Source organism: Ahaetulla prasina, chromosome 10, assembly GCF_028640845.1.
Source record: "Ahaetulla prasina isolate Xishuangbanna chromosome 10, ASM2864084v1, whole genome shotgun sequence".
Taxonomy (NCBI): Eukaryota; Metazoa; Chordata; class Lepidosauria; order Squamata; family Colubridae; genus Ahaetulla; species Ahaetulla prasina.
In genome coordinates this window covers 12,033,884-12,094,493 of record NC_080548.1, presented here as the reverse complement: position 1 = coordinate 12,094,493, position 60,610 = coordinate 12,033,884, and the positions used below count along the sequence as shown (strand labels likewise).

General features: G+C 41.4%; 4 protein-coding genes across 10 annotated transcripts in view; 3 read left to right on the top strand and 1 right to left on the bottom strand.

The window, feature by feature from the left end:
• Positions 1–9,826, top strand: part of SRSF10 (serine and arginine rich splicing factor 10) — a 13,071-nt gene extending 3,245 nt beyond the window's left edge. The window contains exons 3-6 of one of the 6 annotated variants that reach the window (XM_058195476.1): positions 437–538; positions 2,885–3,044; positions 3,299–3,349; positions 8,934–9,826. In XM_058195476.1, the coding sequence (XP_058051459.1) occupies positions 437–538; positions 2,885–3,044; positions 3,299–3,349; positions 8,934–8,940 (320 nt within the window). In that variant the 3' untranslated portion in view covers positions 8,941–9,826. Of the gene's footprint in view, positions 1–436; positions 539–2,884; positions 3,045–3,295; positions 3,350–3,485; positions 5,117–8,933 lie in introns of those variants that run through there. The other 5 variants (XM_058195475.1, XM_058195473.1, XM_058195471.1 and 2 more) reach the window with 5 other exon arrangements.
• PNRC2 (proline rich nuclear receptor coactivator 2) lies at positions 6,464–14,007 on the bottom strand. Of its 2 annotated transcripts, none has more exons than XM_058195478.1 (3): positions 13,859–14,007; positions 10,285–10,490; positions 6,464–9,020 (listed from the first exon to the last, which is right to left on the bottom strand). In XM_058195478.1, the coding sequence occupies exon 3, from the start codon at positions 9,000–9,002 to the stop codon at positions 8,586–8,588; it is 417 nt and encodes a 138-aa protein (XP_058051461.1). In that variant the 5' UTR covers positions 9,003–9,020; positions 10,285–10,490; positions 13,859–14,007; the 3' UTR covers positions 6,464–8,585. The 2 variants fall into 2 exon arrangements, with proteins under 2 accessions (XP_058051461.1, XP_058051462.1); XM_058195479.1 differs by lacking the exon at positions 13,859–14,007 and adding an exon at positions 12,692–12,708.
• Positions 14,008–23,339: 9,332 nt separating this feature from the next.
• CNR2 (cannabinoid receptor 2) lies at positions 23,340–24,756 on the top strand. The gene has a single exon (XM_058195876.1). It carries the CDS (start codon positions 23,746–23,748, stop codon positions 24,754–24,756), a length of 1,011 nt encoding a protein of 336 aa, XP_058051859.1. The 5' UTR covers positions 23,340–23,745.
• An 8,032-nt stretch (positions 24,757–32,788) lies between these two features.
• Positions 32,789–59,232, top strand: FUCA1 (alpha-L-fucosidase 1). The gene is made up of 8 exons (XM_058195503.1): positions 32,789–33,183; positions 36,285–36,419; positions 36,511–36,648; positions 37,953–38,058; positions 41,050–41,250; positions 45,842–46,032; positions 50,976–51,075; positions 55,862–59,232. The coding sequence occupies exons 1-8, from the start codon at positions 32,807–32,809 to the stop codon at positions 56,000–56,002; spliced, it is 1,389 nt and encodes a 462-aa protein (XP_058051486.1). The 5' UTR covers positions 32,789–32,806; the 3' UTR covers positions 56,003–59,232.
• Positions 59,233–60,610: the final 1,378 nt, after the last annotated feature.

Here is a 60,610-nt window from a genome sequence, read left to right as displayed (position 1 = left end):
TTCTTGATGTTCACCCCAATAGACAGAAGCACAGGTACAATAGCCTGTTCCAACCTGAAAACAATTTTGGGTTAAAGACATTTAGGAAATAGAACAGGTGCTTAACCCTGGGATTGGCTGTATTAGCTTCATCTGGAAAATGCTACACTGTTACTATATTAAAGCTCTCTAAGAAAATACTTAAGGGTGAGATATTTTTTAAACTTTGTTAGATGAAACATGACATTAAGAATCCAATTTTTTAAAAAATTAAAAATTTTGAGGCAAATGCAAATTGACATTACTGATATCAGCTAATCTTTGTTATGCTGTAGAACATACAAAAATGAGGACAAGTTAGTTGAAAGGCTTTAATGGCATTATTGGAAAACAATAATTTACTACTTACATAGTTGCAAATACTTCAAATTCCCAAGTACCTTAACATCTAGCACATTTGAAGATGTCCGGGATGCTGAAGATGCCCTTCATAATTTGGACCGGAAATGGATTTGTGGCCGCCAAATAGAAATCCAGTTTGCTCAAGGAGATCGGAAAAGTATGTACTGCATTTATATTTAAGTAAAATTTGTCAGAAAATGAAAACAAACATAACACATAGAGCTGTATCTATTAGTCTGTCATAGCTACAATACACAATAAACTTATTTTTCCTCTACACAAATTATTGAAATGTCATATTTGCGATTTACTGTTAATGATCTGGTAAAAACTATAGTGCAATATTCTGATTAGAATGTATGATACCTGCAAATTTTACAAGAATACATATTAAAAATGAAGGATCAGATGGGCACAAATAATTGATGGGAATGTTTATCATGAACAGTCATCTGGGCTACATGGACTTTTCCAAATCAATATGAAAATAAATCATGTAAAATCTACCAGTTAAATATAGATACAACTCAATAGGAGTAGAACAATTGTCATTCCCCTGGCAATATTTTATATCCATTTAGTGTAATTGTAGACATAAGTCACTCAACTACCATGGAGGTTGGTTTGAGATATGAAGCAATTATGCACAAAAGATTGCCCCCACTTAACAAACATCTTTTTGATCACTAGCTGTCTGAATACAGAATACAGGATATAGTGACAGCATCAACCTTCACTAGTCTCAGAAAAAGTAAAACTGTCTAATTTGATTATTACTTGTATTGGAAACACCTGGGTTTTGACTAGACTAGGAAGTCATAAAAATTAGCAGCAATTAGGATAAATACTGTATTTTTCAGAGTATAAGATGTACCGGAGTATAAGACCTACCTTAGTTTTTGGGGAGGAAAATTGCTGCTGATTGGCAGGTAGATTGGCCTCCCGGAATATCCCCAATCAGCTGTTTCCAGAGGTGAATTTTAGCAACAGGTTCCTTGGTTGTGAGCTCTGTGCCTTGCTTTTTTTTTCTGACTCTGAAACTCCTTTTCAGGAAAAACTTTTTTCTGACTCTGAAAGCCTCTAAAACAGAGCTTCAGAAAAAAAGCCTCTGAAGCTCTGTTTGGGAACTTCTTTTCTGAAGCTCTGTTTGGGGGCTTTGTTTCTGAAGCTTTGTTTCTGATGCTTTTTTCAGTCTCTGAAACTTCCATTTGAGAAGCTGGGCGGGGCTACATTTTGCATCCAGATTTTCACCCTCTTTTTTGGGGGGGTGCATCTTATACTCCGATGGATGGATGGATGGATGATAGATAGAAAAGGAAGGAAGGAAAAAAATTGGTTTACTTTCAATTGACAAAATGAAAAAATATTCTTCCCCACCAATGTAACTTTCACATTTAGGTGTTTCATTCCCAATTTTTTCACCCTGTGTGATCAGTACCAGGTTACAGAGAGCTGCAGTTAAGAATATGTAATAATGATAATTTGCAAAACAAATCTATCATGGCCACCAGTTTGATTGCCTATACAAGATTTGAGAAATTCATAGTTAAAACTCAGCAGTTGTTTGTTGTAAGAAATTTCATACATACTATTCCTCTAAATATAAATTATAAGTTAATATGGCCTGTTGCAGATGTTTTATAGATACCTGGCCATTGAAGAAACAAAATATTAGATTACTAAAATACAGGTAGTCCTCGTTTAATGGTCATAATTGGGATTGGCAACTTGCTAAACAACATGCTCATTAAGCATAACCGCAGTGGATTTACAGCCTTACTTTCTCTGCAGTCACTAAGCAAATCTCCATAGATTGTTAAGCTATCACATGACTGGGGGTGTTGCAACATTTATAAGTGTGAGGAATGGTTGTTGTAACTTTGTGCAACTGCTAAACAGCATTAAATGAAGCCTACCCATATTTGATCTGACTGAGAATGGTTTTTAGGAGAATGCAAAACTAAAGTTTTAGGGAAAACAGAATGGAAAAATAAAGCAATAAATAATGGAACCAGAAAGTAGGTTGTGAGGGTTTATTGGGAAAGAAAAGTAATATGGATACAAGAGAAGACATTTGAAAATACTTTGTGACAAAGATGATAAGGGAGATGAATGCAAAGAGAATAAATAGACATGCCATTTTTTAATGGAACTTTCAAAAGAACAGAAGAGCAGAATAAGTTACAGATGAACGCTTCTGCCCTCAGTGTGCGGTTATTGGAATCTAATAAGAAATACTAAGCTTAAACTTTAAACACAAGTTAGCTTACAAATCAATAAGAAAAGGGGCTAGGATAAATGTTTCAAGCTCTCAGTTGATTTTTCTGTTAAAAACTGCTGAACTTTTCTTGAGAAGAAATTGAGGGATCATACCACTTAAATGTGTTCAAAGTCAATCCTAGTTGGACTTTCAGTATCCAGCCTTTATAGAAGTCAAATAAATGAAGTATTGTTGCATTAAATATTAAGGTTTAATTAAAAACTTTATTTTTTTCCCCTACAGCACCAAACCAAATGAAAGCGAAGGAAGGAAGAAATGTGTACAGCTCATCTCGTTATGATGATTATGACAGATACCGGCGTTCAAGAAGTCGCAGTTATGAAAGGCGGTCAAGAAGCCGTTCTTTTGATTACAACTATCGCAGATCTTATAGTCCTAGAAAGTAAGTGTTGTACTACCTTGACCTATGCTGACCTGTAATGAAGAGGAAACTCATTGACTGTCTGACACCTAGATTCCAAGTCACCTTAGCAGTAACATGCATGGAAGTTGTTATACCTTGCATGAACTATGAGAAATAGTGCATCCTTGAAGAAAAAAGAAATATTGCAACTGAAGAATCTTTAGTTGGGGGTGTGTGAGTAATTCTAAAGGTATATGCCACTGTTTACTTTTTCTCATGTACCTTTTTAGCAGTAGACCTGCTGGAAGACATCGCCGTAGCAGAAGTCGTTCAGATAATGATAGGTAAACGTTCTTTTATATAACACATTCAAAATCAGAAAAGCCTGTGCCTGCAACAATAAGCCATTTTAATGTGAGATAATACAACACCTAATGAGCTTGACCATATTCAAATGTATTATCTTCCTCTTTCTGATAGGTTCAGACACCGTAACACATCTTTTTCAAGGTCAAAGTCCAATTCAAGATCACGATCTAAGTCACCAGCCAAAAAAGAAATGAAGGCTAAATCACGGTCTAGGTCTACATCTCGCACTAAATCTAGAGACAACTCTAAAATGGATTCTAAGGCACATTATAAGTCCAGCTCAAGATATGAAAAAGAATCAAAGAAAAATGAATCAGCTAGATCCAAATCTCAGTCAAGATCGCAGTCTAGATCTAGATCAAAATCCAGATCCAGATCATGGGCTAGTCCCAAGTCCAGTGGCCACTAAACAGTGTACTTTGTTTTTAGGCATGTATCATCTAGATAAATAATTGAGTTATGATGTTGCAACATTGCTTTAAAATAATTTTGTTAGTTATCCCTGGAGCAGGCAATTATTACTATTAAAAATACAGATAATCTTACACAATAGAGTCCACTTTGTTAAATGTCTTGGGCAGCTACTAAGATTCTTGTGTTTCTATGTATATTTTTGTAAAAAAAAAAAAAGTATGGTCTTATGCTTCAAATATCAATGGTATCTTGATCATCACGGTTTACACTATTGCTTAATTTCTGCTGTATAACCAGCAGATTGAGCAGTTTTGCTGTAGTGGCTGAGCTAAAAAATGTCAAGACTCAAAAAGGGTTGTAAAGGCTTGCTTGTGGACACTTGTGCCAAAATGGTTGGTTCCTTGGGCATTTGAAAGACATTGAAATACTAATAACTTCTGAAGCGATGGTCTTGAGAATAAATTAGAAAAAGCAGAAATTACTCACAATGATCTACTGTGGATTTGTCAAGATCCAGGTGCTTTTTCCTAATACATTAACCTCCAAAAATAAAATACTCAGTTAAATCGTTAGGTAAATATTTATATGCAATGTGGCGGGCTTTGAGGTTTAGTGAACAAATTCCATAAGGCTTTTTGCTGTATTAAATTAAAATCAACATTCAGATTGCACGATGTATAAACTAAACCTCAACACGAAAGTTTTTATAAGTTGGTTTACCTTTTTAATGCCCCAGGGTTTTGTTAATATTTCTAAATAGAAATGGCAGTTTTGAGTTTATACATCAATCTAACTTTCTCTTCAGATCAGGAAGGTTATTCAATATATGTTGTTTTTGCTTTTGGTAATATTATCTAGACTATGGAATAAAGTTGCCATGGTATGATCTCAAACATATTCTCTGGAAGACCGTAATATTGTATTAAGAACGTAGCATTTCTGTTGGAAGAATGAAAGTCAGCATCAAACTTTAAAGGCCCTCTACTTCTTTTTAGCAGGAAAATTTAAAATCAATGGAACTCGTTTCTGTAGAGAGCTAGTTTCAGATTTAAGTTCTAGCTATTCATATACAGTAAGCTGCTCAGGAGTAAAGATGTCTTTTAAAATGCTGACTGTTCAATAAACTGAAGGAGTGATTCTAAAATCTTTGTATATTTGATAGTCTAATTTTTGTTTATTACTAAAAGTTAATGTCCTGCTATGCAATCATTTATTGCTTTTTTTAAGAGTTCTTCCTAATGTAGTTTAAAACAAAGTGTAAAATTGTGTTACTGTGCAGCTCTGGTCAGAAGAAACTTGTGGAAATAAACTTTATATTTTCTTTCTTATAGAGGCTTCCAAAAAAGGTATTTTTATATGTTTTTTTAAAATACCAGGTACTATTTTAAGACATCACTGTTTTGATTAGGAGGACCCATTTATATTTTGCTTGCTGTAAATCTAGTGTTCAAACTAATAAAAAAAAGGAAGTAGAAACACAGACATTATCTACTGTAGTTTTAACTAATAATGTTTTGAGGATGGATGTATTCATACTTAAAGGAGAATACTAATGCTGCTTATTCAGTGCAGGAGCAGTAATTATTTCAGAGCTTCATCCACTGATAAAGACAAGTAAAATATTTTGTTATGCCAGAACAAATTCTGCCTCAGAGATTCGAGTCCTGAAGAAGTTATATAAATATTCTATTGGTTTGTGTAACTCCTCATCTTGCCAGTTGTGATTCTGAGTGGTGAACTTAAGAAACAAAACCTCGGAACGCCAGTATAATACAGTAATAAAAAGGTGTGAACTTGCACTAATTTATTGTGCACTATTTTTTATTAAATTTGACTTTTTCACAAAAATTAAATTTCATCCATAAGTGAAATGAAATAGACCAATGGAAGTTCCCTCAATCAGCAAGATGTTGAAAATATACCATGCTCTTAATAACCATGTCAAATCCAGAACAAGTCCATACGGCTTTGAATGTTGAACTGTTGCTGGCGCTTGTACAAGATATCTGGGCTGCAAAACAACTGAAATTGTTTATGAATATTTAAAAAAAATTAAAATCTCATTCAATTTAGGTAGGACAATATAGCCAACTAATGCCTATTTTTCTAACTTAAAAGAAGGCTTGGTGGCTCACCTTTTTTTTTTGTATGAGTCATTCTTATGCAGCAGATATATTTCATACTGTAATCAGTTTAAAGCAGAATTAAAATTCATGCATCCAATCAAATTAAAATACCTTTAAACAGCACAGCCCTTATTTGGTTCAACATATCCAGGGTACTGTAATCCAGTAATATATGAAGAACAAATTGAATTTACTCCCATAGCCATTAGATAGGGCCAATTCATAACTGCCTTTTGCCCAACTGCAAAAATTTTAGCACACCTGTACTTTTTATTTTTAACATGATTCACAGCTCAATGTTAAAGCCCCTCCTTTACAAGTAAAAATTCTTCCATCTAAAGGTTCGTATTGAAAGAAACAAAACCATTGGGTTACTTGCCAACTATCTGCAGCTGTTCATATTAAAATGGAATTCATGCTCATGCTTGCTTTTTTCTCAACCTCCTCATGTCTTTTGGATCTATGGGCAAGATGCCCCTTAATGCTTACTATATATGCTTTAGTTTGAAAAGAATACTACTATAAATAAAGTAGCAAGTCAACACACTGTTGGGGAGAAAGGGTTAAGGATTTTTATTTAAAATTTGTTTCAAATTCATATCTAAGAATATCAAGCATAGAATTTAGTATCAAAATTACATCTGGGATACAAAGATTTTCAAATGTCTGGGATACATTTGGGACATAAGGTAATATTTTGAGAAAGTTGTCTGATTGCTTTTATTTGGAAATATTTTAAATGTTCTGATGGTTGCTAAAACATTTTGAATATATATGTAGCTAAAATGTGCAACAATGTGCCAAATACCCACACATTTTTTTAAAAAAAACATCTTTCATGGCAACTAAATGTTTCATTACCATTGTTGGAAATTTAGCAACATTACACATTTTGTTCTGTATAATGTTTTAGTTTACATAATCTATTTACATAATCTATTTTCACCAAGATACACAGTGCCTAACACATCTGAAATTCCACCAAATTCTAAAGTTGCTGCTTCTAAGAAGAGTTCAGACACAAGTCAAAAAATAATAATAATGGTATATAATGAAATACTTTTTAACAAATGACAGCATATAAAACAGCTAAGAAAAGTGCTACAATATAATACATAGTTTAAAAACAAACACTTATAAAAACACTTTATTATATATCTTGACAAATACAAGGTGGGGTTTTGGCATTTTGGACACTGGAACTTCTAATACTTTGTTTCTCTGCTAAAAGTACTTTATACATCCAAAATGAAAGCAACCATCAGAGGGTACATTACAACTGTCTACAACAGTTCTAATAATATGCAGGAATTGAGGTTTCACTGAAATGCAACCTTAAAAGTCCAGTCCCAAATACACTTGGATGAAGCAGTTTTCAACAAAGTGTATTAGGACTGAAAACTAAAGTGTGCATAAACATTTACTGAATTATCAAGGTTTTTTTCTCTTCATTAAACGACCACCCTAACTTCAAAGACATTTTTAACTTTAAAAATGGTACTTTCTACCAAGTTAAATCCAAATTCTTATAGGCGCAGGCTGAGCACATTCTTTCACTGATACTCAAGTGCAATGGCATAGATATGTGCTTTTAAAGGTTTTTTTTAAGCATTTTTTTTATAAAAAACATGCCATGTTTTTAAACATGGACTTGTTTACATTCAGCAGTTTTGTACTAAAATAGTTCTTTTTTGGCAGGAAAGCCCACAATAAATTTACATATGCTACAAGTTTTACATTTATTTACATGGCTCTTCCTTTCCTCCATAAAAGATGTTTTTACAATTCTCAAATTCTTTAAACAAGTTCACATAATAGATTACCCTATTATACACTGGCCTTAGCAGTTCAGTTTCAGGAAATGATGCAAAACATACAGAATGCATATCAAAAACAGATTAGTGAAATTCACTGAAGAAAAAAAAGATACTAGAAGCTTTTGGCAGTATCAGTCATTACAAACATTCAAGTTGGCACATTTTGGGGTATCAATTTTCAATGCATTGTAAGGATTGTATAAGAATTATATATTTAATAATGAAAATAATTGGCATGCAACTTAAACAAGGGTTTATATAGATTGGCATTTCAAATCCAAATTTTGGATTTCAAATCCCAAGCCTTTGAATGGATATTTGCTTGCCCAACCTATCAGTTCAGTGATAGAAAAATTAGTTACTTGAAGAAATTAAGTTACTCTTTACAACAATTTTGGGTAAGAGCTCTAAAACATCTGATTTTGAATACTTACAGAATTTCAAAGTATAGGGAATAATCATATTTTACAATTACATTGCCATTGTGGTTAAAAAATGGTTTGGCTTATATCACTGCATCCCAAAAGACATATCATCAAGCACACTTTTCTGAGAACAAAAACTATCAATACAATTTGTATAGAGAACAATGACTGAGATTTGGTCTAGGCTATCAAATTATTTTAACAATGCATCTGTAGTACATAAAAATGGATACAGTGCACAGTAACGCCCAAAAGTGAACTATTTAATTAAGAGTAGTTCCAAGGAGTGACCATTCACCATCATATACAATTTAACTACTTTCCAACATGGTGACTTAGTTCTGCATGTTGTGCTTTTGTTTGAATTCTGGACTCCAAAATGGAACCATACTGAAAACTGAAACTATCAAGTGTCATTTTCTATGGAACTTAAGCCTGTACTTTCAGCAAGGTCTTAAGTTGAAAAGTCATGATTTCTTTATCGGCAGGGTTAAATGAAACAGTTACCCAGTGGCTTGGTGGTTTAGGAAGAACACTTGGGGATGGCGGCTCACTGAATTTTGCTCCAGCATAGTTTTGGTTGGTTTGAGGCATGAAAAGTGAGTGGGATAAAGCTGGATTCCAAGTCTGGTTGGTTTGGAAATGCACTGTGGTTTTTCCTTCATTGTGCATGGCCTGCCATGCTACAGATGATGGGTTGCAGCCATGTCCTCTCTCTTTCTTGTGAATTTTCTTCATATGGGAATTCTGATCTTTACTCTTTTTTCTATTATTCAGTTGTTGATGGCTCTTGGTAGCATTTCTGGACTGGACAGATGGAACACTGAATCTTTCTCCACCTCCCATCTTCAAGTTAAATGTCACCTATCCAGGGATTGGGAAGAGTCAAGAAAAGACAAAACATGTCAGGGAAAACCTAAGAAAATATGGCATGTGTTGTAACCATAATATTCTTTTGTAAAAAAAAAAACTTCAAAGGCAATGCCAGAGTATATTCAGATTGCAAAGGCAAGAATCAAGTAGCTTTATCAAATCTTCAAATTATCCTGGTTCCAAAATTTGGCATATAGGATGGGTTTTGAGCTACCATATTGATTAACTATAAGCAAAATTTTGGTTCAAAATGGTTTCAACAATATTTTGGATAATAGCACAATTTATTCAACACAAATACCTCTGGAGGTTAGGATTGCTATGAAATTGAATTCCACAGTACACTGTCTTGTTTCACATACCACAGTAAATTGTGATTTTTTTTCCAACCATGGTTTATTAAATAAGGCATAACAGATTAGAAAACATAGCACAATAAGCCACTTAAGAGAGCTTTTCTGAAAAAAACAATCTTTGAAACAACATTCCATCAGGTTTGATTTTTTTTTAACACCACTAACCTCTTCCCATTTCAGTAAATGTGCACCTTCACTGTATAATAAACCAGCTATTTTAAATATTTGTTAGGTCACCTGGCTGGCTTTTGTGCCTAATATTAGAAGTATTTAATTAGAACATTAAAACTCAGTCTCTTCAAATTTATATTGCAATTTTCCATTCAGAATAAAACCAAAAGAAACAGCCAATCGGATATTTTAATAGGCTGATAAAAGACAAATATGTTAGAATTTAACTACTTACTGAATTTTAAGGTGCAAAATAAACCATAGCTTTTGGAGCAGTTTATTTATTTAAAACATTTATATATCCACCCATCTATTCAACTCTTGGTAGCCCGCACTCAACAATTAAAACAACCTAAATAAAGGCATAAAGAGCACAATACACATATCTATTAAAACCACAGACATTCAAAACCTGGCACCAAAGTTAAGTTTCTAACATAGTCAATAAATCCTCTTATCCATCTCACCCTATCTCAGCTGTTAGGGGAAAACCAAATCTTAAGTGCTTTTTGAAAGACTAGGAAAGTAGAGACCTGCCAAACTTGAAAGGGGATGGGTGTTCCATAGGGTAAGGACTGCGAGGGAAGGGAAAAGGCAGATTCCTTAACTTCATTGCAGATTCCTTAACTTCATTACTTCCTACACAAGGAATAAGTCTTCCAAAGAAACAGCAGTATATAAAGGAACCCGTCTTTCCGAGAGACACAATTTGTGTAGTTCCCATTTACCTTTCAGTTCTGTTTTCAGATTCCACAATGTCCACCTCCTGTCCTCTTTCTTGCTGCCAGACTTGAAAGAAAAGATGCTGACTTTTATTGGATCTCTTTTGGCTAGGAGTGGTAGTTCTCATGGGCTGGTTTGCCGTTTTCAGCCACGAAGCCGAGCCCAACATCAGATTCTCAGCACGTGGGCTTCAAGGGTAGAAGTCCCAGCTCTAAAATGAAATTTGAAGTAGAAAATCAAAGAAAGTTCCCAATTCCAAATGGTGCTTTATTTTTTAAAAAATGTTACTTTTATTTTAGTTGTTTACAGAGCTATGCTTTTTGTTATAATACTGTACCACTCCCTATTTTAAAAGGTATCAAAAGTGGTTTATTTTTATAGACTAAATTGGTGCAGATTATTGATAATCACTAAAATAAATTTATGTGAAAATGGTATAAGTACAACATATTTATGTCGGGGGAATTGGCACCAAGAACATTTATTTCTAAAAGTACAATAACCAACAAGGCTTAATATGTATCTAGAAATTGAACATATGTCAAATACAAATTCACCATTATTACCTATATCAAATATTGAGTTTTATTTTTATTTTAAGGTCTGCTTTGAACAACAAACTGAAAGATAACAATCAAGAAAAAAAAACCTCAAAATAATAAACCTATAAATATATAAAATATTAAAGTTAAACCTATAAATACATACAGTACTGAATGGACAATTCCAAAACATGACCATCAAATTCACATCATAAATAACCGCATATAATTGATGGAATAATAACCAGTTGTAACCACCTTCTAAAACCCACAAAGGAGCGGAATTCCAGAGTATGGGAGCAGTGATCGAAAATGCCAGTGCCCTGTCTGAGATGGAGCCTGAAGAAAGTTTGCTCTGTTTAACCAGATCAGACAGGAAAATGACTGAGGCAGAAGGTAGTCCAGAATCCTGAAGGTGACGAACTAGTATCTTGAATTATATCCAAAAGCCAATCAGCAATCGGTGCAGCTTCTCACATAATGAGGTCACCCAAGAATATTGAGATATACTATCACTGCCTAGGTTGCTGGAGTAATGGGCAGGTGCTGTCCAAGGGCAGGACAGTGCTGACTTCATTATAATAATCCAAGTGGGAGGTGACTTAGGCTGAATGTCTGTGAGCAGAGTCTCCTGATCCAGGAGTGGCCAAACCTAGTCTACAAGATGTAATTGCACAAAACCTCTCCTAGTCAGAGCTGCCACTTGTTGCTTAAGCAGGAGCATGAACCATCTCTCAAACGAAGGAATGCAATTCCATTCAGAATCAAAGACACAATTACTCTGGAAAGACTTGGCTCCCAAACCCACTTTTGAGGGATCCAGCTGGAGTCTCTAGACCCTGATCCGATATTTCTACAGTATTGCATTAGCCAATAGTATTACATTACCCATCTAACCCAATGTGTATCAAAAATATCATACAAGTACCTATTCCCACAATCAGAACCATAACAGAGGAGGAGACCACAAAAACCAATTAATCCAACCCTTTACAATATATAAGCAATCAATTAAACCAATGAGAGGCGACTGTCCAGCCTCTTAAAACTTTCAAAGATGGGAGAACTCATAGCCTCCATGAGTAAGCTTTTCCACTGTTGCACAGATCTTATCTTCAGAAAATGTTTCCTTATATTTAAACAATCTTACTGCATTCATCTGGATTCTTGCCACTACTAAGCCAAACAGAATTGCAGACTTCCATCATCAGCAACGGTGGAAAGAGTAATGGAGCCAGCAAAAGTCCAATGCATTGTTTCTGTTCTCTGTTACCAATTCATCTCTATTAAAACCCCCAGAGAGCAATCTTTTCACAACCACGGAAAAGTGTTCCACTGCCTTTAAAAGTTTCTATCTGAATGGCAACATTTGCGTAGCACAATTGCAGCTATAACAAGAGGAGCCAACCTTAAAATTAATTCCTATGCAAGGGCATCGGCAGCTAACCAAAAAAATCTTTACAAAACATTCCTGAAGGGACACCCCTACAACAAAGTTAAGTTCTTAGGAAATATTTTAGGTATTTAAAGTGTAATGCCCTTCCTGCCTTCTTCAGACCAGTGCCCAGATAAAACTAGTCCACAACTGCCATTAGCCATACTAGCCAAAACGAGGTCCATTATTCTACAAGACATCTGGAAGGCATTGGCTGGGAGAGGGCAGTTTATACTGGTTCATTATTACTCACCATACTCAAAAAAAAAAGGCTTCTCGACAGCCAAGAAAGAAACCACTGTAAGAAAGACGGTCCTCGCGCACAGAAACCCCACTCCCTTGAACTGGTCCGCACAACTCTGCACTGCAAACAATCCAATGTCAATATTGCACATCCGTTTCATCAGCTTTCGGCCCCATTGTTAACCCTCTTACCTTTTACCCAACTAGTAAAAAACCATTCATTCCCAACAAGGAACAGAGTTTGCCATCAGGATTCCTTTCCTCCTCGGATCCCATTTCTCATCCTGACACGTCCACACAACACAACACACACTGGGGGCGGAGAGGGTGGGGGGGAATTCCAAGCCTCGCACAACTGGGGAGGGGGAATTCCAAACCCACATCCTCCCGAGAAGGGAAAGCAAACAAAAGCCTTCACCAGGCTTTGCCTACGCACGCAGCCTCCCCTCAAAAATGAACTTCATTCCTTCCACTCGCCGAGCTACCCAAGAGATGGGATTTTTAACCCTCCCCCCACCCAAATGGGGAGGGGGCGTCTATTAAACTGGGGAGAGGAACTGTTGCAGTCACAGAAAAAGTCTTCCATGGAAAGAGAGGGGAGACGTTAAGCGCCCACAAACCATTATTTCTTCCAGACCACAAACAAGTATTTTTCAGAGTTTGTTTGGTGTTTTTTTTAAAACTTCCGTGGACCCACCCATCCCCCACGCTCCAAATCAGGGGTCTCCAACCTTGGCAACTTTAAGCCTGGCGGACTTCAACTCCCAGAATTCCCCAGCCAGCATGGCGCTGAGGAGAAAGCGGGGCGCTGAGGAACATGGCTGGCTGGGGAATTCTGGGTGTTGAAGTCCGCCAGGCTTAAAGTTGCCAAGGTTGGAGACCCCTGATCCAAATGAACAATTTCAGCAAAGTCATCGCCAAGTTCGGCCCCCGCTTTCCTTAAGCCCCCCCCCCGCAACCGGGCACAATCCAGCCTCTCCGCTCCCCCTAATAAAAGCCGGCCGTGAGGTTTAGACGAGCGGGTCGAAACTTCTGAAGGGCGCCAAGTTGGGGGAAAGGGACCCTTAACCCTCCCCACTCCTCCCCCACTCACACATTGTATTATGAACGGCAGTCTATCTCCACAAATAGAAAGGCAGAGTCGACCTCTGCCGGGGGGGGGATCACTTTCCTAATCTTCCCCCTCATTGAAACACTGAGGGGGGGAGGCACCCATCTTGGGCTTTTCAATGGGGCACCACAACATGGCGGCACACCCCTCCTCCCCCCAATCTGGCTGGTCTTCTTCCCCCCCCCCCCGCCTTCTCCCGTCCCCCTTCCGCGCTCCTAAGGACAGCTTCGGCCCTGGCTCAAGCCCACCTTCAGCTGCAGCCGAACCCGCTCCGCTCCCTCCGGCTCCTGCGGCGCTCGATTTCCACAACCCAAAAAAAACCTCCCGCACAAAATGGCCGACAATTCCCGACTTTGAGGCCGAAGAGAAAAGGAAGGGGGAGCAACACGTACAATACCGCTCCGCCTTCTTTGCCAGGGTAGCCAATGAAAGGGCGGAGCCCACGAATGGGCAGCCAGTAAAAATCGGGTCCGCCTGTTGCTAGGGGCGGAAAGGAAGGCGGGCTAAAGAAAGGGAAGGAAAATAAGGGGAGAAAGGAGGAGGAGCCATGGTTGTTGTTTCAACTTCTGAAGGAGGCGCCTGTCCCGGAAAGGGCCAGCTGGAGGGGGCGGGGCGGGTGAGATATTATTAGAACAAGCCATGATGATGGAATGGTAAGGATCAAACCATGGTTTGTTTAAATGTGGTGTATTGAACAAACGACCTTTGGCTGGACTACATTTTAAGCTTTCTTATTAGCATTTAAATAAAAGGTGATAATTAGCATTTTAGCATGGTATCCATACCTCCTTTTGAAGTTTTTATTGTTGTTAGTTGCGAAATCGTGTCCAACCCATCGCAACCCCATGGACAATGTTCCTCTGGGCCTTCCTGTCCGCTAGCATCCTTTGGAGTCCATTTAACTCACGCCTACTGCTTCAGTGACTCCATCCAGCCACCTCATTTGAAGTTTAGGAAACCCTAAAATTCTACATAACAGATGTGAATTCTACTGAAGGTGGCTTATTGTGACCACATTTAAACAAGCCATGATTTGATCCTTACCATTTCACCAAAGCCATTTTCTTGAATGTGCAAAAGGCAAAAGCAATGAAACAACAGGGCTGTATTCTTAAAGACCTTGACAAAGTTGCAAGCATTAAGAAAGAAAGAAACCCTGGTGGGAAAGGAGAAAATGCAACATAGTTTAAGTCTGTTGTCTTAGCAAAACAAAAACTTTATTGCACATGAATGTCTTTAATTATTTTATTTGTTGCTTTCTGACTAGTCACTCACATATAATATTTATTTATTATATATTTATTATTTCTGTATCCTATATAAAGACTTGATCTACCTTCATAAACAGGTTATGTTTTGCCTGAAGTACTTGTAGTTCCTATTGTGCACTGAATAAATACATTTCCAGAAGATTGGCTCGGTGTATCTGGTTCAGGAGCAGGTTTCAAAACCCATCACTACCGGTTCGCTTGTGGGCATGCTTCTGCGCATGTGCAGAAGCATCTGGAGGGGTGGGCAGAGCCTCTAGTGGCCACCACTACCGGTTAACCCGATTCAGATCAAACTGGTAGCAACCCACCACTCATCTGGTTCTTTTATATTCTATAGCACCCAGCAACTAGGTTTGTTAGAAAATGCTACAAACTTGACATGTTTTACTTTCCTCCAGTTATTCCCAAAACTAGAGAAGAAAGAAGCTTCTCTCCAATTTAAAAAAAAACTATATAATTCTTTGTTATAGAAGAAAGTTGTTGCCACCATTGTGAAACACCGGTTCAGATGCTCTGACCTATCCCAACCATTTCAGAGGTTTTCAAACATTTCTATAGGGTTAATATGTAAGGAAAGTTGAATTACAATATTCAGAGGTTCTCTGGAAAACTTTTGGCTGGTCAGTTCCTCTGTGTCAGTGGGTTGAGGAAAAGAAACAGTGGGGAGCACTACATATGCCACCTTGGGGTCCTGAATGGAAAGGCAAGATAAAAGACTAACAGAGAAATAAAATAGAATTAAGAAGCAGAGTTTTTATTTCATAACAGAGTAAGATGAAATTGAAGAAATTGTTGCAGTCAGGAGTGCTCTGGCTAAAGCTAGACAGGACTGGATCTTATCCAAAGCTAGGAGCCCCAAGGATAAATGGGATTAAGGGTATAATAAATGCTTTTTAAAATGATACCAGTATTTGCAAAAGCAAATTGAGTAGAATAGTCTTGCCAACAACGGTTCGCAAAAGGAATTTCAACTTTTTCTTGGGCTTTCTGCTTCCTTCTGTAGTCTGTTGAAACTGGATTCATGCCCAGTTTCATCTCAGCTCTTTTTGAGGATTAGTGCGGATAGTTGTGGCTATTAGCCAAGTTGTAAGGAACACTAAATAGGCAAGAACAGCCAAATTTATCATGGCTGTGTTTAAAGTAGAATCTGCATTACTGGATATCTGTAGCCATTGTGCCACCTTTCCCTTTAAAGACATACTACTGAGTTAAAGACTACTGAGTTGAAACTTGGAGGTCAAGAAATGAAGTGAGTCAAGAGTTGCTATTTATGGTAAAACTGATAATAACAGAATAACAGAGTTGGAAGGGACCTTTTGAGGTCTTCTAGTCCAACTCTTTACTTAAGCAGGAGACCCTATCCTATACCATTCAGGACAAATGGCAGTCCAAACTCTTCTTGAAACCACTAGTGGTGGAGCACCTACAAATTGTTCTCACCATCAGGGAAATTTCTCCTTAGTTCTAGGTTGGAACTCCCCTTAATAAGTCTCCATCCATTACTAGCCTGACTAGGTGGCTCAGTGGTTAAGACACTGAGCTTGTCAATCAGAAAGGTCGGCAGTTTGGCGGTTCGAATCCCTAGTACAGGTCTCCTGCGTGAGCAGGAGGTTGGACTAGATGACCTCCAAGGTCCCATCCAACTCTGTTACTTTTCTTATCCTTGGGTGCTTTGGTATGAAGAGCTGGTCACAAATGAAAAGTTCACTGGTTTCAAATTTGCAGGACTACTTAAAAACTGATGAAATATCCATTCTTAGTTCACACAGAGACTGTCTTCTTGTTTATTTATTTACAGGACTTATGAAGCCACCTATCTCAAACAAAGACTGTGGTGGCAAACCGATGACACGCATGCCAGAAGTGGCATGCAGAGCCATCTCTCCAGGCACGCCAGCCATCGCCTGTTGCTCTTCTGGGTTCCGGTGCGCCAGCCAGCTGGTCTTCACGTGCGCCGGAGCACCGGAAACTAGAAGACCAGGTGGCTGCTGCACATGCGCGTACGGGAAACCGGAAGATTATCTTCCCAGCGTGCACATGCACACCTGCCAGCTGGTCTTCGCATGTGTATGCATGCCAGAAACTGGAAGAGCAGGTGGCTGGCGCACATGCACATGCTGGAAGGTCATCTTTCCAGCGCAAGCATGCGCACCAGGTGGCTGCTCTTTCGGTTTCCGGCATGCGCACATGCTCCCATTTTGGCACTCGGGTGCCGAAAAGGTTCGCCAACACTGCTCTAGGTAGATGACAAGCCATAAAGCATAGTTAAAAGATAAAGGTACCCTTCCTCTCAGGCATCAGACCAAGCATCCTTGCAGCTCAACCCCCATCCTAGCTTAATGCTTGGGGGAAGAGCAAGGACTTTATAGCCTACCAAAAGGCCAAAAAGATAAAGGTCCCTCTATCTTTGGTGGGAGGGTGTTCCAAAGGATTGAGGGGGATCATAAAGAAGGCAGCCTCCAAGGTCCCAACAGATGGCAATATTTAAGGGAGGGGATCTGGAGCGCACCTACCCTATCTTACCTAGTAGTAGGACAGGCAGATACACTCGGGGAAAGGCAGTCTTGCAGATAGCCTGGCTTTGTGCCAAGTAGGGCTTTAAAGGTGATAACCAGCACCTTGACTTGCACCCAGAAAACCACTGAAAACCAGAGCAGCTCTGGTGTTACTCAGCTGAATTGCATCCAGTCTTCTCAGCCAGTCGTAGCTTCTGGGTGGTCTTCGAGGGCAGCCCCACGTAGAGCACATTGGTGTCATCCCAACAGGAGATGACTAATGCATGGGCAATTGTGAACAAGATTCACAATTCGCAAGGGAAAATGTCCAGGAGGGTACATAAATTTTAAAGATGACACTCAACCTCAGAAGCCGCCTTTTTCTTACCGCTAGAAGAGGCAAATAAGGAACCAACAAATTATGCAAGTATGTTGTAAACCTTAAGTCTCTGAATGTTGCACAAGCCTAAAAACATTCCATCTTGCAAATTTCATCAGTTGATACCTGACTTTGGTGGTTCAAAACCAGAGTTTTCAAGGACACTCTTGATTAGATATTGTAGGAGGAGAATCACGGTTAGTTTATGATAGCTAGGAGTCTTAAGGAGCTAACCTTTTCTGATTAACAAACATTACGAAGCTCATGAAAGCTTAGGCTTTTTAATAAAATTTGTCAGCCCCAAAAGGTGTTCCCAAGCTGCTCCTAGCTTCTTGATAATGTGGTTTTATTGCAGATATTAGAATAGATATTAAGAATGAAGAAAATCAGCTACTATCAACAGTAAGACTCAAGCAATATATGTGCACAGCTGACCTAAGGTTCAAAATTCCTGCTCTCACCCATGCATTGTAGCATACTAAGAACCACTTGTTTTTAACCTGGAGAAGGAATTGGCATCTTTGTATTGTTGTGGTAACAATCACACCAGGCCTTCTTCTTCTTCTGACCTGGCCCATTTTAGCCCTCACACCAACAATCCATTTTTCAGGTGTGAAACCAACATCTCCAGCTGCTTTGTTGAACAGCCTTGTCAGAACATTCTATTATCTCCAGTCACTTCCTTCTGCTTGCCTTCTTGTGGATGCCACTGCCTGCCACAAAGGTTGCCTGGAGGATGTCCAACCCAATCACAAACCAGATCCTACCCTTGGAAACGTCCAATGGCAATCACACTGGAGACACCTCTTGCGTTGTCCTATCGCTTCGTCTTTTTGCCTTCCCACTCATAATGACTCTTCTTTTGCTTCTGTGCTTCACTTCTTACAGTGGACCCTACTTTGTGGTTTCAGTTCTACAAATACTACCTGTAATTCTTTCTACTACCTCAAAGCTCTCCAGCTGGCTGGACAAACCATTTTAAGAAAGCTTTCCCACCACTCTCTCAGCACAGGTGAGGACCCTGCAGTATTTTGGATCCTACAATACAAACTGTGTACATTGGAAAAATGAGAATGCAGATTTTAAAAAAGCATGAAAACCACAAGTAATGACTGTATGTAGCAACTGTTGGCGCGTATAGGAAGCTGCAAATATTTTGCATTGCAATGGCTTTCAAAACATTTCTAGTTAACTTGGCTTTTCTACACAAAAAACTTGCTGTTTCTAGTAGGCGAAATACAACTCTCTGCCTAATTTCAGGAATCTTGGCAAATCACTGACCTGTTTTGAACTTCTTGCTAAGGTATGGGCTAAGATGATACGGATAAGTCCCTCCAGAAGGGCATCCAAAAGGAAGGTAAGATTGTCTGAGTGGGGACTAAACTAGTTTTCTAGTATTACGAGATACTAGACAATTAAACTAGTTGTCTAAAGCGGTAGTATCATAAGAAGTGATATATTACGAGAAGCGATACTACTATTTTATAATGCCTTGGTAGAACCATACTTGGAATACTGCATCCAGTTTTTGGTCACCATATTATAAAAAAGTTTCCAAGTTGAAACTCTGGGAAGAGGGCAGAAAAGAGAAACAAAGAGAAATGAAGGCTAAAACATTATGAAGTATGTTTGCGGGAATGAGGTATGTCTATCTAGTGAAAAGAAGAACTAGGAGGGACATGATAGCAGTCTTCCAATATTTGAGGGGCTCCTATAAAGATGAGGCGGTCAACTTATTTTCCAAAGCTCTAGAAGGCAAGATAAGAAGCAATGGATGGAAACTGAGCAAAGAGAGAAGCAACCTAGAACTAAGGAGAAACTCCCTGACGGCAAGAACAACCAAGCGGTGGAACAACTTGCCTTCAGGAGTTGTGGGTGCTCCAACACTGGAGGCTTTTAAGAAGGGACTGGACAACCATTTGTCAAAAATGGTTTAGGGTCTCCTGCCTGAGCAGGGCATTGGAATAGAAGACCTCCCCAGGCCCTTTCAACTCTTTTATTCTATTAACTGCAAACTGGAGTAAGTCAGGAAGAAGATGCCACCATAAGATAAGTTCTATGTATATACTAAGAAATATGGTTGAACTAAAGTTCTCCGTCCAGCAAAGAAGCATGTAATATGATAATTAGAACTAATGGTCAGAAAACAGTAGGAAAAACATTGTTCCAGCAACTACTCTTCAGAAATGTTGGCTTTGGGGCTCTGTTCTAAGGGCCTTACTTGAGGCTCAACTGCAGGGACTCCTGTTGTTATCCTATTTTTATTTTGTATCTAATGCATAATAATATCCTGGAGTGGAAGGAGCTACTGAATTCAACCCCCTGAATTCCAATGTTGAATGGCTCTTGTTTGTTAGAAATATCCTAATATTCAACCAGAACATTTTAAATAATGCATTCTGAGATAATTTTTAAAAAAAAAAAACAGATTGAAGTGCAGGAAACATGTAAACTCAAACCTTAAAATGCTTGGTCAAAGCTACACGCTGGGATTCTATTAGGTTGATCCCTTCTAAATATGAGAATACTAGAGGAGCCGCAAGTAGTTGGGCCAAAATTAATAGAACAAAAAAGAAGAATATGGAGAAGTGGCAGGGTTGAAAATCAATAAAGATAAGATGAAAATATTGGTGAAAAACATCATAGAGAAGCAGCAGAAAAGGGAGTTAATGGAAAAAATAGATATTCTAAAAAAGTAAGATACCTAGGAATTCAGTTAACAGCAAAATGCATCACAATTAAGGAAGATAATTATTACAGATTGAAAAGACATATTGAGGCAGACTTGGAGAGATGGAAGAATTTACAACTATCATCAATGGGAAGAATAGCAACAATTAAGATGAATATATTACCAAGACTGTTGTTTTTATTTCAAATAATACCAATAAAATTAGAAAAAAAATATTTTGAAAAACTTAATAAAACAATAATGAAATTTATATGGCAAGGGAAAAAAGCGAGAATTAATATAAAAATGTTCCAAGATGCAAGACTTAGAGGAGGGTTTGGACTACCAAACTGGGAATTATATTATCAGGCAACAGCGTTATGGATGAAAGAATGAATTGTACTAAGAAATACAAGCTTATTGACATTAGAGGGTCATGATCTACAATTGGGTTGGCATGCTTTTTTATGATATTGGAAGAATAAGATACATAGTTATTTTCAAAGATATCATGTAAAAATGTTTTATTATCAGTATGGGAGAAAGTTAGAGAAAAACATTATCTGAAAATACCAACATGGCTTTCAACAATGGAAGCATTAATACATTCAAATATTATTAATATGGGAAATATTATTAGATATAAAGATATCTTATCAGAAAAGGGGGAATTGAAAACGAAACCAGCACTAGAAGAGCAAGGGATTGATATGGTGTGGTATACACAAATGCAAATACAATCAAGATATGAAAAAGATGCAAAGTTATATGGTTTTTACTTGGAGATGACAGAATTGGATGAGATACTCACAGAAACAAATGAGAGAATGATAAAAAAATTGTATCGTTACTTATTTTCTATTAAATTAGAAGAAGAACAAGTAAAAGAAACAATGATAGCATGGGCAAAAAAATGTGGATATACAATAGAGTTAGATAAAGGGCAGCAAGTATGGGAAAGAAACTATAAGTGAACAATGGCAACAGCATATAAAGAGAATTTGTATAAATGTTTTGTAGATGGCATATGTCACCAGAAAGATTGGCAAAAGTGTTCAAAGACAAATCAACTAAATGTTGGAAATGTCACCGGACACCGGGATCATATTATCATATGTGGTGGACATGTGCAGAAGTGAGAAACTATTGGGCAAGAATGCAGATATGGTTAGAGAAAATGACCCAGCAACATATTGATTTAAAACAGGAGCTGTTTTTGTTGGGTATTTTATCTGAGAGTAAAGAAAATGTATATTTGATTATCCATATAATAACTGCAGCGAGAATTGTATTTGCACAAAATTGGAAAGTGGAAAAATCCCTACAGCGGGAGAGGTAATTAAGAAAATATTAGAATGTGCAGACTTAATTAGAATATTACAGACCAGAGCTATTATTTGTTCACTAACCAGCATTTGGAAATCATAGCTCTGCTTTCTCTGAATTTGAACATTTGGGAGGGGGACATATTAGCTTGAGAAGTCAAGAGTTGCCAATGAACAAGTAAATGTAGAAGTACAAACCAATATTCCATGCATTTGACATCGGCACCTGTTTTTCACCAGGCCTGGAAAAAAAATACTGGCCATCCTTTTTTTTTTTTTTGGAAGAACAACAGGGCAGCTAAATGTAAAAAAGGTAAGTATGAAAAGGAGAATTGTATGCTGTTCAAAGCAAGAGTTGAAATAAAGCTTCCAATTATTTTATCTTAGTTAAATTCTTTGATTAAATACCCTCAAAGAAGGTATAAAGGCTGTTCTGGTTACAGTTTATGCTTGGGAAAACAGGAAGTTAAAAAGAACCGACTTCCTCTGTAGTCAGAAAACTCATTGAGAATTTTCTCTCTGGTCAACCTTGCAAAAAAATGTTTAAAACATATGTTGACAGTGCTTGATTTTATCAGAGTAATCTTGGTGACTTTGGGAACTGTTAGAAATTGGGTGGGAGGCCACAGGTTCCCTATTCTGGCTAAGCTGGCTAAGTGGCTCCGTGGCTAAGATGCTGAGCTTGTCGATCAGAAAGGTTGGCAGTTTGGCGGTTCGAATCCCTAGTATAGGTCTCCTGCGTGAACAGGGGATTGGACTAGATGACCTCCAAGGTCCCTTCCAACTCTGTTACTGTTACTATTAGTGAACATACATTCATCAATCAATATACATACACATACCAAGTGCCAATTTGATGTGGTGGCTGTCTCCAGGACTAGCAAACTTTGACATCTGGTCCTCCCTTAGGCATGAAAGCTGGCTGGGTGACTTTGAACCGGCCCCTTTCAATCAGCCTAGCCCACCTCACAGGGATGTTGTTGGGGGCAAAACAGTGGGGGAGCATTAAGTATATATGCTACTTTGAGTTAGCAAAACATAAAGGCAGGATAAAAATGAAATTAAAATAACAAATCTATACAGCTGCCCATCTATCCAAGAAACTGGGCAGCAAAAAAATTTTTTAAAAAAATTGAAACTAAAAAGAAACTGAGTAGCTTGATGATGGCCATGATTTAATGAGAATTTCGGAAATTTCAGTTGCTGGATCTAAATGACGAAAATGTTGGAAGAGATATATTGGTCGAAGGAGGGATTAAAATCAAATAATATCCTTTCCATGTTAAAATGCTTCTATCCTACATTGATCAGAATATCTCTTTGGAGAATTATTTGGGAGTAATTATTTGGGAGTAATTCTGAGTAGATAGGACAGCTCTTTAAAATACAGGATGGGGTAAAAGAAGGCTGGAATTCCATGTTCTGTGTTTTTTTTTTCTTCTTCTGAGAAGTAAATTTAATCTTTAAGTAAATATTTTACGATTTGCTAAAACGTACTGTTTTGTATTTCAAAAAAATAGCATGGCAGGGGAAGGATACTGCAAAATATCCATTCCCATCCCACTCCTGGGGGGAAGATACTGCAAAATCCCCATTCCCTCCCCACTCCTGAGGGAAGGATATTGCAAAATCTCCATTCCCACCCCACTCTGGGGCCAGCCAGAGGTGGTATTTGCCGGTTTTCCGAACTACTCAAAATTTCTGTTACTGGTTCTCCAGAACCTGTCAGAACCTGCTGATTACCACCTCTGTATGTGGGGTAATAAGATAAGGTAAGGTGGAGCATGTGTGTCCAATCACTCTTGGCCAATAAAAAAATTCTATTCTATTCTGTTCTATTCTACTGGGATAAATCAAGGCTGCGCAGAAAGGGTTAGAGTTGCTATGATCCATTTAATTTTCCTTGCTGCCATCTCTTGCAGTTGCATCACAAAACCTGCCAGGGAAGGCAACCCTTTTCTGAAAAAGACCTTTGCGATCACAAGTTTACCGGGATGGAAGAATGCAACCCAACCGACATATTCACTAACTTTCAATGCAACTCTACCTCCCTCTATCTGAAGTGCTTCATGGTCCTCAACCAGTCGCAAAAACCCATGATTGCTGTCCTGTGTTTCTGCATTGGTGTGCTTTGCATCGTAGAGAACTCCTTGGTACTGTTCCTCATCTTTTCCTCTTCAAAGCTTCGGAAGAAACCTTCTTACATCCTTCTCAGCAGCTTGGCCTTAGCAGACACGCTGGCGACCGTTACATTTGTGAGCAGCTTTCTTAACTTCCATGTTTTTAATATGACAAGTGCTTCCAAGGAGATATACTTGCTGAAGCTTACCGGGGTCAACACCTCCTTCACGGCTTCCCTTGGCAGCCTGTTCCTGATGGCATTCGACAGGTACATCTGTATCCTCCGACCCAGCCACTACAAGCAGCTGGTCACCAGAAGAAGAGCTGTGGTGGCTCTGTTAGTGCTGTGGGCTACTGCCCTCTTCCTAGCCTCCTTGCCTCTTCTGGGATGGAACTGCTGTAGCCTCCAGTCTACCTGCTCCCAGCTGTTTCCTTTTGTGGCCGACAGCTACCTCTCCAGCTGGATTATCTTGGTGATGGTCCTCCTGGCTTCCATCATTTATGCATACACGCACGTCCTTTGGAAGGCTCACCAACACACCGCGAACATGAAGAAGCACCATCTGGAAGAAATCCAACAAAACCCAAAGAGAAGACTTGACATCAAGCTGGCCAAGACTCTATCGATCGTCCTGATGGTCCTGGTGATATGTTGGTTACCAGGCTTGTTACTCATGGCCTACAGCCTCTTTTCAATAATGGACAACTTTACCAGGGTAGCATTTGCCTTTTGCATCACCCTCTGTCTGGTGAACTCAATGGTGAACCCAGCTATCTATGCCCTACGGAGCAAGGAGCTGAGCTCTTCCCTGAGGAGACTCTGCTCTTGTTTGGGGAAGGTGTTGGGCAATTCAGAGACCAATCAGGAAGCAGAAAGCTCTTAAAAGGAGATCCTAGTTGGAAATTAACCCACACGTTCCTGTGCATCAACATGGGAATATGTTCCTCCGTTTGGAAGCAACTCATAACAATGTCATCTCCTGCTATCCTTGAACTATAATTCCCAACATTCTTCACTACTGACTTTGGGAATTCCAGATCAGCAATATCCTGAAGGGTGCAGGTTCCTTCTTGTTCTCTTAAGCCTAAAGGGATGCGCTTCCTTCTCCTGAAGGATATGTGAGACTTAGATGCTTTGGAGGAGGGAGGTTTAAGGAGGGGAGAAAGGGAGACATAAGCATCTCCAAAGTTTAAGGTACCTATTTTGCCTTTCAACTGCCTGCTCTTGAAACCACCCCAAATGCAAAAAGCAAAAAGCTTCCCCCACCCCCACCCCATCACAGTGGGGCTCTCTGGGGTCATCCAAGGGATTTTGGATCACAGTTCTTGTACTTCCATTCCTCAGGCAAAAGTTATGCTCTGAGATCAAACATTCCCAAAGGTTACAATGGGGGGGACGGGAACTCCAGGAGATGTCAATAGGTTGCCAGAACAACATGTACTAGAACATCTTAGTACCTAGTAATAATCTGACTCGCATCCAGTTCCTAGAGTTCTAAAAAAAAAAAAACACCCTGAGAGCTATCAGCAGTAATTAAATTCAAGAGATTCCCTGCAGGAGGATGGTCTTATAATAATTTATGGATTAAGTAATTTAATTAATTAGGGACAGCTAGATTAGTCTGTGATAGAAAGACAGATTCAGGGGGAATCTGACAATACTTTTTTCCAAACAACGTATTTTATTAAAAGACATACATTTTGCAAGCTGTAAGTACCAGACTTCTGATTTGTAAAACGAAGGAATATGGATAGAAAAATGTCCCTTGACTCCAGCAGAGAAAACAGCTTATTCTGAAGCTTCTTTCATTTTGTCAAGCAATATTTTACATAATACTATAGTGTTAATACTATATTATTTCCTATTTCCCTGGGAGCATAAGGCAACATACAGGTAGTCCTTGACTTACGATCACAACGGAGCACAAAATTTCTGTGGCAAAGTGTCAGTTGTTAAGGGAATTTTGCCCCGTTTTACGAACTTTCTTGGCCCAGTGGTTAAGTGAATCACTGCAGTCGTTAAGTTAGTAATATGGTTGTTAAGTGAATCTGGCTTCTGCATTCACTTTGCTTATCAGAAGATCGCAAAAGCGGATCACATGGCCCAGGCACATTGCCGCCGTCATAAATACAGGGCAGGTGCCAAGCCTCTGAATTTTGATCACGTGACCATGGGAATGCTGCCACGGTCGTAAATGTGAAAAACAGTCATAAGTCATTTTCTTCAGTGCTGTTGTAACTTTGAATGGTCATTAAATGAACTGTTTTAAGTTGAGGTCTACCTATACACTGGTGGTGTGGTCTGTCAGCAGCTTACAGAGCTGGCAACGGAATCAGACAGCGATGAGGCTGAGGTGAGGCCAGGGCCATCAGGGAGTGAGGTGCGGACTCCAGAGCCTCCAGAGACTGATAGTAGTGAGGCAGAGGAACAGGAGGAGCCTATTCCTAATGCATGCATGAGAAGAGCTGCCAGAAGGCAAGAGCAGCTCAAGCAGAGAGGACGACTCGGGAGTAGGGCCAAGAGATGATTGGCTCTTCTCATAAGGCTTAAAACAGACCAGCAATGACGTTTGGGCTCTTTGTCGGAAAACAACGTTGGTAGCTTCATCTTCTTCGTCTATGTCTTGCATTTATTTTTGTATCTGTGATTGTTGTGTCTTGTCCGCTCTCACCGCAGCCGGGGTCTGCTTATCTGCTCCCGAACACTGAGGAATGTATGCCTCCCGGCCCCAGTTCTGGCTCCATGCCCAGACAATCTGCAGAGGAGGGAGCACCCCCCGGCCCCAGCCCTGGCTCCATGCCCAGGCAAACGGAGCAGCTAGACCCCTCCCCCTCCTCCACAGCATGTGAGCCTGAGGAAAGTTTACTTCCAACAACTGCTGATTGGAGTGACCCTCGCATCAGAAGATTGGATAGGCGGAGGCAACAGAAGGAAGGGAGGGGCAGGCCTGGATAAGTGCTGAGTCATGGAGCCACACCCCATGGCCTATATAAAGGATCTGCTTTCTGGCAGTCTCTGAGTCAGGCAAAAGTCGAACTTATCTTGCTGAAGTCACTTACTGGTCTCCTGCCTGCTCTGAGGACTTTGCTAGGACTTTGGGCAGAGCTGCAGAGGCAAGCCTGATTCGGATTTCCCTGACCCGGCCGTCAGCGGAGGAGTGGGACACAACAGTGATTTCTGAACGTTTGCCAAGAAAGGCTTAATTGGACCAAGGTTTGTGATAGGACTGAGGAATTTTTGTCGGGAGGAATTTGCTGGGAATGAAGTAATTCTCAGCTGTTCGAATAAAGTTTGCTTTTCCACGGCCTAAGTTTATTACTACCTACTTGGGCCTGGGTCACAACAACTGGATTCCTTTGATTTTTTTCCCAGAACAACTCTGTGGTTTACGTAGGCCTGAAAGATAATGATGTTGTAGGTCGCTATGAATCAACATGTTTCAATGCACATTAGTTTTAATAATAATAGTGATTAGCCCAAAGTGGTCCTAAGAGTATTCATGGCAAAGGGTGATTTCAGAACAGAGTCTTCCCAGTCACAGGGCATTGCTAGGGACCATATAACGTACTGGTGGTCCTCGAGTTACAACTTTAATGGAGCCTGCCCATCATGGTCATAACTCCTGAGAGTCATAAAATAGATTGATCAGGTGACTAATCTGATTTTACTACCTTTTTTTCAGCAGTGGCTAAGCATGATTTTAAAGACATCATGGTCTTTAAGCAAATCTGTGGTTGTTAAGGAAACACACCATCATTAAGCAAACCGATGTTTCGCTACGGACATGATTGTGCCAAAAGCTGGGGATAAATGCTGGTTTTCAGGAAAACCATTGTAAAATGTGGTCCATGGGATTTGTGATAAATGTAGCCCAGTTTCCGAGTGCCTGAAGTATGCTCACATAATGTTCTTGTATTAGAAGAGGTATAAAATATCTTAAAGAAAAATAAATATAGCATAACAACATTGGGATAAATAAGAAACAAGAATAAATTTATCTGATTGACAGCCAAAGATCAAAAGAAACTCTTTGTACTTAATCAGAGAGTTTTGGCCAAATAATCTATTAAAATAGAGTCCACAGTCAGTAAATATTTCTATTAAGGCAACTGCACTACTAAAATATCAAAAGCCAGGCATGCTTAGTTAGCAGTGGAAGCAAGAAGGCAATGAAGGCCAGTTAGAGTGGCAGGGGCTATGGACTGCTGGGGACCAAAAGGGGACAGATGGGGAAAGGGATAGGCAGGTCCGAGGAATTGAAATGCCCCTGTAGTCATAAATGCAGCTGGGCTGCCCAGTGCCTGAATTTTGACCGCTTGGCTGCAAGGCAGTCCAGCTGCTGTAACTTGGGGATCGGTTTTAAGTCCTTGCATTCAGCACCACCATAACTTCAAATGGTCACTGAACAAATGGTGGTTAAGTTGATATAATGGAATGTGTGGATGGCCCCTTGGGGAAAACCTGCAGCCTGGGGAACAGTCGGATAAGAGGGAGCTGAGACCACAGCTGCATGGAGGGTGGATGAAAAGGTTCAGGAGTAGTGGTGGGATTCAAATTTTTTTACTACAGGTTCTGTGGGTGTGGCTTGGTGGGCGTGGCATGGCCTGGTGGGCGTGGCTTGGTAGGCATGGCAGGGGAAGGATACTGCAAAAGGATACTCTCCACTTGTGGGGGAAGGATATTGCAAAATCTCCATTCCCTCCCCACTCCAGAGGAAGGTTACTGCAAAATCCCCATTTTCTCCCGATCAGCTGGGACTTGGGAGGCAGGGAATAGATGGGGGCAGGGCCAGTCAGAATTTTTATTACCAGTTCTCCGAACTACTTAAAATTTCCACTACCGGTTCTCCAGAACTGGTCAGAACCTGCTGAATACCACCTCTGTTCAGGAGGGACCCTTGCTAAGTTGCAAAGGTAACAGCGGGAGATTGGTACCTTCTGTACAAATTTAACAGTTGCTGCTTACATATCTTTACAAATGAAGTAGAATTAGTTCATCTAGTCATCTTTTCCCGCCTGGTTTACTTAACAAGGCTGACACCAATCAAGCTAGTCTAAAAGTACAAACTTCAAGCTGTCACTTTTAACCTGACTCCAAGAACATTCATTGTAACTTTACCTGTACTTACATTAAGTACACCTGTACTTAAATTTATCTGTACTTACTTCCTTTGTTTATGTTTATACCTGTACTTGCTAACTTGTACATGTTTGACAAACAAACAAACAATAAATAAAAACGTTGAATTGTCACTTAACAAGTATAGGTTAAATGCCGTACTACCCTATAGTTTGGCATGGATGTGTACATCAGCTAATTGTGGTTTATTTAATAAATCATGGTTAAATTCACTATGGCTTCAAACTCTCTGTAAAGCTCCTCTCTCTCTCTCTCTCTCTCTCTCTCTCACACACACACACACACACACACACACACACACACACACACACACACTGGGAGAGAGATATCTCAATAAAAGGGTGAAGGGAACATATATACTGAAATACTAGAATTAGGAATGTAAGGGAAGAGATATACCTGCATGATGTAAATATATGTTTCCTGTGGCACTGACATAGGACAAACATGCCGCACTGATATATGTATTGTGCCTTTGAAGCTGTAAGACAGACATACTGGCGTCCTGGAGTGTTGAGGTCACATTGAGTAAATTCCTGAATTGTTATTGAGACCTCATCTCGAAAGTGTCTGACAATTGTCACCCATCATTTGATCAGAGCCCATCATTTGCTCTCTCCCCACTCCACTCTGGCTGAGAACGTGTATGTCATCCTCCAGGGGACCAAATGGCTAATTTAGAAGACAAAGGAGGAAAAGATAAACAATGCAGAGGGATGTAAATCTAGAGTTAGATTACATTCACTGACTTTTACTATGGGAATACACAAACCAGATTCCAGAATACGCAGATACCAGAGTTGAGGATTTATGACCTTTTGGGTATAAGAGGACATTGCTTTCTCTCCTGAGTTTGTAGCTTCCTTCCTTGCATGTATGTACCATCTATGTGTTTGGAACGACTATCCATTTGAACCTGATCAGGATTAAATGCTATTTTACTCAAGCCTCTGTTTAAGTCTCTTGATTGGCAGTTATGAGCTTAGACACATTAATAAGTGAACCTTACAAGGGTTTACATCCTATCTTCTGTTCTGCCTCAGGCAAAAAAAAGAGAAAGTGGTACAAATGCTCTTCATGACAGAACCCAAAATTAATTTAACCTAATTCTATTAAAATACATTTACATACCGTAATTTACCGAGATCAAACAAAAAGACTCTCTGTCTACTTAACATGAACATAAAAAACAAGGAACAGGAAGGACCTGCAAAATACGTCCTGTAACATTAAAAATTACAAGGTGTTCCAGATCTGGGATCTCTTCCAGCAACAAACAAACATAATGCTAGCCAGCCCACATGGGGAGAACAGGCGGCAAAATATATGCAAAACCAGATCATACATTCCATTCGGAAAATGTTTTGGTGTCCTGCACGTACCCCCTCCCGAGGCCCCCTTAATATATTGCAACTTAATAATTTAATAATAATAACAGAGTTGGAAGGGACCTTGGAGGTCTTCTAATCCAACCCCCTGCCTAGGCAGGAAACCCTACACCACTTCAGACAAATGGTTAGCCAACATCTTCTTAAAAACTTCCAGTGTTGGAGCATTCACAACTTCTAGAGGCAAGTTGTTCCACTAGTTAATTGTTTTCACCGTCAGGAAATTTCTCCTTAGTTCTAAGTTGCTTCTCTCCTTGATTAGTTTCCACCCATTGCTTCTTGTTCTATCCTCAGGTGCTTTGGAGAATAGCTTGACTCCCTCTTCTTTGTGGCAACCCCTGAGATATCGGAACATTGCTATCGTGTCTCCCTTAGTCCTTCTTTTCATTCAACTAGACATACAGAGTTCCTGCAACCGTTCTTCATGTGTTTTAGCCTCCAGTCCCCTAATCATCTTTGTTGCTCTTCTCTGCACTCTTTCTAGAGTCTCCACATCTTTTTTACATCGTGCAACCAAAACTGAATGCAATATTCCAAGTGTGGCCTTATCAAGGCATTATAAAGTGGTTTTAATACTTCACGTGATCTTGATTCATTGCTCATTTCTTTATACTATTGTAAGGTACCAAAATGTACTTGGGTCACCAGAATGCCAAAAAGAGAGACTCAGGATGAGGCTTGCAAAAAGAAGATTTTATTCATGGCCAAAAACAAAATACTGGGTGGGACTATATCCAAAACATACAGATATAAATGCATGTGAGGAGAAAACCACACCTTGGGGAAGATATGGCGTCCTTTTTATACCCTCAGAAACATCAGCTTAGTACCCAATTCTGGCCTCCTAGTTTAGGTTTGTGTATTCCTTGTTTCCCTGCAAAGGAATAGAAGCCTCCCAATTAGTGTTATCTCTTCCTTGAGCATTCCTTTATTCTGCCAATTCCTCATTTGGCCCCCTGAGCTGCAGGGAACAGATCAAATGTATCTTTTCTTTTATGTACACTGAGAGCATATGCACAAAGACAAATTCCTTGTGTGTCCAATCACACTTGGCCAATAAATTCTATTCTATTCTATTCAAAGGTATAAGATAGGGCTGAAATGTAAATTGTCTCCCAGATGATGTCTGCAGTACCATGCTCTTAGATGGCACGAGAAAAACAGGAAGAAGATTGATATGGGTTCAAATGACAGGAACATATGTTTGACAAATACCAGATACAAAGGCCTAATAACAGAATATGTTTGTTACAGGAGATACAAGTATAAAGGCATAATATATGTGATACAAAGGCATATTTGTGTTACAGATATAAAGGTATACTACATGTGTGTTATACAAATACAAAGGCTATATTTATATTACAAGAACCTAATGGTTACGGAATAACAAGTTTCTCTAATTCTAGTATACCAGTATATTATATTCTAGCATTATTTATTATAGCCTTATTACTGTTTCCCTTCACTATATTATTATAGTATAGCCCTACTATATGGTCACAGGAGAGCCCCTCCCATAATGTGGTGGCAAAGGATTGCTCTTAAGCCCAACAAACCTCACAGGCTTATTTATTTGCTTCACATAAGTATGGGATCCCTCCCACTTACCAATTTTTTTTCCTTAATTATTTTTATGCTTCATGGGTTTTATTGCATATTTCTTCCTCTGGTTGTTGTGAGCTGCTCAGAACTGTGAGATTCAGGAGAGGGTGAGAGGAGCAGCATAGAAGCTTAATAATTGTTAGTACAGCCAAGCCTCAATGCAGGACCACAATTGAGCCCAAATTTTCTATTACTAAGTGAAGCATTTGTTGTGAGCTTTGCCCCATTTTACAACCTTCCTTGCTACAGTCATTAAGCGGATCACTGCCATTGTTAGCAACATGGTTGCTTGTTCAGGGAATCTGACTTCCCTGCTGACTTTGTTTTTCGAAAGGTCAAAAAAGGGGATGACATGACCCTGGGACTATCCTAAGTACGAGTCAGTGGCCAAGCATCTGCATTTTGATCACAGGGAATCCTGCAACGGTCATATGTGCGAAAAAACGGTCGTGAGTCACTTTTTTTTCACACACCCCCGGGGTTAATTTTGAATGGTCACTAAATGAACTGTTGTAAGTCGAGGACGGCCTGCAATCGTTCTCCTCATGGTGTAGCCTGGGAGAGGAGCAGCAGCAGCAGCAGCTCCTACTTCAGAGGCGGAGAGAGGCAATCCTGAGAATGGCCTACTCCGCAGGGCCGTTGTGAAAAGGAAAAAAAAAACACAAAAAAGGGCCCGCCCACAGCTGCGTCACGTGCCCCTCCTCTCTCCCCGGCCGCGCAATCGCCCTCCCATTGGCCAGACAGCAGCCAATGGCGGCGGGAGGAGGGGGGGAGAGGGGCGTGGTCGCTGAGCGGGGCGCGATGGCCGCCGGGGGTCTTTGGCTGCCGCTGCTTCTGCCGGCGCTGCTGCTGCTCTCTTGCCGCGGGGCTTTAACGCGGAGCGCCGCGGGGCCGCGCTACTCCCCCGAGTGGTCCAGCCTGGATGCGCGGCCCCTGCCTGGCTGGTTCGACGCGGCCAAGGTCGGGATCTTCGTGCACTGGGGGGTCTTCTCGGTGCCCGCCTGGGGCTCGGAGTGGTTCTGGTGGCACTGGAAGGGCGAGCTCAAGCCCGGCTACGAGCGCTTCGTCCGCCTCCACTTCCCTCCGGGCACCTCCTACGCCGACTTCGCCCCGGGCTTCTCCGCCGTCGACTTCCAGCCGGAGGAGTGGGCGCAGCTCTTCCAGGACGCCGGGGCCAGGTCAGCCCCGCCCCGCCAGCCGCTGGGGGCCCCGAGCCGGATCCCAACTCCCATCGTTCCCGGCCGCGGGATCCTCGGGGGAATGAGGGATGGGAGAGGGAATCCCAAGGCCTGCCGCAGAGGATACCGCAAATCGAATAATAATAATAACAATAATAATAATAATCATCATCATCATCATCATCATTTCTTATTTATTAAACATGATCATTTAAAAATGTTACACAAATAACATTGACTATGTACATGACGGTCAATGGTATTATTATCTCTTTTCATTAAATATGAAACTCAGTCAACTGAACATTTAAAAATGCATCACAAATAACATTGATTATGTACATGGCAGTCAATGGTATTATCTCTTTTCATTAAATATGAAACTCAGTCAACTGATCATTTAAAAATGTGTCACAAATAACGTTGACTATGTACATGACGGTCAATGGTATTATTATCTCTCTTAGTCATTAAATATAAAACTCAGTCAACTGAACATTCAAAAAGGCATCGCAAATACGATTGACTGATGCTAATGGTTGATATGGGTTGCTGCCAGCGTCCTAGGTATCAACCAAGTACCTTCTTAAAATATGTGATGTTCTGAGTAGTGCAGTTTTTTGCAGTTCCACTGGTGTTATTCCAGAAAGCTGCATTTTTTTTGATATCTTTTGTAAAATTCTTGGACATGGTACCAAGTGCCCCGATGACAATGGGTATCACTGTTACATGTTTGATCCATAGTCGTGTAGTTTTGATGGCCAGGTCGCAATATTTCATGATTTTTTTCCAGTTCTTTTTCTTGGACTCTGGCGTCTCCTGGTACAGCAATGTCAATAAACTGTACACTTTGGCCCTCAACAACCGGGATGTCTGGATAATGATGATGATGATTTTATTTATTTATTATTTGCCATTTTTGCAAACCATGAATAATGTTGTGGTATATACCCCGTTCCAACTTGCCGTTTATTTTCAAGCTTTCTTGGGAATTCTTGAATGGTTCTGTCCTTTTTAGGCCTGTTTAGGGAGAATTTATTGTGCAAATTATCCTGCATTTGCAATACCAGGATATGATGTTATGCAGTCTCCCTCCCATGGAGCTCTGCTTAATTTACTTTAGTTTTCTTTTAAGATCTGCCAAGATTGATTAAAGTTCTTCTAGCAGCTGGACACTGAAACCATAGAAAATTGAAAATGGGCTCTTGGCTTTTCTTGCCATGAAGAATTAAGGCAGAAGTATTGCAGTGTAAATAAGATCCATAATGAAATTATAATTGGCATGGCTAAAAACAATTGTGTAAAGCCCAGAGAAAAAGCTGTACACTACATTGAATTGTGACACCATGTGGGATCATTGGTTAAGGAGAGGGGTAAGTATAAAGAAACATGCCAGTATGGATTGGTTTCCTGGGAGGAAACATCATAGAAACACTAGGCTAGACAATATCTACTGGTTCCCAAGGGAATGCAGCCAGTCTGGCAAGATTAATGTGAGATGCAAGGAACAAGAACAACTTTGTCAATAGGCTACAGTAGTTTCTTTATTGTTGATCACCTGTTTTACAAGAATCTGGCCAGACTGACTGCATTCCCTTGGGAACCGGTAGATAAGGCTTCATTAGTCTGGCCCAGAGGTCTGCAAACTTGGCTCTTTTAAGACTTGTGGACTTCAACTCCCCGCAAAGCTGGCTGAGGAACTCTGGGAGTTGAAGTCCACAAGTCTTAAAAGAGCCAAGTTTGCAGACCCCTGGTCTGGCCTATGAACGTTTCCTCCTACAGAGAGACTCCGTGCTAGCATAGTGCTTTACTCACTCCCCCTTCTCCTTTAGCTGGTGATTCCCCCACGGATGCATAGTGTGCACAATGTTTAGGGCCCGAGTGTTATTATTTAAGCAACAAAGATGGAAGTTTGTCATCCAATATAAGACTTCAAAGTCTCAGAGAAAAAAGAACAAGAGCAACCGATAAGATAGCCTATTTAGCTATATTTAACATAGGATGTGTTCCCAGGCTCGATACAGCTAGCTTACCCAAGAGAGTGGGAGACCCCACCAGTCTCGGGGAAACAGCAACAAATTGTATATACAGGTGATAAGTAGTAAAGATACATGAAAACAAAATTGCAAGGAAATTGTTAAACCAACAGGACATGCAATGTGAGAAAGCGGTCAGAACAATGAGAGGGAGATACAGAAAATAAGCTAATTTCAGATTCCTACCAACGCCAGTAGAGAAGCATACAAGACTGAAAAGCATTTCAATATCTCTATCAGTGCCCCAAGCCAGCTGGCAAAACCAGGATATTTTAAGATCTTTCTGGAATGCCAGAAGGGGTGCGGGCAGATCTCGCCTCCAGCATCAGAATGTTCAACAGGACAGGAATAGATACAATAATACAATAGCCATATAATAATATCTATTCCCAAGCATCAATTATTCTGTACAGAATAAGGCTTTGCAAGGGTCTCTACAATCTGGTGTAACTCAATTGAGTGAAGCACACCAGGCTAAAAACCCTCAGCATTGCATATTTTTGGTATATCCTTAATCACATTCATGTTTATAACTTACCATATTTTTTGGAGTATAAGACGCACCTTCCCCCCCCCCCCCAGAGAGGGTGAAAATCTGGATGCATTTTATACTCTGAATGTAGCCCTGCCCAGCTTCTCAGAGACTGAAAAAAGCATCAGAAAGAAGCTTCAGAAAAGAAGCCCCCAAACAGAGCTTCAGAGGCTTTTTTTCTGAAGTTCTTTTTTGGAGGCTTTCAGAGCCAGAAAAAAGTTTTTTCTGAAAAGGAGTTTCAGAGGCAGGAAAAAAAAGCCAAAAACAACAAGGCACAGAGCTCACAACCAAGGAACCTGTTGCTAAAATTCACCTCTGGGAACAGCTGATTCCGGGAGGCCAAACCACCTGCCAATCAGCTTTTTTCTTATTTTCCTCACCAACAACTAAGATGCATCTTATACTCCGGTGCGTCTTATATTCTGAAAAATACGGTACTTTTTTCCCCACATTCACCTTATAAATGCTAAACACTGGTGAAATGTCAAAAGAAGATGAAGTTCTTTCTAATTCTTTGTCATTGGTTCCTACAGGTATGTGGTGTTCACTGCTAAGCATCATGAAGGCTTCACCAACTGGGGGTCAGAAGTGTCCTGGAACTGGAATTCAGTGGATACTGGTCCCCACCGTGACCTAGTTGGTGAACTAGGAGAAGCTGTCCGAAAAAGGTATCGAACTTAAAGGGGGAGTTAGGATGATGCAGAAAAAAAAAAGCAGGTTTACTAATTAGCTCATAACTTTTATTTTGTTTAATCTTAGAAACATATCCTTTGGTCTCTATCACTCCCTTTTTGAATGGTTTCATCCGTTGTATTTACTGGACAAAAATAATAGCTTCAAGAGCCAGTTTTTTGTCTCTGAGAAGACTCTTCCAGAACTCTATGAACTTGTTTTAAGGTAAGAGCCAAAGTCCATTTTTGGACTATGAAATAGTAGAGAATATTCGTAGCTCAGGTTGTAGATTCCTCTTCTGTTTATATAAGTCAGTGATGGCTAACCTTTTATGTCACTGCATGCCGACCGGAGTGCCGGAAATGGCTTGCAAAACCATCCCGCCTGGATAGCTTGGCCTCGTTGGCCTTTGTGCGTGCGGGAGCGCTGAAACCCAGAAGAGCAGCGTTCCATCGTGCATGCGCACACGATTCCCTTCAGTTCTTATTCCAGATTTTTTTTTTTTTTTTACATTTATACCCCGCCCTTCTCCGAAGACTCAGGGCGGCTTACAGTGTATAAGGCAATAGTCTCATTCTATTTGTATATTTTTACAAAGTCAACTTATTGCCCCCCCAACAATCTGGGTCCTCATTTTACCTACCTTATAAAGGATGGAAGGCTGAGTCAACCTTGGGCCGGGCTCGAACCTGCAGTAATTGCAGGCTTTGTGTTCTTAATAACAGGCTTTACCAGCCTGCGCTATTCACCGGCTTGGGAGCTTGAGAAAGATGAGACATCTCCATGGTCATGTGGTTGGCATGACTAAACACCAAAGGCGCACAGAACGCTGTTCGCTTCCCACCAAAGGTGGTCCCTATTTTTCTACTTGAATTTTTACATGATTTCAAACTGCTAGGTTGGCGGAAGCTGGGACAAGTAACGAGAGCTCACCCCCGTTATGCGGCTCTAGGGATTCGAACTGCTGAACTGTTGACCTTTTGATCAACAAGCTCAGTATCTTAGCCACTGAGCTACAACGTCCTTTCTTGTACATATAATGTAGAAATATAAGCTGTTTTAGTTCCTTAATTTAATTACAATGATGTCATCATGGAGAAATCAAAGACTCATCTTAGCGGGATGATCCAAAACAGGTAGTCCTCAACAGTGGGTTGAAGTTACAGTAACACTGAAAAAATGACATGATCATTTTTCACACTTACATTCAGTGCAGCATCCCCGTGGTCACATAATCAAAACGTGGACACTTGGCCACTGGCTCGTATTTATGACAATTGCGGTGTCCTGCAATCTACCAACAACTAGCAACCTACCAACAAGGACACCAGATTCACTTAGTAACTGTGTTAGTAATTTAACAACTGCAGTGATTCACTTAAGAACTGTGGCGAGAAAGGTCACAAAACGGTACAAAATTCATTTAACAAATGATCTTGCTTAGCAACAGAAATTTTGGGCTCAATGGTGGTCATAAGTCAAGAATGCCTCCGTTAAAATTTTTTGATTTTTATCACCTGTCTGTTTAGGTACAAGCCGGATCTTATTTGGTCGGATGGCGATTGGGAAGCTCCAGATACGTATTGGAATTCAACTTCCTTCCTTGCCTGGCTATACAATGATAGCCCAGTTAAGGTATCTGCACTTGCAGGTGTTTAGATCTGGAGGCTATTCTCCTGTTTGCTTAAGCGAAGAGGGAACCATTAAAATAACTTCGGATCCTTGAGTCCTTTGCACCTGTTTACCTCCGAAATGAAACTTTGGCTTTGTTTTCCTGGTCCTGTGGGGAGAGGTAACCTGGTGTCACTGCAGGGTTCATAGGTTGGGCACCTCAAGAGCAGTGGTCAAATCCAATTTTTTTTTACTACCGGTTCTGTGGGCGTGGCTTGGTGGGCGTGGCACGGGAAGGATACTGCAAAATGCCCATTTTCCCCCCTTCCTGGGGGAAGGATACTGCAAAATGCCCATTTCCATCCCACTCCTGGGGGAAGGATACTGCAAAATCCCCATTCCCACCCCACTCCTAGGGGGAAGGATGTTGCAAAATACCCATTCCCACCCCATTCCAGGGGAAGGATACTGCAAAATACCCATTCCCACCCCACTCCAGGGGGAAGGATACTGCAAAAATGCCCATTCCCACCCCACTCTGGGGCCAGCCAGAGGTGGTATTTGCCGATTCTCCAAACTATTCAAAATTTCCACTACCGGTTCTCCAGAACCTGCTGGATTTCACCCCTGCTCAAGAGTTCAGAAATGGAAAAAGTTCCTATCCTACCTATCACAAAGAAATCTGGAGAGAACCTAGCTACACTTTATAGTTCTAAGTCCATGTGTAGAAAATTTAAGATTGTAGAAGGAGAGCGATGGGAGGTGCCAGCAGCATCAAGAACCAACCTTGGAGTGCAATCTGGAGGGGAGACTTATCAACCAGTTGGCCATTTCTTGTGCCTTTACTCTCGATTAAATCGTGAGACTTTTTGGAGCTATATTATAGTAAGGCTTACTATTTAGATAAGAGAGCAGAGGAAATCTTAGTTAATCTGTATGATTAAAATTAGTGTTGTGGCTCCAGCCCCCGAACCTGGCCCCATGCCCGAAAGTGCCTTGGAGCTGGGCCTGCTGCCAGAAAGTGACTTGGAGCCGGGCCTGCTGCCAGAAAGTGACTTGGACAGTGAGGGGTAAGGGCCGTCAGGACTTACCTCGGGAGCACCGGCTTCCCTGGCTCAGCTCCAGGAGCCAGAAGCAGGCCAAGTGAAAGAGATAACGAGGCCTCCATCCTCTGACTCTTCCCCCCCCCCCAGGCCACGCCTGCAGACCCAGCTGACGGCAATCAGGCATGGTTGAATCTTAGGTTTTGTAGGCAGGAAAGAAGGGAACAACAGAAGCAGGGGAGGGGCAGGCCTAGGAAGTGCTGAGTCATGGAGCCACACCCCACAGGACATAAAAGGCAGCAAGAGCTGGTGTGTCTCTTTGTATCAGGCAAATCCACTGATTGACTAGAGCTGAAGGTTGTGACTCACCAGCATTTTGGCAGCCAACGAGGGCTCTTGGCAGACGCTGACTCTTTTGCTGCCAGAGCTGATAAGAGCCAGCTAATTAAGCCATCGTTCGGACGGAGGCAAGGAGGACAGAACAATTAGCATGCAGAACTAATTGTGTCTAAGACAAGTCTGTCTAAGTTAGCTTCAGCAATTCTTGGTTATATCTCGGCAATATAAATTATTTGTAGTATTTATTCATTAGAGGGATGCAATGGCTCAGTGGCTAAGATGCTGAGCTTGTCAATTGAAAGGTCGGCAGTTCAGCAGTTGGAAACCCTAGTGTCGCGTAACGGGGTGAACTCCCATTCCTTGTCCCAGCTTCTGCCAACCTAGCAGTTTGAAATCACGTAAAAAAGGCAAGTAGAAGAGGGAGAAGGAAGGTGTAGGGTGGAGGGAGGAGAGGATGTAGATAAGAGAAGGAGAGGAAGGTCTGGAAAGTAGAAGAAGGTAGAAGAGGGAAGAGTGTTAAAAAGGGGGGGGTGACTGGGCAAACCCGACTAATTGTATATAACTGTACATTGGATGAGCTGTTTGATATGATTGTAAAAATAAAACTTTTTTATGGGGAAAAAAAAAAAGGCAAGTAGAAAAAATAGGGACCACCTTTGGTGGGAAGGTAACAGCGTTCCGTGCACCTTTGGTGTTGAGTCATGCCAGCCACATGACCACGGAGACGTCTTTGGACAGTGCTGCCGCTCCCTAGAATCAGGAATGACTAGCACATATGTGCAAGGGGAACCTTTACCTTTACCTTTATTCATTAGAGCTATGCATTCTATTTAAAATGGGTGCCTTGCCAAGTAAAACAGAGCACCAACTTTGCAGCATTAAAGTAGCTACATTCCATGCTTCAGAGGCTTCTTTTTTTACTTTTCTCGGCCGAAGAAAAAATGCTTTTAAAAGTAAAAAAAAACAAACTGATGATCGCGCGGCTCAGCTGGGCATGGTGGGGGGGAGAGCAGGGATTTTTGCTACCAGTTGTCCGAACCACCCGCCGCCATCGCTACCAAATCGGGCGATCCGGTCCGAACCGGCAGCATTTCACCCCTGCCTCAGACGGAATACATTGTGTGAGTCAGCCCACTGATAAGGGCCTTTGCTGATGTTGTGTCCTCCCTCGCCTCCATCCGAGTGATGGCTTAATTAGCCAGCACTATCAGCTCTGGCAGCAGAATAGCCAGCGTCTGCCAAGAGCCTCCGTTATCTTCCACGACTCTGGTGAGTCACTCAGAAACAAACTTCAGCTCTTAATCTGTGGATTTGCCTGTTACAAAGAGACACAGCAGCTCTTGCTGTCTTTTATATCCTGTGGGATGTGGCCCCATGACTCAGCACTTCCTGGGCCTGTTCCACCCTTGCTTCTGTTGTTCCCTCCTCTACCTGGCCTGCTTCTGGCTCCTGGAGCTGAGCCAGGGAAGCCGGTACTCCCGAGGTAAGTCCTGATGGCCCTTCCCCCTCACTGTCCAAGTCACTTTCCGGCAGCAGGCCCGGCTCGGGAAGCGCAGACACAACAGCTTTACTCTTAAAAGACAGCCATGCAACCCACCAACTTCCAAGGTTTCTTTTGGATTTTTCTTTCCAGGATACGGTGGTGGTGAACGATCGATGGGGCGTCAATTGCTCCTGCAAACATGGGGGCTACTACAACTGCCAGGATAAATTCGAGCCCAGCTCCCTGCCAGATCACAAGTGGGAGATGTGCAGCTCGGTTGACAAAAAGTCCTGGGGATATCGCAGCGACATGCAAATTTCTGAAGTCATGAATGAGTTCACCATTATTCAGGTAAGCCCTGGGAAGGATAAGCAAAGGCTGAGGGGATGCCCAGGTCAGTGGAAGCTACCAAGAGCTGCTGGAGCTGCAACTATACCATTAACTCTTAGACTTATATGCAGGTAGTCCTCAACTTACGATCGCAAATGAGCCCAAAATTTCAGTTGTTAAGTGGGACATTTGTTAAGTAAATTTTGCCCTACTTTATGACTGTTGTGTCTTGCCCGCTCTCACAGCAGCCGGGGCCTTCTTATCTGCTCCCGAACACGGAGGAATGTATGCCTCCCGGCCCCAGCCCTGGCTCCATGCCCAGACAAGCTGCAGAGGAGGGAGCACCCCCCGGCCCCAGCCCTGGCTCCATGCCCAGGCAAACGGAGCAGCTAGACCTCTCCCCCTCCTCCACAGCATGTGAGCCTGAGGAAAGTTTACTTCCAACAGCTGATTAGAGTGACCCTCGCATCAGAAGATTGGATAGGCGGAGGCAACAGAAGGAAGGGAGGGGCAGGCCTTAATGAGTGCTGAGTCATGGAGCCACACCCCATGGCCTATATAAAGGACCTGCTTTCTGGCAGTCTCTGAGTCAGGCAAAGTCGAACATATCTTGCTGAAGTCACTTTCTGGTCTCCTGCCTGCTCTGAGGACTTTGCTAGGACTTTGGGCAGAGCTGCAGAGGCAAGCCTGATTCGGATTTCCCTGACCCGGCCGTCAGCGGAGGAGTGGGACACGACAATGACCTTTCTTGCCGCAGTAGTTAAGTGAATCACTTTGATACGCTAGTAACCTGGTTGTTAAAGTGAATCTGGCTTCTCCATTGACTTTGCTTGTCTGGAGGTCACAAAAGGGGATCATGTAATTTTGGGACACAGCAATGGTCATAAATATGAGTCAATTGCCAGGCATCTGAATTTTGATTGCATGATCAGAGGGACGCTGGAAAGGTTGTAACTGTGAAAAACGGGCATAACTCACTTTTTTTCAGTGCCATTCTAACGTTGAACGGTCACTAAACAAATTGTTGTAAGTCAAGGGCTACCTGTATCACTTCCTAGTGCTTCACGGTCCTCTCTAAGCGGTTTACAGAGTCAGCATATTTCCCCCAACCATCCGGGTCCTCATTTTATCGACCTCGGAAGAACAGAAGGCTGAGTCAGTTTTGAGCCAATCAAGATCGAACTCCAGGCTGTGGGCAGAGTTTGCTTGCAATACTGTAGTACTCTCCACATTTGTATCCAAGAGAGCTGGTGAGATTGCAGCTCCCAAAGGAGTCTACCTTCTACTTCAGGAACAAACTTTTCTTTATTTGATTTTTATCCTGTATTTATTACTTTATAAGTCACTCCAGGCCATGAATGTATGTAATGCGCCTTTTTCCCCTCAACAACAACCCTGAGAAGTGGATCGGGCTGAGAGAGAGGGACTGACCCAGGGTCACTCAGCCAGTTTTCCAGGCCTGAGGCCCTCACTGTCTCCTGGTTTCCAGCCTGTGATTTAATCACTAAACCAGGGGTCAGCAACCTTAAACACTCAAAGAGCCATTTGGACCCATTTCTCACAGAAAAGAAAACACCGGGAGTCATAAAACCCTTCCCGTGCCTGACTATTTCATGAGCAGCCACAAAACTAGCATATGTAGTTGAATTAAACCTGTTTTCTTTTGAAACTTTTCTTTTCTTGGATTTATCCATGGTTGGCCTACCAGGGGTTGAAAAGCTCAATAAATCGTATGCCAGTGGGTGTCGCACATTGGTGGCTATGCCGCATGTTTTGCGTGACAGGGAGCCGCAGCAGAGGGGTGAAAAAGCCACATGCGGCTCCAGAATCGCAGGTTGCTAACTCCTGCACTAGACCAAACTGGCTCAAATTGAAAAGGTGAATGAACAACTGAGCAAATCTAGGCAGCATAATGGAGAGGCGTCAATTCCTGCAACTGATATGCTAGTAAAGCAAGGGACAGGAATTGTCTACAGATTTCCCCCAGATAATCTGTAGCCTCCTGGTGTTCCTTTCCACTCAGGTGGCCAGAGCCAGCTTGCTGCCTTGGCCTCCATTTTGTGTGTGTGCTTGCTGACTGTGAGGCTACATGTGTGTGTTGATCTCGTCTTACACAGGCAGCCTCAAAAGTAGAAAGAGAATCACAACGGTAAATATAAAAATGGGAATTTGTTAGGCCTTTGAAAGCAGGACTGGTTTCCAGGAATTTCTGGGCCTTTCCTGCAATTGTTAGGCCTTTGAAAGCAAGATAGGTTTCCAGGCATACATAAATGCAACTAAATTATCTTTAATTATAATAATTATTATCTCTTAATTATTAAGACACCAGGGGCAGTTTCAGTGGATGATGATTAAAGCATTTCAAAATCAGTATTACAAAGTATCCTTCAGCTTAAGTTGACTCATATACGCAGTTTATTGTTATTTTTAGGGCTGGGTTAGAAAACCCCTTGGGATGAATGAATATATAGTTTACACGTGGTATTGCTTAATGACCAGTTGCTTGCTTAACAACTGATTGCTTGTTTAATGGTCAAAGTTGGTTCAAAGACCATCCCAAAAAGATACGAATTAACTCAAGATTCTCAAGAGGGGCCGTAATAGCTCAGGCTGTTAGAAGCCTGTTATTAGAACACAGCAGCCTGCAATTACTGCAGGTTCAAGCCCGGCCCGAGGTTGACTCAGCCTTCCATCCTTTATAAGGTAGGTAAAATGAGGACCCAGATAGTTGGGGGGGCAATAAGTTGACCTTGTAAATATACAAATAGAATGAGACTATTGCCTTATACACTGTAAGCCGCCCTGAGTCTTTGGAGAAGGGCGGGATATAAATGTAAATAAAAAAAAAAAGATTCGAAGTTCTGACCCTCCCCGCCGTCCTGTGGTCGCATTATGGGCACTTGGTGACCAGCCCGCATTTAAAGCGGTTTGCAGTGGACACGTAACCACTGCTTACAATGTCTTTTTGCTGGAGACCATTGTTTACTTCCGGTTTCTAGCAAAAAATGCCCGTTGCAAGCAATGGGTTCGCTTAATGACCACCGCATTCATTTAATGGCCACCACTAAAAAAATCCTAAAATCAAGTCAGTTGATGATTTGTTTAATGAGCAGCATGACATACAGCCATAATTCGGTGCTCAGTTATGATCATAAGTGAAGGATTAACTTATAGGCACTTCCTTTGGTATCCATCAGGTTCCCCGTCTGTCTTGATTTACCATTTTCTTCCCATAGAACAGGGGTCTCCAACCTTGGCAACTTTAAGCCTGGCGGACTTCAACTCCCAGAATGCCCCAGCCAGCTTTGCTGGCTGGGGCATTCTGGGAGTTGAAGTCCACCAGGCTTAAAGTTGCCAAGGTTGGAGACCCCTGCCGTAGAATACTCCTGATACTCTTACTAGAAGAATTTACTTTTGTAATAAAAATAAATAACCAAGGAGCAAAAGAACCCCAATAATCTTTAGGATTACTTCCTAGAATGCGAAACAAATAATTCCCTCAACACTGTCAAACTACCCTGTTTCCCCCAAAATAAGACATCCCCTGATAATAAGCCCAATCGGGCTTTTGAGCGCATAGCAGTAAGGCCAAGCGCTTATTTCAGGGTTCAAAAGGCCTCTGGTGGCTCAGACTGCTAAGACAGTCTGTAATTAACACAGCTGCCTGCAATTACTGCAGGTTTAAGTCCCACCAGGCCCAAGGTTGAGTCAGCCTTCCATCCTTTATAAGGTAGGTAAAATGAGGACCCAGATTGTTGGGAGCAATAAGGTGACTTTGTATATAATATATACAAATGGATGAAGACTATTGCTTAACATAGTGTAAGCCACCCTGAGTCTTTGGAGAAGGGCGGGGTATAAATGCAAATAAAAAAATATATATAAGGAAGGGTCTTATTTTCGGGGAAATCTGGTAGTTACTAAGTCTGCACTACTATTAATCTTCTCATCGTTCCTATCACACATCTCCTCCCACTTATGACTGTATGACTGTAACCTTGTTGCTTGCATCCTTAAGATTTATACCGACTGTTTCCCTATGACTACCATTAAGTGTTGTACCTTACGATTCTTGACGAACGTATCTTTTCTTTTATGTACTCTGAGAGCGTATGCACCAAAGACAAATTCTTTGTGTATCCAGTCATACTTGGCCAATAAAAAATTCTATTCCATCCTATTCTACAATGTCTCTGATCCCATATAGAGTGTTCACAAGCCTTCTTAGAAAATATGAATGATGGGAGATTGCTTCCCGGTTTTTAAAACTGTGATTCCCCCCCCCCCCGTGCTATTCTTAACTCCCCCTTCCCCAAAGACAATATGGGATGAAAGAGTTTAAGAACATGAGGGGATGGAAGCAAGCCACCCCGCTTCTACTTCCTAATTAATAAATAAATATTTAAATACTTTGGCAGAAGTTCCGAGATATGCAGATGCTTTCAAGGCAGTGTACCTGAAGTTTTCCAAAGCCTGGAATGCCACCAGACTAAAAGCTTTGCTGTAAAGCAGGGGGTCTCCAACCTTGGCAACTTTAAGCCTGCCAGGGTTGGAGACCCCTGCTGTAAAGGGTTTAAAATACATTTTTGTTCTCTTTCTACTTTCACCGTAGCAATTGGTGCATACTGTCAGTTACGGAGGAAATTACCTTCTCAATGTGGGGCCCACCAAAGAAGGACGGATTGTTCCCATTTTCCAAGAGAGGCTCCTGGCCCTCGGCATGTGGCTGAAGGTGAACGGGGAGGCCATATATGAATCCAGGCCTTGGAGGACCCAGAAGGAGAACCGCAGTGAGGAGACCTGGTAAGGCAAAGTTCGTTAAGATAGGCTGGATTGAATAACGGAGTTGGAAGGGTCCTTGGAGGTCAGCTAGTCCATCCCACCCACCCCCAAGCAGGAGACCCTACATCAATGTAGGCGAACCTTTGGCATTCCCACGTGCCGGCCTGCATACTGGAAGTGGCACGTGAAACCATCCCGCAAGGTATGCACGGCCCCGCTGGCCTTTGCGCACACGGGAGCGGCGATACCCGGAAGAACAGCAGTCCATCGCGCATGCACAAGCCGGCACCCAAACATTCGGATACTGGCAAGGAAGTGCGCCCAACAAACAGCTGGACATTGTGCATGCATGCAACGGCAACCCGGAAGGTTGGGTGCCAGCCTGCGCATGTGTGTTGGAACGCCACTCTTCCAGGGTCTGCCACTCTCCCGCGCGTGACTGCCAGCTGACTGGCGCGCATTTCAGCACAGGAATACAGAAGAGGAGCTGGTGAGGTTGTGCATTCGTTGCGGGATGGTTTTGGGTGCTGCTTCTGGCATGCATGCCGAACCAACACTGCCCTACATCATTTCAGACAGGTGACTGTCCAGTCTCTTCTTAAAAAACCTCCTATAATGAAGCTCCCACGTCTGAAGGCAAGCTGTTCCATTGCCAGATTGTTCTCACTGTCAGAAACCTTATCCTTATTTCTAGGTTGAATTGCATTGTTTCTAACACTTTTTATTTTATTTTCTTATACATATATTGTAAATGTCCATTTTCTTATTCATAGATAATCATATATATTCTCTCTAAAGAAAGCCCCCCAAAAAAACATTTTAATTGCATTTGGAGTGGTTCTTCTACCCTTTCCTTCCCTCCGTTTTACCTCTTCTCATTGTTTCTAACACTTGTATGACCAAAATTTGGGATTACAGGTAGTCCTCGACTCATGACCACAACTGAGCCCAAGATTTTCATTGCTAAGCGGGACAGTTATTAAGTGAATTTTGCCTCCATTTTACGACCTTCCTTGCCACAGATGTTAAGTGAATCGCTTCAATTGTTAATTTAGTAATCTGTTATTAAGGGAATCTGAATTCCTCATTGGCTGTGCTTGTCCGAAAGTCGCAAAACGGGATTGCGTGAACCTGGGACACGGCGACCGTCATAAATCCATGCCAGTTTGCCAAGCGGCCAAATTTGGATCACATGACCATAGGGATGCTGCAGCGGTTGCAAGTGCAGAAAACCGTCATACCTTAAGTCACTTTTTTTCAGAGCTGTTGTAACTTTGAACAGCCACTCAACGAAATGGGCAGTCGATCATTTGCCTGTATCTGCTTAGAAACAAGAGGAGGTACCAGCAGATACACAAATGTAGAAGTCGCAGGGTTGAAGTTCTAAGCAAATTTCTGTAACTTTCTGTCTGGAGCAGGGGTCTCCAACCTTGGTCCCTTTAAGACTTGTGGACTTCAACTCCCAGAGTTCCTCAGCCAGCTTTGCTGGCTGAGGGACTCTGGGAGTTGAAGTCCACAAGTCTTAAAGGGACCAAGGTTGGAGACCCCTGGGCTGGAGAGTAGATCTTCTCCAAGAGATTGATATGATTACAGGGAGTTTTCTACTTCTCAGAGTTACGATGGACTTTGGGAGGGGTGGGGTGGGGGATATCCCGGATTCGAAGTTCCATCTCCCCCCTGCGATCACATGACCTCACTTAGCAGGCAGGCCACATTTGCAGCATCCTGCGCTCGTGTGACCACACTTTACGAAGTTTTTGGTGAAAGCAGGAATTTTCTTACCGTTTTCAGTTTAACGACTGCAGTTTCACTTAACAACTGCAGCGATTCATTTAACAACCCCTGCAGAAAAGCTTGCGAAATCTGATCCGTCACATGGCTTTATAATGAACCCAAGTTACGACCGTGACGGGTTGGCTCCATTGAGGTCGTAACTCAAGGACCACCTGTACACACTTTTACATTAGAAGTGGAAATATTTTTGCCCCTCTTTTTGGGGGGGTTATACTATGAACATTCAGAAAAATAGCTGAAAAGAATAGTCACCAAGCTTCTCGGTTAAGGTTTAAATGTGTATTATTTTTACTGAGGTGGTAGACAGCAACCCCTGTGAGTCCCTTGGACTGCAAGGCAATCCAACCGGTCAGTCCTAGAGGAGATCAACCCTGACTGCTCTTTAGAAGGCCAGATCCTGAAGATGAAACTGAAATACTTTGGCCACCTAATGAGAAGGAAGGGCTCACTGGAGAAGAGCCTAATGCTGGGAAAGATTGAGGGCAAAAGAAGAAGGGGACCCCAGAGAATGAGGTGGCTGGATGGAGTCACTGAAGCAGTAGGCATGAGTTTAAATGGACTCCAGAAGATGGTAGAGGACAGGAAGGCCTGGAGGAACATTGTGCATGGGGTCGTGATGGGTTGGACATGACTTCGCAACTAACAACAACAACAACAGATAGCAATTGTTGAACAGAAGCTGCAATGTGATGCTTCACTTTGAAGATGCAAGGAAAAAAATCTGGTTAAATACAGATAAATTCAGTTGACTGAGCATTAGAGCCCCCTCCTCTCTTTTGCTGTTCACAGTCCATGAATATTTGTTTTCAAAATTGGCTTTTTTACTGTTTTGTGCTACTTTGGACTTAGTGACTGGAACGTGGCTAGATTACAACCTTTTGCAACCGCTGTTCAAAGGACTCTCCTAATACCCCTCTCCTTGTTCAAAGATAATTAAACTTAAGGCTTTGTTTATTTTAGTTCACTTGCTAGTGCTTTCATAAATCTGTGGAAGGTAAGAGATAGATAGTAGGATTCTTTTTATTCTGTAAAACAGAAACAAAATCTGATTTTTCCCCGTGCTTCCTTTTAAAAGGAAACCTAAAACCATATGAAAACTTTTTATTTATTTATTTATTTGTCAAGCATGTATAAGATAACAGATATAAGTATAAACATGATTATGAATACAGGAAATGGATACGAATTAATGGGAACAGTAGGACCAGGATGGTAGGCACGCTGGTGTGCTTATGCACGCCCCTTACAGACCTCTTTGGAATGGGGTAAGTCTTAGGTTAAAATTTTGGGGGTTTTGGGCAGTGATGAAATCTGAGCCGGTTTACTACCGGTTTGCTCATTGCGTGCCAAACACGCGCTGCACACACACAGTGCACCATGCACCAAATGCGAGGTGCAGCTATGCACAGTGTATGCCAAAAGGAGGTAGGGGGTAAGTAGAACAGCGTGTGTGTGGGGGGTGTGTGATCAGCTGTGGCACACAATCTTCAGACCTTTTTGTTTTACTTTTAAAAGCATTTTTTACAACCTATTCGGCCGAATAGGTTATAAAAAAATGCTTTTAAAAGTAAAAAAGAAAGCTTTTTAAAAGCATTTTTACTACCGATTCCAGAGAACCGGTAGTAAAAAAATGCCTAAAAAGTAAAAATGTAAAAAAAAAAAACTTCCAATGATCAACTGAGTGACCTGCGATCTTCAGAACTTTTTTTTTTACATTTTTTTTACTAACGGTTAGGTGAACCAGTAGCCTTTTTTACTAACGGTTCGGGTGAACCAGACTGAACCAGGAACATTCATTCCTCTTCATTCCTTCATTCTTCATTCCTCTGAAAACAACAAAATACCTTATCCCACCAGACTTGAAATCCTAGGCTTAGAAAACTTGGAACTCCGTCGCCTTCGATAAGACCTAAGTTTAACTCATAGAATCATCTATTGTAATGTCCTTCCTGTTAAAGACTACTTCAGCTTTAATTGCAATAATACAAGAGCAACCAATAGATTTAAACTTAATGTTAACCGCTTTAATCTAGATTGCAGAAAATATGACTTCTGTAACAGAATCATCAGTGCTTGGAACACTTTACCTGAGTCTGTGGTCTCTTCCCATAATCCCAAAAGCTTTAACCAAAAACTTTCTAATATTGACCTCACCCCATTCCTAAGAGGACAATAAGGGGCGTGCATAAGAGCACAAACGTGCCTACCGTTCCTGTCCTATTGTTTTTCTTCTTCTTATATATATATATGCTTATACCTCCTAATATTTACTCATATATATGTTTATATACTATATAATCTTTTTTTTTTGGTATGATACTTATATATATTGTGACTAAATAAATAAATAAATAAATAAATAAATAAATAAATAAATAAATAAATAAATAAATAAATAAATAAATAAATAAATAAAAATTTCACCCCTGGTTTTGGGATGAAACCACAAAGTCAGGTAGTGCATTCCAGGCGTTGACCACTCTGTTGCTGAAGTCATATTTTCTGCAATCGAGTTTGGATCAGTTTATCTTGAGTTTGTATCTATTGTGTGCTCGTGTATTGTTGCAATTGAAGCTGAAGTAGTCATTGACAGGTAGGACATTGTGGCAGATGTATTACGCTTAGGTCAGACAGAAGGCGGCATAGTTCTAAGTTGTCCAAGCCCAAAATTTCAAGCCTGGTGGCATCAGGTATTCTCGTGAAATACCTCTGGACTCGCTCTTCCCTGATTCTAGCCCAACTGGGAAGGATTGACAAATGGCCATCAACAAGGAAGGGTAGAATTTTGGTGGTATCTCAAGACAAAGAGAACATTAGAAGAGCCGCTCTCTGCAGTGGCCATTTGTGGAAAGTTTTGCGCAGGCCTTGCCAGGTTTCCTGCCATGTTGTTGACGGCAGCAGTTGAAAAACAAGGACGAACTGTAATGCAATATTTGCATGTTCAGAGGGTGTGCGAGGCTGAGGGTTGTTTCATCACACAGGGCTGATCAGCTCCGGCGGTGTGTGAGAAAAGCTAAGCGTTCTGGCCTTCACCTTCAGTCAAAGTGATCAAGGGAAGGAGTTGCACAAATGAAAGGCCTGTTATCTCCAAGGTGGATCGCGGCTGTCTGTTTCAATATTTCCATGTTGCCGACTACAGTTCAAGTGTTTTGCCTTATGTTCCTCTGCAGGTACACCTCAAAGGGACCCGCAGTCTACGCTATTTTCTTGGTGTGGCCAAAAGATAATGTGCTGACTCTTTCATCACCTGTTGTGTCTGCAAGTACTCAAGTAAGCAACATGAAAAAATAAAGCCGGTTTGGAAATAACCTAGAGTAGCACCTTGTGATGTTTTGGGAAATCTAATTCGTTTTGTAAATTAGGTCAGTTTCTTTTCCACAACAACACAGAAGTCTCTCACAACAATAAATTACGCACAGAAGAAAGCCAAATCTGCATGGTATCTAAAACAAGATTAACACCGTCAAAACCAACAAAGCCAACATTTCCCCCAACCAAAACAGTTGCTGATAAATGCAATTTTTTTTAAAAAAAAAAAGCAGAACATAAAACTGGTTTAACAAATGAATATCCACATACCACACTTCAAAAATAATGTGGGAAAAATACTTTGCAATATGAATACAACACCGGGCTGCAGCTCTTTAATGCATCACACTGAAGATGTAACCTAATTGGATAATAAAATCTCTGCAACAAAACAAGTAGGCTTAGAGAGTATTCGGGACTTCAGAGTTCAAGCCTGAGCAAAGTGGTGGGTTTCACTTACCTTTGCTACTGGTTTGCTCGCATGTGCAAGCAAAGCAAGCAAGCACCACTTCTGCGCATGCGCAGAGCGTATTTGATGATGTCTGGGTGGAGCCTCCTGCCGCCACTGCTACTGGTTTGCCCTGGTTCGGGCGAACCGGTAGCAACCCACCACTGCTGAGCTACAAATATTCTATAGCTCCTCTTTAAAATCAGTTGCAACTTTTCCCAGAATTGTATGGCTGCTTTCCACAGCTGCTGTGTCACCCTGGGAAAAGATGCAGCTGCTTTAAAGCATTGCAGATATTGGCAACTGGGGCATTACATGCTCTGAAGAACTTTAGGGTATTCAATCCAGAGGACCATGTGATTCTTTCCATCAGGAAAAAGATGATGTGATTTTACTGAATGCACAGGAAGTTTATTTTGCCATTTAACGTATCTCTTGTTGAGACGGCATTCCACAATGATCATTTTCTTGGTTTTCAGCTAGCCAAGAAACCTAGAACAGGTAAACTTTGACTTACATTAGTTCATTCAGGGACCATTCAAAGTTACAACGGCACTGAAAAAAATGATTTATGAATGTTTTTCACACTTACGCCCATTGAAGCATTCCCATGGTCATATTTATTTATTTATTTATTTATTTATTTATCAAATTTTTATACCGCCCTTCTCCCGAAGGACTCAGGGCGGTGTACAGCCTAAATAAAACACAATATATATACAATTAAAATCAAAATTTTAAATAAAACATATTACAAAAAGGCCATTGTTTAAAAATTTAAATTTTAAATTTTAAAAATTTAAAACCCCACAACAATAAAACCCAATTTAAAATGTTAAAAAACCATTACGCCAGTCCAGCTTGAATAAATAAGTATGTTTTTAGCTCACGGCGAAAGGTGCGAAGATCAGGCACTTGGCGTAGGCCAGGGGGAAGTTCATTCCAGAGCGTCGCTGCTCCAACAGAGGCCCTACTCCTGGGGGCCGCCAACCGACATTGTTTGGCGGACGGCACCCTGAGGAGACCTTCTCTATGAGAGCGTACCGGTCGGTGGGAGGCATAAGGTAACAGCAGACGGTCTCGTAAGTACCCAGGTCCTAAGCCATGGAGCGCTTTAAAGGTGGTAACCAAAATCTTGAAGCGCACCCGAAAGACCACAGGAAGCCAATGCAGACTGCGGAGCAGTAATGTTACATGGGAGCCACGAGCGGCTCCCGTTACTACTCGCGCAGCCGCATTCTGTGTGATCAAAATTCAGACGTTTGGCAACTGATCCTATTTATGACGATGGCAGTGTCCCAGGGTTACGTGATCCCCTTTTGCGACCTTCTGACAAACAAAGTCAATGGGAAAACCAGATTCATTTAACAACCATGGCACTAATTGAACAACTGCAGTGATTCACTTAACCAGCGTGGCAAGAAAACTCGTAAAATGGGGCAAAATTCACTTTAAAAATGTTTCACTTAGCAACGGAAGTGTTGGGCTCAATTGTGGTCATAGGTTGAGAACTACCTGTAGGACTCAGCTGTTTAACTAACTACAGGAGGAAGAATATATACGGTCTTCAAGCCGTCTTGAAACTCTCCAGATCTGACAAATTTTAGATTCATGTTCTAAGATTTTTAATTAGAAATAAGTGTTTTATAGTTACTGTTAAGACTTGAAAATCCTATTTCTCAATCGATTAGAGGAAACTCTCTTTACTAGGGCAACTACAGCTGGAGGGCTGCCAGTCTGTTCCTGTAAGAGGCAGGAAATGCGATGACTTAATGAGCAGCTTGCGGAATTCACATTGTTAAATTGTTTTGTCTGGTGGTTCTTCTGTGTTGTAACTGCGGTATACCTTTTGATCAGTCATTTTTAATAGTCTAATGCTAACATACTATCGAGGGATACAATTAGATTATGTTCTTGGGAAACAATGTTGGAGCATTCACAACCTCTGGAGGCAAGTTGTTCCACCGATTCATTGTTCTTATTGTCAGGAAATTTCTCCTTAGTTCTCCTTAGTTCTAAGTTGCTTCTCTCCTTGATTAGTTTCCACCCGTTGCTTCTTGTTCTACCCTCAGGTGCTTTGGAGAATAGCTTGACTCCCTCTTCTTTGTGGCAACCCCTGAGATATTGGAACACTGCTATCATGTCACCCCTTGTCCTTCTTTTCATTCAACTAGACATACCCAGTTCCTGCAACCGTTCTTCATAGGTTTAGCCTCCAGTCCCCTAATCATCTTTGTTGCTCTTCTTTGTACTCTTTCTATCTCCACACCTTTTTTACATCGTAAAAGTCCTAATGCAGCTCCCCATTGTTAAAAGTTACACATGATCAACATAATTTTGGGTGTGTGGGGGGGTATCTTTCTCTCTAAGACAAGTTTGTAAAAATGAAATGGACTTTATCAGTCTTGATGTAAGCAGTGGTGCCACGAGAATCCTGTCCAGGCATTTGCACCCATGCCTACCTTTTCATAGCTCTCTTTTCCCTGGAAAAATTGTCCAAGCATGTTTCTGAAATTGTTGTGCAGTTCTTCCCTTTAGCTGGTCATACTGTCTAGTGTTGAGCAGACTTGATTTTGTGTGATTTTTGGTGCAACTGATGCTCTGAAAGCTCTAGCTTGTGGGTGAAGGGGCTTCACTTTCAGGATTCCGTTTCAAACTTTATAATCCTCATTTATAATAATCCCTTTATAATCCTGATTGCTTATTTGTACCCTATGACTTTCATTAAGTGTAGTATCTTATGATTCTTGATGAAGGTATCTTTTCTTTTATGTACGCTGAGAGCATATGCACCAAGACAAATTCCTTGTGTGTCCAATCACACTTGGCCAATAAAGAATTCTATTCTATTCTATTCTATTCTATTCTATTCTACTCTACTCTACTCTACTCTACTCTACTCTACTCTACTCTATTCTATTCTATTCATGATTCTTGATGAATGTATTTTTTTTCTTATATACACTGAGAGCATATGCACCAAGACAAATTCCTTGGGTGTCCAATCACACTTGGCCAATAAAAAATTCTATTCTATTCTATTCTATTCTATTCTATTCTATTCTATTCTATTCTATTCTATTCTATTCTATTCTATTCTATTCTATTCTATTCTATTCTATTCTATTCTATTCTATTCTTTCTATTTAGTGACAATGGGGATGAAAAAGTCACTTTATGACCAAGCGTGACATTTACAACCACTTCAGGTGTGTAAAGCAAAGGAAAAATGAAGTGAGATCCTAAGCACAGACATGGTTTCTCTTAGAAGCCACTTCATTTAATGACTGAATTGCCGGTTGTCACTAAATGAGGACTATCTGTACAAACATACAGTTTTGGGCTGGATATACTTGAAACCTTTAGCCCCTCGTGCTCTACCAGTGATAAAAAATAACCGATCTAAAATCTTAAAATGTGGCTTGTGCAGAGCAGGTACAAGCCTTTAGCAAACTTTTACTGAATTTGTTGGCAAAAGGTAAGCAGGACTAAACAGGAGAGTGTTTTAAACAGTAAGACTAAACAGGAAAGCGCTTACATGTTGCTTCTTTTCTGTTTCCCCCACTCTTTGGAACATTCTCCACCAGAGGTGAGGTGTGGCAGTCCTCGTCCCCGTCCCCCCCCCATCCCCCTCCTGCGCCTTTCGGAAATGTCTGAAGGCCTGGCTCTACCAACTGACGTGAGGCATGCAACCATGGGGCCGGTTGGCACCTTGAAGACCTCTCTCTTTTTAAAATTTTAATTCTCTCTTTTTTTTTAACTGTCTGCTAACAAAATATTTATATATAGCTTTTATGTTTTTATAACTTATTTGTACACCACCCAGAGCCACTTTGTGAGGAGATGGGTGGTTTCTAAATGTGAGTGAGTGAGGGATGAATGGATGTAGGGGTGAAATCCAGCAAGTTCTAATAGGTTCTGGACAACCAGTAGTGGAAATTTTGAGTAGTTCGGAGACCCAGCAAATATCACCTCTGGCTGGCACCAGAGTGGGGTAGGAATGGAGACTTTGCAATATCCTTCCCCTGGAGTGGGGAGGGAATGGGGATTCTGTAGTGTCCTTCCCCTGGAGTGGGGTAGGAATGGAGATTTTGCAATATCCTTCCCCTGCCATGCCCACCAAGCCACGCCCACAGAACCGGTAGGGAAAAATTTTGAATTTCACCCCTGGATGGATGGATGGATGGAGTGATAGATAAAAATATAGTTGCCAAAAAAAACCTTACGTGTGCATAGAGTCTCTAGCAGCTGAGACCAACTGAAGGAAGCTTTTTACCTTTTGTTTCTTATGCTTTGCAGATCACCATGTTGGGATTCTTCAAGCCTTTAAAGTGGCAGTCATCACCACAACAAGAATTGCAGATCTTGTTGCCCTCAGAAAATCGTTGGCTTCTCCAATTGGAGCACGGCTGGGTTGTGAAACTGCTTGGAGTGTCCTGATGGGAAAGTTGGAAAAAAATCACAGAATAACTGTCTGTCCTTTTTATCTCATGCTTAAACCTGGTGATTAAGAGAGCCTGATCAAATCTGGGAGAAGTTGCACTTAAAGAATGCTTTAGCATTTCCAGGCTGGCCATCCATGTGCTTACCATTTTCAAAAGGATGGTTGTAAATTAGGTATCTGATTTGAGTTAATCCCGATATAATACAGAAAGCCAAAATTGGGCTGAGATACATCAAAACTTTGCTTCAGTTGGAAAGAAAAATGTCTCAGAGAAATTATATTTTCTGGCACAAAACTTGGTATGGAAAAGCCCTTAGCTGCCATTTTTTTCCCAGGAGCTGGCTTTGAAAATGTAAATCTACTTCCCTCAATTAGTCCTGGATGAAAAAAAATTATATGAGGTTGCTTTAGAAGGTGGCTTCAAAAGCTTCCACACTAGGGGTGAAATCCAGCTGGTTCTGACGGTTCTGGAGAACCGGTAGCGGAAATTTTGAGCAGTTTGGAGAACCGGCAAATACTACCTCTGGCTGGCCCCAGAGTGGGGTGGGAATGGAGATTTTGCAGTATCCTTTCCCCCAGGAGTGGGGAGGGAATGGGGATTTTGCAATATCTTTCCCCCAGGAGTGGGGAGGGAATGGGGATTTTGCAGTATCCTTCCCCTGCCACGTCCACCAAGCCGTGGCCACAGAACCGGTAGTAAAAAAAAAATTGGATTTCACCAGTGCCTCCACAGAAGTTCTGGCTGAGGCAGAACAGAGAAGCCTTGAAGCTACGCTTAAAAATAAGCAGGGATGAAGGGAACACAGAATGATCTCGGACGGCTAATAGCAAACCACTAATAATAGATCCCATTATGGGGCAATAGAGAATGATATGCCAGGTGTACTAAAATGATGAAATGACTTGAGGAGGAGAAAAATAATGTCATTCTTGGAAAGCAGAGTATTATGACACGCAGTTTTGTTTTTGGGATTTCAGGATTGGGCAAGACAAAGGACACTCCTGGAATAAGATCTAATGCTATGTTTGTTTTCATGAAAATCACATTTTTAAAAATTCCCACCTACTGGTTCCACCTATGGAGGTAACAGATAAAGTCATTTCTTATTTTCTAGTCTTTTGTTGGTCATTCTCTCATCCAGGCAAGATTCGGCAGCTCAAAACATCCAGTTGAAACAACAACATATTTACTAGGCCCCTTTTTTCGGCCGTAGGTTTCAGCCACTAGTTCTCTATTTTTGCAAGCCTGATTATGACAAAATCTACTTCCCTCGTGGGCTTCTCATTAAATTTTCCTTTGCTACTACCTTCCCTTTTGAATTTGTTTTTAATAAAGAAGATTGGAGAGGAAATACACATCCATTCCATCCCTCAAGGATGGTTCTGGTTTTTCCAAATACAAGCCGGTCATATCCTGGTTCAGGAAAGGAAGTTTTTAGTCACAAGATCGAGCAGTGGAGTCTAAACCAGGGGTCTCCAACCTTGGTCCCTTTAAGACTTGTGGACTTCAACTCCCAGAGTTCCTCAGCCAGCTTTGCTGGCTGAGGGACTCTGGGAGTTGAAGTCCACAAGTCTTAAAGGGACCAAGGTTGGAGACCCCTGGTCTAAACTGATGTTTCTCGTTTAGACACTGTAAAGAGGAGAGCCTCCTTGGGCAAAAAATCTGATAACACCTTTTCCAAATAAACTGGATTCCCCCACCCCCTGCAAATTAATGTAACCCAGATGATAAGGGTCAAGGAGCTGGCCTGATGCTCTCACAAATGGGTCTTCTTTTGACAATTTCTGTGGTTCCTATTTTAATTGAGGCAAGGACCACAGCTACCAAGCTGAGCTTGGGTTCATAGCAGACAGGTTTTGCCAGAAATAATGACCTTAAGAGAGGAGTGAAGCAGTGTGAATATTGTCACCTCTCCAAAGTCTCCAGATTAGGAGAAGGGACCGGAGCAATGAATTAGCCCGGTGATGGCTAACCTTTTTTTCCTCAGCTGCCAAAAGCATGCACGCATGTGCAATAGCGCATGTGCACATGCCCACACCCATAATGTAATACCCACCACGCAGGCCCTGCCCCTCCCATACATGCGCAAGCAACCCCCCTGCCCTGCCCCCTACGCAGGCATGCGTAACCCTCCTGCGCTCCTCCCACACGCAGGCATGCGTGATCCCCCCCCCCTATTTAGGCCTTAGCAGGCTTCCCTGAAGCCTCCGGAGGCTGGAAACAGCCCGTTCCTGGACTTCCGGTAGGCCCATTTTTCGCCCTCCCAGAGCCTCCGTGCGAGCCCTGTAACTACCTGGCATCCATAACGGGCCGCGTGGAGACTCCTGGGAGGGGAGGGGTGGTATGGACATATGCACGCGTCTCCCGCATGCGCGGCAAAGACCCAAAAACCAGCTGGCCGGTGGGAGGCGCGCGCGCATGCCCGCAGAAATGGCTCCGCTTGCCACCTGTGGCCCGCATGCCATAGGTTCGCCATCATGGAATTAGCCAATCCAAATAGCTTTAAGTATTGTGTGGCCAGCATTTTGCAATTCTGAGAATATCCCATTCCAGTAACGGCTGATACCAGTGGTCAGATAAGACAGGGAATGAGAAAGTGGGTGAATAGACTAGAACCCAATTTCCAAAAAGAATAGGCTTTTGCATGCATAAATTAAATCAATGCTGGTAAATTAAGAGGGGGGGGGGATACAGCAACATGTAGACGGTACAGGTAGTCTTCCACTTACAATAGTTTGTTTAGTGACCAAAGTTACAACAGTACTGAAACAGTGATTTATGACTGTTTTTCACCGTTACCACCTTTCCAGCGTCCCCATGATCACGTGATCAGAATTCAGATTCTTGGCAACTGGTTCATATTTATGACGGTTGCAGTGTCCCAAGGTCACGTGATCAACTTTTGTGACCTCCTGACAAAGCAGTCAATAGGGAGCCCAGATTCAGTTAACAACCGAGTTACTAATTTATCAACTGCAGTGATTCACTTAATAACAACTGAGACAAGTAATGTTGTAAAATAGGGCAAAATTCACTTAACAAATGTCTCGGTTAACAACAAATTTTTAGGCTCCGTTGTGGCCATAAGTCAAGGACTACCTGGGTAAGATTTCAAGAGATGATTCTGATAAAGATTTCTGCAATGTATCCATCATGATGCCTTTTTATTCTTTTACTATCGGCTCTTAAACTTTTCTTTAAAAAATGAATAAATATTAAAATAAATGTTTGCATTGGTCTCAGTTTATGGTGCAGCAATCCTTGGAACAAATTTTAGTAGTAATATTACTTTTGTTAAGATCATTAGACTTTTTTTTGGGATCATCTCAATACTGTTCTGCAGGAGCACACATCTTTGTAAAGCTACCTCTAAAAACGCTTTTCAACTGAAAGAAGAATTTTGCCTGATTTTGCATTAAATCATGTGCAATAGAATTAACTGTATTTAGTTGAAAGACAAAGTATGTGCCACCCCAAATACTTTACCTCCCCCTCTCCAAATTTTATCTCTTGAGAGAGGACTGTTTTAAGTAGCAGAGGCAATGGAGACAAATAGATTCTTACATTTTAATCCTCTTGAAGACTCAAAATCAAAGGTAATCTTTTTCAAGTAATGTAGTACCTAAGCAATACTTGTAATAACTTTTTAATTTAGGATAATGTAATTACAGAAATTCTACAAAATCGGAGGCTTGCTTCTGGACAGTTTTTTAAAGTGGGGGAGGACTTGCACTCACAAAACAGAAGCAAATTCTTTAGGGTCAAAGGTAAAACTGGCAATCTCATTTGGTGCAAACTTTAATATTTCCAAAATGTTTGCTCAAGTGAAGGTAGGGCAGGGATGTCCAAACTTGGCCTCTTGAAGAGTGGTGGACTTCAATTCCCAGAATTCCCCAGCCAGCAACTTGCTCATATGAGTTTAGAAAATTTAGAACTACGCCATCTTCGGCATGGCTTGAGTTTAACTCATAGAATCATCTATTACAATGTCCTTCCTGTCAAAGACTACTACTTCAGCTTCAATTGCAACAATACACGAGCACACAATAGATTTAACCTTAATGTTAACCGCTCCAATCTTGATTGCAGAAAATACGACTTCAGTAACAGAGTTGTTAATGTTTGGAACACACTACCTGACTCTGTAGACTCTTCCCAAAATCCCCAAAGCTTCAACCAAAAACTGTCCACCATTGACCTCACCCCATTCCTAAGAGGTCTGTAAGGGGTGTGCATAAGAGCACAAGAGTGCCTACCGTTCCTGTCCTATTGTTTTCTTTCGTTATATCTAATTAATATAGTTATTACATATTCATACTTCTATATATACTTATATATTGTATAGTTATTTCATGCTTAAGCATATATATACACTGTGTGACAAAATAAATAAATAAATAAATTTATAGGGCCTCTGGTGGCTCAGTCTGCTAAGACAGTCTGTTATTAACACAGCTGCTTGCAATTACTGCAGGTTCAAGTCCCACCAGGCCCAAGGTTGACTCAGCCTTCCATCCTTTATAAGGTAGGTAAAATGAGGACCCAGATTGTTGGGGGGGGCAATAAGTTGACTTTGTACATAATATACAAATGGATGAAGACT

What these genes read in the sequence shown, in the direction of transcription:
- CNR2 (XM_058195876.1), top strand. Translation starts at nt 23,746, where the DNA reads ATGGAAGAATGCAACCCAACCGACATATTCACTAACTTTCAATGCAAC.
- PNRC2 (XM_058195478.1), bottom strand. Translation starts at nt 9,002, where the DNA reads ATGGGAGGTGGAGAAAGATTCAGTGTTCCATCTGTCCAGTCCAGAAAT.
- FUCA1 (XM_058195503.1), top strand. Translation starts at nt 32,807, where the DNA reads ATGGCCGCCGGGGGTCTTTGGCTGCCGCTGCTTCTGCCGGCGCTGCTG. An exon ending in CTCTATGAACTTGTTTTAAG is followed by an intron (nt 36,649 to 37,952) that starts GTAAGAGCCAAA and finishes CTGTCTGTTTAG; the next exon opens with GTACAAGCCGGATCTTATTT. An exon ending in ACAATGATAGCCCAGTTAAG is followed by an intron (nt 38,059 to 41,049) that starts GTATCTGCACTT and finishes TTTTCTTTCCAG; the next exon opens with GATACGGTGGTGGTGAACGA.